Below are 60948 nucleotides of genomic sequence, written 5' to 3'. Positions count from 1 at the left end.
ATGATCACACAGTTTTTGTAAAATTAGCCATCAGAAATAACAGTGACGCACCAAATTAATTTCACAATTGTTTTTTATTGTTTCGATTTGGGTCATCAAGAATGGCAGCAGGTAAAGTAGAGTTTTGTACACATTAGCATTATCTCCATTTATAGCAACAAATCAAGGAAACGTCAGAATGATATTTGTTCAAGTGCTTCGCTAGGGTCGTGTTGTGATGTTTGTTTTTTATTCTGTGTGAGCTCATAACAGGTCTGTAAGCTGGAGTATATAACATCAGAGAGGCCTGAAGAAGTGCAGTCCATCACCTACACGTGTCAAAACAACAAGAAACAGAGAAGTCACTGAAAACATGCACATGCGTGTATTACGATACTCAGTGCTGTCTTTGTAGGCCCCATTAATAGTATAGACATGACTATAGGGCACATGAAAGTCAAGTGCACTTACATGTTAAAGAGCACAGGAAAGTACATCACCTGCAGGAGAGAGCAGATCTTTACTCAAAAAACATATTCAAATGCTTGCCAAGTTATGGCTATGTGGTTGCTAAGGTACTTTGAATGCATTTAATGTGAGTGTTTTGTCAGAGATGTAATACTTTAGCTGTGCTGATGATAGAGATAAACTATCGCGTATATTCAGGTAAGGATTTGTGTAACAGTAACATTGACGCTTGCCTCCGCTTTCCGGCTAACACAGAGTTGAGGTATTTCTTCGCAGCCATCTGTTTACGGTATCGACTGTAGTTGTCTGTAAAGACGGCGTCTGAGTGACGTTTGACTGGCTCCACACCCAGTTCATCGCTGCGGCACAGACAGGAAATGACATCACACACCGTTTAATGAGATTATGGTATGTCATTATTAAAAGCTTAATTGAATCAGCAGTCATATAACAGACATTATCTCATGATGTTCAGCACATTGACTGTTAAACATGCACAGTTATTTCAACCCTAATGTGGAAAAGGTTCTGCCAAAAATGAAAATTCTGTCATCATTTACTCGCTCTCAAATTGATCCAAACTCGTATAAATATTAAGTTCTGCTGAACACAAAGGAAGATATTTGGAAGAATGTGATCAATTTTGGTGTAGTAGATTCTTACCATAGTAGAATGTTTTAATTGTAGTTAAAGGTGGCCCAGAACGGTTTGCTTTCATAAATTCTTCAAAATATCAAAAACAATGTTTTTTTGGTTCTATGTTGTTGAAGAACTGAAAATTGTTAACATTCTTCCAAATATCTTTCTTGGTCTTTTCTACATTTATTGAGGTTTGGAACAACTTAAGGGCGAGTAAATGATGACAGAATTTAAATTTTTGGGTGAACTATCCCTTAAAATGTCATGACAATGATTATGAAAATTAACCATGCATTTATTTAAGTGAAATGTAGTCATGATTAACAATTTTTTTTATCTATGGTTACCATAGTGAGAGCATGGCAAATAATCATAAGAGAATAATGTAATAGAATCGTTTTTTTATTGAGTAAAGTGAACATGTTCCCCCAAAATGTCCAGATAATAGAGATTGAATAAGATGTTACCTGACTCTCTTTGCCAGGAGAGACTCCAGGTATTCTTTAGCAGACAGTTGACCGAGCAGTTTGCTGTATCCGCTTGTGAACAACCCGTCAGCATGTCTGGATGGTCTGAAAACAGGTTTGAACCTCAATGTCAAATTTACACGTCTTTCAAACATTTCCTTCATCATATTAAGCTTGCAAATAATCAAGTGAATAGCTTGAATTCTGTTTAGTAATCATATTTTTATGCTAGGATAAATATTTTAGAAATGTCGTAGTGATGTGTCTGCTTACCTCTCAACTGTGTTTGCGAGTTCATACAAGAGTTTGTACGCCTCTAAATCCTGTAGTGACGGATCTCTGGTCCACTCATCATCCCCGTCTTCATCTAAACTGCCTGATCTAAAAAGAATGAAAGAGGCAAAATATTATTCTAAACAATTAGAAACACAGGTGGATCTTTAAAGAGCTCATTTGTACCAGTGATTTTCAAACATTTAAAAAATCTATTTTTAATACATTTCTATTTATTATTTAAATGTTAAGTAAATAATAAAAATAATAAACTACAGAACAGGAATGGTCAATTCTTTGAATTACAAAGAAGGGTTAATGGGTGAATGTGTTTTTTAATGGAAATAAATAAAAACGATTGTAAATATTACAAGTGAGTTAATTATCTGTTTAAAAGCATGTTTATCATAAATGATGATAATGATGTCTTACCTGATGTCAGGATATGCAGAGATCGCAGGCAATGCAAGAGTCCTGCTGCAGAAAACACTGCAGATCGCAACCAGAAGAAGAGTTTGACAGCTGCTCAGAGAGATCATGACTTTCTGAAAAAAGACCAAACAAATCTGAAGTAAGACTACTTCATCAGTTCTCTTACGTGGTCCTGTGATTGACAGAGATTCAAGATTTGATATTCATATGAGTGTGTAGTCACATTTTCAAAATCCTTCTTTTAATCTTTAGTTTAGTACATAAATGTCATTTCCATATAAATATTGAAAACTTTTGTAGCTGAGGTAGCTGAATGGGCACGGCCCCTATAAAAAACATTAATACTAATATAGTCCATAATAATAGCACTCACTGTAGAGATGTTCTGAAGCCCGTTCCAAGATCCAGACACCTGTGTAAATGAAGAATACTGATGTTTGCTCAGCTGGAGCGTCTCGGTCTCTGCAGCGTTTCAGTCCTTCTTCTGATACCCCTCGCTTTTATACACCTGATTATTCACTGAACTGAAATCTCTGGGCGTCTGACCTGCGTCACCATCATCCCAGCAGGACACTCATTGTCGGTCATCTGCTGGTCAACCTCAAATCCACTTTCCATGTGAGAATGATGCAGAATTCTTTGATTTAACTCGCATGATTATTATATTTGAATAAAAAGATATCATTGCAGCAGCGTTGAGAAGGCAAAGTGTGATGTTTCATGTGTTTCACACCTTTTGACTTTTTAAATAAAGCAGCAGCAGCTGTAGTATTAGTTTGTGTCATCAGACGGTTTGTTTTGCAATGTTTGTGCATTACAATTTGAGCAAATGTCATTGAGCTATGGCTTTAACTAACGTTTACTTTCACTCAAGTTAATTATTTTGTCTGGAAGTGTTTTTGATGTCCTTTTGAGTCATGTTCGCCATACTTTCTAGAGCTGAAAGTGCAGATGTTGATGTTTAAAACGTGGAATCCGGTAAATGTTGGCATTGGTGAGCCGAGGTCTTGGGTGGTAATTCAGGATGTTCATTAGATTGAGACTGAAGTATGACGTGATGTCAGTGGTATCATGGTCATTAGAGGAGCATCAGTCAATCATATTACAGAATTCTGCAGGTCTGCTAATCTAATATCACTGCAGAATATTTCTGCACGCACTCTGTCCTCATGTCAGCGAACAGTATACAACAGTTCACAAATATAAAGACTGAAACAGAAATATACACCACCATAACACTTTGGTAAGATTGATATGAAACATCAAATGCATCAAAGAAATAGGATGATGAATAAAAAAAAATGTCTGTCATGGTTTGGTTTAGGGTACATTCTTAAAAATAAAGATGCTACAAAAGGTTTATCACAGCGATGCTATAGAAGTGCCATTTCTGGTTCAAAGGTTCTTATAAGAGCATTTTTACTTTTTATTGTCAAAGAACCTTTATGCTTTAACATTCACAAAAGGTTCTTTGTATCGGTTCTTTATGGAACGTCTCAGCCTTAATTGGTTGTTCTAGGGAATCATGAAGCACTTTTTTTAAGAGTGTAAGGTGAGTGTTAGGATAGAATATACATGCACACTATAAAAGTTATTTCTATGGAAAGTCCCCATAATGTAAACACTGCAAAATATTATTGTCTTACTTAGTATTTTTGTCTCAATTTCCAGTACAAATGTCTAAGAATTCTTGAATCAAGATGCATTTTCTTGATACGCAAAATTACCGGTCTTGTTTTTAAATGAATAAATATGAAAATTCATTGAATTTGTGCTTAAAACAAGCAAAAAATTCTGTTAGAAAACTAATCTTGAATTTAGTGGCTAAGAAAAAGGTAAACCTTAATTCAAGATAATTTTTCTATCCATTAACAGATTCTTTTGCTTGTTTTAAGCACAAATTCACTGAATTTTCATATTTATTTATTTAAAAAACAAGACCCATAATTTTGCGTATCAAGAAAATGCATCTTTTTGACATTTGTACTGGAAAGACAAAAATACTAAGTAAGAATTAATCTTTTGCAGTGTATACTGTGAAAACTTAAATTTGTCTCGTTTTCTCTTAAATCAAGACCAACACTGAAAAAACTGTAATTTTATAGAACTTCACAGTTGTTTACAGATGTTTCACTTTTTTTTATATTGTCAAGTCACAGAAAAACTTGTATTTTTACAGTATATTTCTGGCGTCCCAGCTGCCGGAACTTTTTTGTGTTTTTTCTTAGATCTTCTGTATTGTTTTATGAAAGACAATATAAGAATTAAATAAGTTTATGTAACAGGCTGAAAAAAAGAAAATCATATTTTTTTGATTGTTTTCGTTTTTTTCGCTTGTTTTACAAAAAACGTACTTAATTCTTATATTTTCTTTAACAAAATAAGACAAAATATTTTTTATTGTAATATTTGATATTATAATTGATCATTTATTTTCTTACTAGAAAATCAGACAAAAATGCTTTGTAAGAAATTTATTTTTTGCAGTGTGAAAATAAATGTGTGTATTGATGGCGTTTCCCAATTTAAATTATAAGTCTATCAGATGTTTTTTTGCCTTTCATTGTCTAAAAAAGTCTAATCAGTTTGATGATTTGTGTTATTGGGGATGTAGAGTATGTAGAAGGTGTTGAGCGGGTTGTTCTGTGATTGTGGTCTGTAAGAATGTAATGTGTCCCCGAGGGCTTCATTTCCTGCGGGTGATGCTGAGGGACAGTCAGACCAGATCTCTGCATTACAGCCATAGAAAAACCAGAGATGGAAATGAGTCACTAATTCAAGAAGCTTATTTTCATGAGCCAAGTCTGTTTATGCTTGTTTTTGTAAAAACAACATCGTGCCCTTTAGGATGGAGTCAGAAACTGAAGATGTTCTCGATGAGAACATCACTCTTAGCAATAAAAAGATTTCTCTGAATATTAATAGCTCTTTCATGATTTGGCATGTTTTGATTCATCTGGGTGATGAATGGTCCAGTAAACGCTCGACTCCCTCCATATGACAGTCAGACAGCGAGTGACATCCAATCTGCTGTGAAAAGGGCAGTTCAGTTGACATATGAATGTGTGTCGCTGCTTATTTGTCCAGATGTTCCTCTACAGTAAGAGCGTATTTCTTTGTATGCCGGGAATCGCTGCTTCACAAATGGTAACCGTTTGATGAATGACACACAGACGAGGCCTGACAAGACAATTCACAGCAGATTTGCTTCTAAATTCCTCAATAATCTCAAAGTTCTCTCTGTAATAGAGGTTGTGTTTCTTCTCACAGTGTGACGTCAGTATGATGGAGTGTGACGTTCATTATGAATCAGGCCAGAATGTGAATCAGAGGAAGGTGTTTGTCATACACTGAGTAAAGATGTCCGTCTTCTAGAGATCTGCTCTGTTTGAACTCACGTGAGCTCCATCTTTGTCTGAAAACTAGACGGGTCATTTTGATCATCAAGAAAATAAATGTTGATTGAAGAATTCTTAGACATTTCTACTGGAAAACAAGACAAAAATACTAAGTAAGAAAGTTTATTTTTTGCAGTGAATGAATTGAGAAAACTTTACTTAAATGTTTTTTTTAACAAAATTGAGGAATAATTATGGAATAAATATTGAGTGAACTTAATTTTCTCATGTTCAACCCACTAAAACTTGTGTAAAGGATCTTGACTTAGTTATTTTGTGGTGGGACTATTTGAATTCTTTTTGAAAATATCCCTAATTGCTGAAACAGACTACAAGACTTTTAAAATCTGAACGGATTTTTTTTAACTAGAGATCACTTGCAGACTTTTAGAAAGTTTTAGATAAAAACACACAAACTGATCAAATCTGCAGACTGGCGCAGACCTTCTGCAACAAGTCCAGACAGAAAACCTGAGCAAAGGCCTTGTAGTGAATTTTAGCCGTAAATGAGCAGTGAATTTAGAGTTCAGCTAGTTTTGGTGAAAAAAATGCTATTTTATGTGCAACTCCATTGCTCAAATCAGACTTTCTTCTTGATTTATTTCAGTTTAGCATGTGACATGCTTAAATAACTTTACTAAATTTATTCATGAAACATTCTATTAAAAAAGCTTTGAACATATTTGTGTAATATTGTAAATATCAGGTGTCATGTCAGTGCTATTTTCTTTCAAAGTAACCAATGTAGATTCATAGGGATAGATCCGTGGAAAACCGAAATGACCCCATGTTTTATTTACACTCAAGTCATCCAGGTGTAACCCCTAGAGCCGCGTGGAGCAGTTTTTTCATCGATGGATGCACTTTTTAGATCATCAAAATTCCATCCTCTATTCACTCCCATTATGAAGCTTGATAGAGCCAGGATAAATGCTATTATAACCCTACCGTATTCATCTGAAAGAAGAAAATCATATACACCTAGGATGCCTTGAGGGTGAGTAACACATGGGTGAATTCTAGTTTTCCACTGAACTATCCCTATCCTATTTGCTTAATTTTCGACGATCACATAAATCGCACTCTCACGACTGTGAAACATTTTATTGTAATGTGCTGTTTTGATACAAATAATTTTTTTTTATTAGTATTTAGTATGTCTTTCCATTGAATTCCTTTAATACGTCATAAAAATAATCATTTCCATTCTTCTCCTGTCTTAACTGGACGCATGATTTACCTTTCTAGGTTTTTTCCTTGAAAATGCAGACCTGACCCTAAATATGCAGTTTGCTGTTATCCAATAGCCTCATGCTCCATAATGAATGCAACATGGACTTTCTTCTGAATGCAGATATTGATGGATCACAGATATTTTCTGATCAAGTCACGGACAGCAATGCTATATTATAGTATAATCATAAATGTGGACAGCTAAAATGGCGTTTTTTTATTTTAAAAGGAGCTACATTATGCATAACTGGAGTTTGATATTGATTCCAATTTACTTCTTATACTATTAAAATAAGCAATTGTACAAATAAATAAACACATAGCAGAAAAAGTGTAATACAGTTTATGGCATTATGAGAATGCAGAAGACATGTGTTTGGCATGGCTTATATATCTGCGGTGTGTCTCAGCTCTGAAATCTAATGATGTCTAATTACAGCAGTGTTGTAGCTGAGAGCAGGAGATGAGCACTACATCAACAGCATCCTGGAAGTGTTACACATCCAACGTCAAAACAAGACCATCATTTAGGAAATGCAGAAAAAAACCAATATCCTAAAGATATTATTCAAACTTTGATCCAATAACTAGAACGCAGTGAGAAAAACACAGACCTCAATAGAAATACCTAAAACTCTACAATCTAAATACAAATATTAATCACAGATTAAAGATCAATTTCATTGCAGGTGATACAGACAATATCCTGACAGGTGTAAGAGATGTTTTGTATTGTTATTGGGAGATTCTGGTTTGAAAAATCGATCATTGATTTATTTGTGAATTATTATTTTTAAACTTGGGCGACAACTAGTGGTAGACATTTGCTATTCATTTTTTTCAGAAGAGAATGAAGTGGAATTCTTTACACATTAAAACAACTTTTTTAATAATGTGAACACATTCAAATTGTGAGGTATGATGACAAATTGAGTGAAAAACATTTTTTATTACAAGGAATAGAAAGCACCAGTAAACCCAACATCAAAGCAATGGAACATGTTCGTGATCTGCTGCTAGTGTTAGTGACAGTACATTACAGAAAATCATCGGTGATCATCTTCACATTTATTTGCAGTAGAGGTCATACTTCATCTGAGCCCCTAGTTTGGTTCCAGCCATTTTACTGTGGTAGAGCTCGTCCATCTGTTTACTCTGATCCTCGGAAAACAGATTTTTCCAGTCGCCCACCTCACCTAGAACGGACAGCGGGACAATTACAAACAAGATCGAAGGCAACCAGAATCATTTTACTGTCAACTGTATTTAAAAAATGGTCTCAAATGTCTGTGAAATGTCTGTCCTTCAACAGACCGCTACATAAGAGACGTGTGTTCTTCACCTTTTCTGAAGAAGACCGAGCCCAAGTTGCCGTGGGATTTGTTTGAGGTTTCCAGCATGGCCCTGAAGGTGCTCTGCTCAGCGATGCTGTTGACCTGTTCCTCTGTCAGCGGGAAGCCGAAGAACTCCGAGATCTTCTTCACTTCCTCCGGTAAGTTCTGTGTGAGCGGACCAATGCAATGATATCATCATTGATATCATCAATCATCAAGAAAGACATTCAACGTCTACTACCAGAGGCTGCGCAGAACATGTGATACAGTAAAACAACTTCTCTGTGTGGCTTTTTTTGTGTCTCACGCACCTGTTTGAGCTCCTCATACGTCACAATCTTTACTTTTGGATCGTCAAATCGTTTTTCCCAGGCAAGAGCGTGATCAAAATAAGACCCCCAGGGAACTAAAGAAGACAAACATGTGAGTCTGCGGCCCCTCGACAGCATTCTCACATTCACGTTTAAATAACCGTTCATTTTCACAAACCTTCACCAGACATGAAGTCTGAGTAGAATTTGTCCCACGGCTCAGCGCTGGGCAGCACCGGGTTCTTGTTCATGAAATGGAAGTATGAGACGAGAGTGTCTTTTGGGTTTCTGAAGACCACCAGAATCTAGAAACAACATACAGCGGTTATGTCTCAGAGCAGAAAAGAACTATATGATGCATAATGAGTTTCAACTACATGGATTTGATTCATCTTGAATTATTCTTTATTTTAAGCCTCAATGTGTGAAGTTACAGACTCTTTAATACCTTCTAAAGTTCTGTTTTATCATCAAATATAATTTTTCAGGTTTTTTTCCGTTAGGGCTCTGCTAATATGTCTTTGCTGTAATTGATCATTTTTACCTCACCAAAACGGGCTTATATTGACATGCAAATGTCACCATATTTATATCTATAATAGGGTCATTATCACGAAACCGGTGAAACATAATGGCAGTGAAGATATGAATTATAAAACATACAATTTGTAAACACAAAAAATATCACAATAAAGATAATTGTGTTCTCTACCTTGGTCAAAACATAGTTTTGACATAGGAATTTATTATTTATGAATTGTATTACTTGCATTACATGTTGTCATTTAAACAGAGTAAAATTAAAATATTGAGAAAATTAAACAAAATAATGCTTTACAGAATACTCATGTGGAAAAACTACAGTGGAGGACAGAAGTGTCCATGACTGATATCCTCATCTTCCGTAACATTTTTAAAATACAAAGATATCTACATTAAGTTTGATTTTATGTGAAGAAACACATCTACTAGTACCTTTTAAATGGCTAGCAAGTTAACAAATTACTATATATATTTCTAGTGAAAAACTTCATATTCTCTTGTCACGGTGTGAACACAACTTTTTCCCTTCTCATTACTGAAACCAATAGTTTTCCACATTTAAATACATTTTGCACGTTTAATATTCTATTAAAATATAATTCATTATTGTCATATTTTGTATGATTCCTAAAAACTTGCTTAGGAATCATGGCTTCTCTTGTTTTTAGCAAAACATGCTACGAGATTGACAGTTTTAAATGGTTACGGTAATGATAATTTTTATGGCCTCTTTGTAAAATAAATAAATACAATTTTCTTAACTGCCAGTAAAAGTTTAAAAATGAATGCCTTTAAACATATCATACCTTGTTTTAAAGGAATATATATGAAATTTGTTAATACAAGAGTTTTTAAGAAATTCTTGTTTGACCAAGAGTTCATGAGAATCACCGAATTATATCCAAATATACATACCAGTGAATCTACTTATAGCCCTTAAAGGGACAGTCCATCCAAACATACAAATTCTGTCATCATTTACTCAACCCTGAGTTCCAAACCGGCATACATTTCTTTGTTCTGATGAAGATATTTGGAAGAATGCTTGTAACCAAACAGTTCTTGGCCCCCATTGACTACCATAATAGGAAAAATTACTTTAGCATTTTCTTTGGTTCTGTTGAACACAAAAGAAGATATTTTGAAGAATGTAGGACAGCAAACCCCATTGTCGATTTTCCTACTATGGCAGTCAATGGGGTTCAAGTTTGGTTGGAAGCATTCGTCCAAATATCTTTCTCTGAGTTTAAACCTAAACCTAAAGACATTTATAGGTTTGGAACAAAACTGTTCCTTTAAATGAAACGTTTCCCATTTCACCTCTAGGGCTCAAATAAATCTTCAATGTGTTTCACAAGTTCACCTCGCATATAATAACTACGGAGGGGATGGATGTTATGCGTATTTGGGGTGCTGTCCCGGGGAGAGAGCCCCGGGTCTGGTGTGTGCCTGGACTCGGGTCATTCCCCCCGTTATACTGCGGTAAAAATAGGCTGACGGTGAGGAGTTGGGGTGGAGGAGGGATGCTGGGAAAATGTAGAGAGAATGAGGGTAAGGCGTCTGGTCTATTTGTGGGTTTTCTCCCAAGCTAAAAGATGATTGATGAGATTAGTCATAGCAAGCCAGCCAGGTTAGTTATCTGCACGTGCTCCTCCCAAACTTTGTTAATAAAACATCATTTGTCATTGCTATACTCTATACTTTGACCCAGTTAATGGCTACCTTTTGTATTATATTTGCTATCTGGTATCATGTGACCTTTGTAATGTACTAGGAAGTGCCCTCATTATTACTGACCTTTGGTTTTTTGCTGAAGAAAGAGGCAGGCATGTTGTCAGGGTGCAGGTGAGTTCCCAGAAGTCTCCGCGGAGGCATTTCTGACAGTTTCTGCAAGACAAAAGAACACTCATGCTACAGTCTCTGGTGTTTTCCAGTCGTTTGTGTCTGTGAAAGCTGGGTTGTAATGGTGATGACCTGCTGAACGTCTGGAGGTAGAAACTCGACCAGTGGAGGCCTATCGGGCGGCGCCTCGTTTTTGCCAGTGGACGCGTTTATGATTTTGCGCAAGACTGACACCACCCAGTTGAACCCTGGTGCAGAAAAGAAACATAATGTGACATCAAGACAAAAAAGGCAGGAAAGACAATCCTAGGCCAGATGGAAGCAACCAAACCTTCTCTAACTTTCCTTAATGGCTCAGGTGGAATTTTCAAAGTTAGTCATGCAAACTGGTTTTGGCTGTTCATTTTTGTTTCAATCGTTCAATGATTTATGTCAGAATAGATATCACACATGTATTTACTTTCACATGGATTTTGCAGCCGCCTTTATCCAAAGGTGACTTATATTACATGAATTATTTACATATCTCTTTGTGCGCTCCCTGGGACATTTGCGGTGTTATGTGAGGAAGAGGACCAGTGTTAAACAAATAACGGACAGTGTAACTCATGAACGAGGCCCAGTGTGTGGATGTTTGTGTTTCCCCTATTGCATAACTACACAAGCAGTGTTGACGTGAGTGGATTGTGTAAAAACTGTGTAGTGTTGTGGAGGTTATGTGAAGTTGTAGTAAAAGATCTGGATTAGTTTCAAAGGCAGTTTTCCGCATTCAGAAATGTGTTAGTGGTGTCACGAAGAACAGTTTATGACTGTATGTGGTTTGAAGCAGAAAGGAGAAAGGAATATCGTCATGCTGCTGAAATGTAATCTGAGTCCTTGAGTACTAGTTTGGGGGTGTGCTATACAGCATTTTTTCACGTGCACAAGTGAACTGATTTAAAACGAAAAGAAAACGTTTGTACTTTACTCACCACATTTGGGGTAGGCTACCAGAACAACGTCATCTTCTCTGGCTTCCAGATCTTTTAACTTATCCATGGTCTCTGGTGGGCTCAGGATTGTGGAGTACAGAATACCGTCTCGCTTGTAAAGTTTGTCTTCATCCTTCGTCTTTGCTGCTAGTTCCATCCTGGTCTTCATTGAGATGCTTGAGTTGGAGGTTCTGTTTGACTCATGTTGGCAGCAGATGTGGTCCTGGTGTTCAATGTAAAGTTGCACAGAGGGACACACAGGGAGAGTATTTATGCAGCGTTGCAGGAAGTGAAAGGAAAACCCCGCCCCCTATACGAAGAGCTTGCGTGAGAAAATCACATTTCCGCTTTGCGAGGGGCCCGGGGTCCGATGGGTTTGGCTTCGGAGTCATTAATCTCCCTCTGACCTGTGTGTTTGATAAAGAGAGGCACATGCAGGCACACATGCACACACGCACACACAGCATGACTATGCAGATGTGTTTCTTGAAAAGCTGGTTTGGGTGGGGGTGAAAGGTTGTGTTTAATTTGTAGGCAGTTCATGTAGCAGAGCTGTTGAATGGCCATGAAAGTCACTGAATAGAAAGCAATGCTTTAAACTTTATTAATCACTTCAAACTACTATTATAGATTATATCACAACTTTAACTTTGCCAACAGTGGACCTGTTTGTTTTTTCCCCTCAAACTATGTGAAATATTTGGTTATAAACTTTCTGTCTCAGGTGAATGTTGATATTTAAACTAAAGTTGCTCATTGGGTGCTTCCCTGTAGCTCTGTGGTTATGGCGCTATATAATTGCCAAATTAATGGGTTTGATCCCACATACTAGGAGACAAATGTATAGTATATATGTAATACATTTTGATAAAAGCATCTGCCAAATGGGTAAATGCGTGACGTAAATGTGTGATTCAGGTCACACTTTACCCACTAATAAAAACAATATCTTGCATAAAAAGTCTATTTTAAGAGCACTATGTTCACACCAGATTTTCTTTGCTTTGTTGCGCTCTCATTCTTTTTTGACTCAGTGATGATTGTACTGTGTTATTAACACATATTAGTGAATGGTTAAATTGTAAAAAATGTAGATATTTATTTCAATCATGTATTGGTTATAAAATAGAATAGTTTTCATAATCTGTTCTATCACACATTTAAAATGATTGAGAAAGAGTATCTAAAATTTCAAACATCTTTGCAAAACCATTAATTCATTTAACAACAGACTTCATTTTCCTCATGTTCGGCAATCGACACGCCCCGTATGACATCACAACTCCCCACCTCGTAGCGGCTCTCACTAAATCCTTGGTGTTACGAGTCTTTCATTACGCAACCGTGTTTTTTTTTTTTGGCAATTTTTACAATCATGTTTGGTTTAGATGGTTACAGTAATGTTGGGTTTAGTGTGTTTGTTAGGCTAAGGTTTCGTAAGACTTGAAACACCAAGGATTTAGTAAACACCAACAAGCCACGCCCACGAATCTGACTCGAAAGTGCATCACCTAACGTTCCCGCTCGTATATAAGACTTCACTTGCTGTTTTAACGGTCTAGAGTTAGTTACTTCGGTACGTACAGGCACAGTACGCGATTTCTTACCGCTCATGTGATGAAATCCGATCGACAAAGGTGTCAAGCGCCGCCGTCAATCCCACAATGCACCTCGAGAGTCTCCAAGAAGCTGGTGAAAGGCGCGCGAGTATCTCACTGACTGAACACATTTCTGATCTCGCGTTCACGCGCCCTTTTAAAAGTAAGTTCAGACACATTCATGTAAACACAAACACAGATTGTGTTTAAAAAATAAAGAGTCGAAACAGACATGCTTATTAATAAGTCTTTTTTTTCAAACTATGTGTATGATTTGTCACAATTGTCTAAGCGTTTTCATCTCTCAGTTGTTGTGGTTTGTCATTACTGTAATGGTGTTGTGTAACTAGTTACTGCGTCACCGTGATTTTAGCTTTTTTTTGTTAATTCGAGTCAGTCGGGCTTGTCAGGTGCAGTTATCATTAAAATTTGATCAATAGATTACTTGGATTGATGATTTCGTTTGGAGACACTATTTATAAAAAGTTGTAAAAAATGTGTTGAACTTTGTCTGCTGCTGTTTTGGTAAACTACCTTTATTGTCTTGACAGTGAAGTCAACTGAAAATCTTTATTTTGTCCAACAATTGTGTTTAATCTTGTGTGTGTATGCATGTTGTGTCCACTAGATGTCAGTGTAGCGCAAGACACTCGGATTTGAGGTTTAGTTGTCTGTTGAGATATCGGTATCAACAATCTTAAAGAGACACACAACGCATTAAGTCTTTCTCATGACGCAAAGCCATGCAAAAACAAAAGAGCTTATATAGTTATAAATCTTTTCTTCCCTACTCTCTACTAAAAAAAAATAAAGGTATGAATGAATGGTTCCGTATACTGTGTTAGGCTATATGAGACTAGTCTTCTTTTTGATTGCACTTATGCTTTTGTTGTACTTATGCTGTCCTAATTACTTCCATTATCTACCCCACTTGTAAGTCGCTTTGGATAAGAGCGTCTGCTAAATGACTAAATGTAAATGTAAATAAATAAAAGTAAAACATTGTATAGCCAAAATCACTCCACTATTGGAAAATCACATTTTGTTTGAAATGTGCATAGTCTTTTCTAGTTTTGATAAAATATTAAAATCCTCTTTCCCTCAAAATTCAGTCCCTGCCTCCCAAGTCCCACTGCTCCATTTCCAGCCCTGCCAGGGGAAGCGTTCTGTATTGCCTTATGTTACTTAGCAGATCGTCCTTATACAACTTTTACATCGCAAGCATTTAATAGCTTGACATCTAAGCATGCGTTGAGTTTAATCTCTTCTTTGGGAATTATCAGGGTATTTTCCATCTGCTGGAGAAGCAGTCATCGTCTGCAGCCCAGTGGACCATCATTCCAGTTAAGCAGATTTAAAACAAAAACCAACTGTCCATCTGCTACAAGGCCAGACCAGTGTGGCCTGGTACTTTTACCATAGTATATACCCAGATTATGGAGAGAAAATACCTTAATGAAGTTTACTGGAGTATTTCAGTTAACTCTGGAGATCTCGTAGGGTTAGTTGATGGTGGCAAACTCCAGTTTAATCTGGTTTAGGTTTGCTTGGTGTTTCGGCTTTGTAAAGTATGCAATGTTTACGTGATGAATTTCCCACATGCCCAGTTTCACTGATAAGCCTCAAGGCTAGTCTTAAAATAAAATGTATGTTTGAGCTGTTTTATCTAAATAAAACTTGCCCTGAAATATAATAAAGTAGTGGGATTGTTTCGTCTCAAGATGCACACCAGTAATGTTTATTTCTTAGTCTTTTTTATAAAAGCGAATTAAGGCTAAAGTGGTTTAAGATAAACCTTAAAACCTGGCCTTAGATTTTGAAACTGTGTTTATGTCTTAAATCCTAGTGACTCTTTCTTCAAACAAAGATATTTTGAGAAATGTCTTGGAGGTTTGTGTTCATACAGTGGAAGTCAATGGGTTAAATTTTGTCTGATTATCAACACTCTTACAAATATTCTGTGAAGATGTCAACCTGTCTATGAAGAAAATCCAGTTTTTACCAAAGGATTTTACTATACTAACAGATAACATTCGGTGGTTCAAAAACCCATGTGAAGTTTCCAAGTTTTAAAGCATTTTTATTCGTTTAGTGCTATTTTCAAGATGGTCACATGATCCATGACACTCCATATTCATTATAAATGGACATTTTAATAAACTTGCCTACATGTGTGTGTTTTTTTATTGTTTACAGTGCTCTGATGCATGACATGTTTTAAAACAGTACACAGAATGCCGCTCAGATTAAATGCTACAGAATGAGGCCGGATGGGATTATTGCATACTATTGAATAGACGTTCTGTGGAATTTTGGATTATATCACATTATTTCAGTACAAAGGTTTATTTTGTGATCTAATATAATCAGTGATTTTTAAGTGAAGGGTTTTGACCTGTTGCATCTTTAGTTTTCCGGTCCACACGAGAAATGTCATGGAAATATTATTGCATTTTCAGGACATTTTTGTAAAATTTTCGATGATATTTAGTTGAATTGTGCGGTGGGCATTTTACAGCAGATGTAAATGTAGGTCATTAATGTCTTAAGCGTTTGTGTTGATAGACACAGAGGAATTAAGCACACGCTTTTGTTTACACACACACACAAACACACGACAACAAGGTGACAGTGTGTGTGTAAACAGAAGTGCGTGTTTAATTCCTCTGTGTCTATCAACACAAACGCTTAAGACATTAATGCTAAAGGTGAAATTAAAAGGTCATTCAATCGCATTTCCCCCGGGGTAAATGTCAGCGGGTTATTTCTCCGAGCGCTTTTCTCTCTATATCTGTATTTGTATTTAGTATATGACCTGCACTCTTAAAAGGTTGTTTCTTGGTTGTTTTGACTCATGAGTGGGCCAATTATAGACATTTAATTGAAACCCACGGCCATTTTACTTTTTTGAGCTAACAGTCTCCTCTCCCGTGGATGAACGTGCACGGGATTTTGGGTTGTGAAATGCAGTGAAAGATGCATCTATGTCACCTTCAAAAAATGAATGTCTCATGTAGTGAATCTTTGTAATAGTCTTTTATCGTTTTTGTCTTTGCTTTAATTCAGCGTTAAGCGAGTGTTTTAGAGTCGTGAGGCTGCAGGAGCGTGTGACGTAAGCCGCTGGCGGTACACAGTGTTCCAGAAGAGTGGCCTATAAACTCCAGCGAGAGAGAAGAGAGAGAGAGTACATCATGTGTGTACACAGCATGGCCTTGTCGTGTCATGTGCTTCACAGATCACCATCTCTGCCGCTCGATGTGTCCAAAACGCAGCGGGTATCTTAAAAGGGCCCTCCCTGTGAACCCTTTACAAATCCCACAACACCCACCAATTACCGAGGTTTGGGTGAGTTGGAGTCCTCCTGTGATCTCTGATCCAGACATGTTACGTAACGTCTGCTCGTCTTGAGAGTCGAGGGATCTGGACGTGCGTTTTGGAGTTGAGTGATAGGATGGGACAGGGCAGCTTTTAGTCTCTCACAAAGTGATTAAAAACACAGCAAGTGTCCGTGTAACGTGTGATCTTACCCATAATTCAACATCTCACCGTGAAAGTGAAGTTCACCGAACTCTCCCACCAGAAACACAGCCGATACTAATCACATTTCACGTCTCCTGGATATCTCCTGTCCAGCAGATTTAGCTTGATTGTCTTCGTAAGTAATAGATCATCTCAGGTGATCTCACACCTGTCTCTTCTGGAGTTTTGGAAGAGATCTCAGAATCTGCTCATATTTGCAGAGATAAACAAATCTTTCTTAATTCCTTTCTTAATCGTAATTGTGTAAATATTTTGTTTTATTTTTCAGTTCAACAGACAATTTAGGAATGTATGGAATGTTAAAATATTGAAAATGATTTAACAAAATGACAAATGTTGGGAAAATTGTTCATATGCTGGAAATAAATGTTATTTAAATTTAGTACAAAGCAGTCATAATTAAGAATTGAGCCCAGTATTGTGTAGAGTATCAATTATATTAGAAAGTCTGCATATTGTGAGATTTTGCTGAGAGATGGAAGACTCTCTCTCTCTCTCTCTCATCTCTTCTCATACTGTTTGTTTACTTAGGACCCTCTTGATAAACACGCTCTATTTAGAAACAAACACAGTCGCTCTTTCTGCTCCGTCTGATTTACTCTGATGTCTTTGTATGAGTGTATGTGTGTGAGCATGAATAAAACATGCCGTGTGTGTGTGTGTGTTGGTGCCTAGAGACAGTGTTCTGTGCTCCTCAGTCGACTGTCGTCTGTAGAGTTTGTACAGCTGTGTTCAGCCATGTGAAAGCAGGTCAAACGCCTGCGCTACACACACACACACACCTCCATCCTCTTGTGTATGTGATTGTGTGTGTTTATGTGACCTCATCCATATTAATGTGCAGTGAAATAACATAACACACTTGAATCTGAGTGAAATGTGTATTTGCATGAGAAATGGTGAGTTATACTGATGCATTAGTGTGTAATTGCATTAGTTTATTAATAAAACACGAACATAGCCGCCTCTCTGTCATTCCACGTTTGTTATTTGCTATTGTAATGGTGTTTGCTGAGGCATGCGTCACTTTTACTATCGCTCATACTTAAATTTGAACAAAGCCTTTATTAAGATTAGGTGCAGTACTTATGAAAGCAACTAGAGATCTGCGTCTCTTTTGCTCACACACTCTTGCATACTGTGACAGTACGTACTGAAATTGAATAAGTATCTACCTTTCGGCCGTTTAAACAGTACGTTCTATATTGTATGAGGGGGTGTAGTATGAATACATTTCGGACATACTGCGTCCGACATGTTTTATTGGCATGTGACCCGTATGCTCTTTGATCTATGATGCATTAAACAACCTAAACGTGAGCATTGATAAAAACATAATTTGGTCACGAGAAATTCATTTATTGGCTCTTACATTAAAAACGGACGTCAGTTTATTTGATTTACTTTTGAAATTTGACCGTTGCTCAAACCCCGTGGCATCACAGGATAGAAAAGTGTCCATCCAATCCACACACAAGAATCTGGGCAGAAGTTGTAGACCATCGGGGTATTTCTCGCCTACCGTTTTTTGCATTCTGAGGTTTAAGATATACTATGACTTGATATGACACATTTTCGCCTACTATATAGTATGAAAGTAGGCAATTTCAGACGCAGCAGTGGAAACAAGACCGCTGAAGAACACAGATTGAGAAACAGTCATTCACTTCCCCATATAGTGCACTATTAAGCATTTGCTATTATAGGGAATAGTGTATGAGTGAACGAGTTAACGAAGTCAGACGCAGCTACTCTCTCTATTTTAATTTATTTGTGCTTTATTTGCATGACAAAAGCTGTATATTTGTATTGCCAGGATTATTATACCAAAGTATTTGCAGCAAGGCTATTTACAATGTAAAGTAGAGCAAATACTTTTTGTTTACAAAATGAATGCAAAATAAAAAGTTAAAAATAACAATACAGGCTAAAAAATATGAACACATTTAATTAAAAGTAATTCAGTATTATACAGTTTACAAATATAATGTTAAATATTCTCTCTCCCTCTTTTTCTCTCTCTCTCTCTCTCTCTCTCTCTCTCTCTCTCTCGGTCTCGCTCTTCAGCTTGAATGATCTTTTGAAATGTTGCCTTGAAAGTGAATTTGACTGCGTGAATAAAAAGCATAAACACTTAGCTTTAGCTGATAAAACATGAACCGTGCGGTGTGAGTGTATAAATTCACATGTGTGATGTATATTTCATGGTGATTATGTTTTTTGGGGGTCATTTGCTCTGAGTTCTCCATTGTGCATGTCACTGTACTGCTCATCTACACCATAACGAACATACAACATGCAGATTTATCCCCCATCATGGCAGTATTTGTGTTTAAACCCTCCCATTTCAGTCATACAAGTAAGACACCGGTTTGCTATATATGTTTGTAAAGTGCTTCATTCACTTTTTTACACGTTTATACTACAGTGAATCAAATAAGCCGCAAACCATCAATCCGATAGAAGAGGTGTGGATTATGGCTTGAGTTGGTTAAACATGTCAGCGGCTCGTTTGAAAACAGTGACATCATCTCGCCACACAAATCCGGGTTTAGCAGCCGGTAGAAACACAGACGGATTAACAGAAGCAGGACTTCATGTCACCGCCGGTTGGACGGACACTTTTATTAACACAAACTGGTTCTGTTTTAACCCTAAACATTTCTCATTATTATTAGTGTATACGGTTCATAAGGTTGTCATATTAATGAAGAGGCATTTACTTTGAATAATACTGAAGTATTTAAGTAAGAGAAAGTTAATTCAACTATTATTTACATCTGTTACACAGGCTCATTGATTTGGCGTTAATAAAATGTCAAAAATAATGCAATTCATACTTGTAATTGTAATTTATAATTGTATACATTTTTACAATATTACATTCATCTCTATCTCTCTCTCTCTTTCTGTCTCTCTGTCTTGAATGAATTATGCAGTCGGAAGAGATTGTGTGATTGTGTCCTTACTAAATCAGATCAGTTGCTACTCACATTTAGCTGGAGTGAAAAAATCAACCATCAAGAACTCCCACCGCTTTTAAGACAATGATATTATGTAAATATTCTGAAATATGCAATGACGGATCACTTTTAAAGTCCCTGTTAACCGGAAGTTGCGATCATTTTAACTTCCGTATTCTGACACATTTCTAAATGTGAGAGTAACTTCAAAGGAGAAAATGAATGGCCATGGCTGGCGTTTCACCACGAATTGATTGGATGAATGAAAACAGCCGTTGCATTTTGAAACAAAACTGGAAGCAGACTGACAGTTGAAGGGGAGGAGTTAACGGATGCTCCGCCCAAGCCGTCTAGTTTACATCATTTGAGATGGATAGTCATTACTGGGCGGAAGTGCATTTTCAGATTTAAATTGAAGATTATGAGGGTACATGAATTTAAAATGAAAATGACCCAAATTGATAAGCTATTTACAATAAATGCTGCAATATTTCATGACAGAAATGATGATTTTTAATTTCACTGGGACTTTAAAAGGATCCATCACCCAAAAAATGTAATTCATGAATTACTAATCCTCAAATTTTTCAAAACCTGTATACATTTCTTTGTTATGATAAACACAAAAAAAGACATTTGGAAAAATACTAGAAACTGACATTTCTATGACACCATTGACTGCCATAGTGGGAAAATTACTGTATGAGAATGAGATATTTGAAAGAATTTAGGAAAGAGAACAGTTCTGGGGCACCTTTGACTACCATTGTATTTTTTCTTTGATAGTCAATCATATCCCGGAAATGTCAGTTGCTAAAATTCTTGCAGATATCTTTCTTTATGTTCAACAAAACAAAGAAATTTAATCAGGTTTGAAACAACAAATCTCCTTTTTTTGTGACAAATTATCAAAAGATGTTTTACAGATTCATCACAAAGTTCTCAAATATTATTTGACTATGTTTTAAGATGCACACAAATCAGATGAGCATGACAGTAAATCTTGTGAATATTTGTTTCTAGAGTTGTTCAATATAAATTGATACATTTTGCATTGTTGCAATCCAGTAAAAGGATATTAATATAGACAGAAGAATTAAGTTTCAATGTATCTTCAGATCCAAATGCCTGCATGTAGACCCCTCAAATCGAAACACTTTACCTCTCTCTCTCTCTCTCTCTCTCTCTCTCTCTCTCTCTCACAGTGAAATTGAGGTGACACAGAGTTTATGTTTGCATATGCTGAACTCTATGTGAACCCGAACGACTTCATGACAGACTGACCTGGATGTGTGTATGTGATCGTGTGTGTGTATGTGGACACGCAGCGGGGGGTTAAAGCATGACATGTGAGCTATGTGTGAGTTTTACACACACACACATATATATACACACACAGACATTTGGTTGAATGATTTTAGTCCGGGCCTGTCTGTGCGCATCAGACTTGCTGAAGTGTGTGTGCGTGTGTATTTGTGCGTGTTGACACAATAGGTGCATTAATTTTTGTAATCAATATTTTCAATATTTGTTTAAGTGTAGTATGTCCGGTATGAATGCTAATTGAACTTGAAGCAAGGGCATGTTGTTTCAAGTCTTGGTTACTTTGGAATATTTGGGAATCTAAATGTAAATGAGTGGAGAGTAAACACATCGTGACCCGTCCACCTCTAAGTGTGAGAGTCTCAGTGAAGGTTGTGTCACACCAGGACAGTCGGGCTGGACAGACAGAACTTTATTAGAGTTTCAACCAGCGCCTCATGGGATTGAAGAGGTTTAAATGAGCGTGCGAGCAGAGCGGCCACTTTAAACGTGGATTAATAGCGATACATTAGACAAAACCTATAACAGCTGAACTTTCAGCTTCTGTTCGGAGTTAATCTTTTGATGTGGCCTGAATCAAGCCAAAGAGGGACATTTAATCTAGAAAACAATACAAATGGCATGTTTAAACTCTCACTGGAACACTGTGATATGTGTGCATGTGTTGAGCTTTGTGTGTCTCTATGTGTGTCTCTCTGTGTGTGTGTGTTCATAAGAGAATGTTATTTATTTAAATGTAATATTATTTATTTAGATGCATTCATACTTCATTTATTTGTTTAATTTATATTTTAGTTATGATTTCAATTTATTTACAATAAGTACATGTTGTTTCCAAAATAAGTGAGTAATCGTGTTAAATAAACTTGATCTCAATATTGGACAAAATAATTGTGATTATAGACGGTTTCAGCGGCAACAACATAGACAAACAATACGTGGCCAACTTCCTGTAGACCTCTGCAAAGAATCTGTAACTGCGAGTAGTTTTTATTTCATATAATTGATCTATAACATAATATAAATTTAATAAATTGTAAAACCAAACACCGACCAGTAGTTAACCACGGGCAATGTCTGATAAAACAGTCTATGATTGAATTTTTGTCATCATCTACCAGCCCTGTTCGATAAAGTCCTCTGGGCTAATGTCTTCTGGGTGGTTTTTATGGTCCCCTGGGTGGTTGCTAGGGTGTCTTGATCGGGTGTTTTGGTTGAAAGTTCTGATCTCTAGACACTCGAGTCCTTCTTTCATTGTCAGTCTTGCAGGTGGGAATTAAACATCAGATTGCTTTGAGGAGCAGTTCACATGTCCTTTGAGGTCATTATGCTCTCTGTAGTACAAACAGTGTGGGACAATGCACAGTATTTGGTGTCGTTTAAAATGCTGGATATCGACAAACCTCACACTTAACTAAATATGAGCAATAATATTTGTAATGCGTTCCTTAACAAACAGCATTTAATCAGAATCTCATATCATGCACCATGTACAGTATGTTTATGAATCCTTCTGAAGGCTTGTTATGATTTGTGTGAATATGCTTCTTGTCTTTAGGCACACACACATACACACACACACATACACACACACACACACACACACACACACGTTTCCATTAGCACCCTACATGACCTGTCATACATTATTTATGTCCATCATGTTGTGACAAGATTCATTTGTGTGTTTTTGCCTCCCGCTGCTTCTGTGAAACATCCAAACTAAGACAGGACCGAGTGTGAAACGGGGGGATTGTGACAGACAAAATAGTCAGGTTTAGTTTTGGTAATGTTAGCACAAACACCACCACTGAAGGTTAGGGTGAGTGATTTTAAACAAACTCCTAACCATATGTGTTAAACCTTGACAAGTAACTTCTATACTGTTTAACTTATGAACATGAATAAATCATGCAGCTAGTTGTGAAGAGATGTGCTGACAGACAGACCAGTTGATAAATCTAGAGATTGGAATATCATAGATTTGACTTTTTTTTACTTGAATGAGTAAACATGCATGTATATATTTTAATAATTCTCTGCATGATTGCTTAAAGCATAATTGCAATACTTTGTATATCGGAGATTAATAATAATGATTCTGCCAAGATTTACTCACCCTAAAGTTGTTCCAAACCTGTATAAATGTATTTGTTCTGATGAACACAGAGAGAGATATCTAGAAAAATGTTAGTAATTGACATTTCTGGGTCATCATTGACCATCCTGGTAGGAAAAAAAAAAGATTTTTGTTGTTCTGTTGAACACAGAATGAGATGTTTCGAAGAATTTAGGAAAGCAAACAGTTCTGGGGTGCCTTTAACTACCATTGAAATTTTTTCTACTGTCGTAATCAAAGAAGCCTCAGAAATTTCAGTTGCTAACATCTAAAAATCTTGTTTTGCACAAACAAATTAAACATTTAGCCTCCCCAAAAATCACAATTTTCTTTTAAAATCTTATGAATAAATATAAGTAAAACCAAATTTATTGTAATTTCACGAACTGCCACTAGAGGTCATGAAAGCTACAGTTTACACTTCAGTAAACAAATCGATTATAGATTATTTAAGCAAAAACAATAATTTATGTTAATTTTCTTTGTATGAAACTGTGAATATTTTTTTAACAAAAAATAAAAATAGCAAACACACACCAAACCCTGAGAGATACGCAGACCCCAGGCACACTGGATGTTGATTATGCTCTAGATTAACAGCTGATGTCTGTCCATGCACGCACAAACACACACACACACACACAATGAAAAAGAGAGAGATCGTGCGTTTTAGGGTTGTGAGAGTTTGCTGTAATATTGTGATTTTGTCTCACTCTCAGGCCTGTCTTACCCCCTCTCTATGGCTCTCTCTCTCTCTCTCTCTGTCTCTCTCTCTCTCTCTCTCTCTCTCTCTCTCTGGCTGCAGGGCTAAAGCTGTTGTTGCCACACATGGCGTTGTGTTGCTGATTAAATATCTGTTATCTGCTTCTCAGGTCAAGCGCACAAACACGCTCGGATTAACACAAACACACTTACACGCCAACACACAAACAAACACACATATTCCTAAAACACACTCGCAGACCAACCAACAAACTTTCTGTTTCATGATTCATTATGCATGAGAGACAGGAATTTCATCTTTTTTGGGGGGGTTTCTGTATATATTTTTACGCTCGTAACATAAACAGTGTCCGTCATTAGGCTGTTGTCACGTCACTTAATTGGCTTTGGACCTGTAGGCAGTTTACAGGAGAAGCCGAATTATAAATAGAGGAATTTTCGTGTGTCATTGGGGTTAAAACGAAATGCCTTTTTCTGTTTGAAAGGACGCAGTTAGTTGGTTGAACAATTGCTGAACATGTAAATATTCATTTATTCTTTCACCTTGGCATCCTCAGAACTTCTCATCTGGATATAGAGCTGCAGTTTTGTAGGTTTTTGTGTGTAGATCGGCTCTGATGTGTCCTTGCCTACAGCGTTCTGACACCGAGCATTAGTGTCTTTGTGTTTGTGTGTTGATATACAACAGTCCTTTGTTTTTGGTGTTTGGTCCATTGTCCTTAACGTGATTTTTATATTCTCTTGTGGTCAGGTGGATTAGTTTTATGAATGGATCACTCTGATCCTTTCACTGGTACTTTTATGAAAATGAGACATTTTGTTCGATCCGTGTTCGGGTTTAGTCTAATGTGTTTAAGATAGTTTGGTTTGTCTGGCAGGATTATGTTGTAGATGATTGTCTCACCTAAGAGGCTTCTTGGACAGAATAGATAATGCCTTGACACCTGGAGCTAGAAGGAAGTTAAAACGATAGATTATTATTGGTCAAATACGAAGTATAAGGAATATTTTATCTGAACATAAAAAGTCAACGTTAGGCTATTCACCTTCAAGTGGTTGTAAACCCATATGCAACTCTATCTTCAGTGGAAGACAAAAGAAAATATTTTTAGAAATGTCTCAGTGGTTTTGTGTTCGTGCAATGGGAGTCAATGGGGTTCAGTCTTGTTTGACTATAAACATGTTTATTTCCCTGTTTGTTTATAAATAAACAGGAGATATAAATAAACTGTATATATATGGAAGTTGACTCAGAATACCAGCTCATAAATGTTCACCGAAATCTTTTAAAGGCTTTTTTGAGCCGCGCCAGCTCCATCATTCCTCCACTGAAGGCACGCTCTCTTGTTTTGGCATTGTATTGCCAACAAAGCTCAAGGATGATAAATTGTTAAAGCTGAAGATGTTCTCTGGCCGCAGGAAGACTCAGTCAGAGGAGGAGCTGTCAAACATGGTCGAGGGCAGGCGGCCGTGAGAAGCGAGCGCTGTCTGGTTCTGCTGCTATCTGAAGGCTATGTCACACGTGCTGGTCAAATGAGGGCACACACACACTCATCCGCTGTAAATGGACGATGAGGAGTATCACAGGAGGGAAATGACCTCTGCTGCTGTATGACATTAAAACAGTGATTCTCAAACTCCATTACATGAACCACATGAGGCGTGTGAGAGCTGGTATACATGACTTAAAAGTACAGAGATTCCAATAACCGTTTGTTTGCAGGGTTTTTCCTGACTCAAAGTGAGGCGTTCATGGTGCCATCTTGATCTTGTACACGTAGGCCTACCGAACCTGTAAGTGGCTAAACTAAAGTAATACATATTACTTTTACATATTAAAAATTCTAATAAAATTATGATGATTAAGTTATATAAATTGTTACTTTTATTGTTACGATCCAACTCTAGAGCTAAAGACATTACAGTGGTGTACGTCTTGTACCTCCGGTCCTCTGCAAAGAATCAATAACTTGGGTCATTTGAATTTATTTATATGCAATAAAATACGAATATGGATTAAAACTAATATCAATTAAATCTAAAATATTTTATTATATTACACACAAATACAGACCAGAAGTTAACTTCGGGTCAGCGCTTGAAACCGTTTATTGAGAAACAATCACTCAATCCAATAAATCCATAAAGCGAGTGGATTGGATATATCAGTCATTCTTTAGATCAGACTGTATGTTTTTATTGTTTATGTTCTGACGGCCTCATATCACCTCGCTTTAATCTGCATCACATCAGTCTGTTAATGCTAAACCTGCCAGTGCATCTGATTCCAAACGCAAAAATTTTAGGATAAGAAAATGGATTTAGGATCTCTAGAAATATCCATAAAAAAAACTTGATCTTATTTTTATACACAGACGGTAGACCTGTATGTGATGCGTATGTTTTTAATATGAAGCATTACAGAAATAGTCTATTTTTGATATGTCCTATGAGACAATAATAACTGCAGGAGTAAGCCATGTGTTTGGTTTCAAATTTGAGGATTTAAAACACGTTCTGCGTAACTAAGACTCGAAAGTAAGTCCTCAGTCTTGTTTAATGATTTGTGATATATGCATTCATAATAAGAGGCCACTACAGTTTTTTCTTTAATCAGCATGATTGTGAAAGACTGAAGAATGCAAAGATTCATGCAATCACTGAAAAAATCTGATTTATTCCATCAAATATAATTTTTTGGACTGATCATTAAATACAAGTAAAACATCAATATTGTGTCGTTCAAAAATGAATATGAACTTGTTTTCTTTGCGGTATTCAAGATCTGCAAACATTGCATCTTTTTGAGAGAAATGTTCACAGAAAACAACAAAAACTCATATTTACTTAAACACAGAATAGTAAATTCAGAAAAACTGCAAATAATTTTGGAGCGCTTTGTTATTTTCCACTGTTTTATATATTATAAGTAGTGGATAAACCATGGCTAGCCGTGCAGTACAACGTGGAGGCCATGAATCCACCCGAAGCGAAGTGCAATAAAATCCTTTAATGCACGGTTAGCCGTGGATTATCCTGCTTATAGCTATGGTACTGTTAATTATATTTACAGTGCAATTTTAGATTTTTCTTTTTAAATGTTGATCAAAATGACTGGAACTACCTGTGCATTAAACGGTTTTATACCATGATCTGTTTGAATACTGGATTCCAATAGGCTGGAAGGTGTGCATTACAAAGCTTTTAACGCACGAGTAACTCCAATCGGTTAGATTACATTTAAAATTAACTGACAAAATAACCATCATATTCACCTGTTTGATCTAAAATGATACTGTTAACATCAATTAAAGATTTAACTTGGCAAATAACTATGGTATAAACAGGATAATCTATGACTTGTCGTGCATTAAAGGATTTTAATGTACTTTGCGTCAGGTGGTTCTTTGCCTCCATGCCGTGCAATAAATCTTCAAACCAATCAGAATCGAGTATTCCAACATACCAAGGTATTATTAGATTATATTAGATTGCGTGCGCAAAAAACACACATTGTGAATCGCCCCTAATGGTCTTCCAGCAGTCAGGTCCAGGTGAATGTGTATTTCATGACCTGCACACCTTCTTTTGTCTCGATCCACAGTGCTGTTGTTTTTTAATGAATCTGATTGTTTTCAGGCTCATTGTTATGTAAAGATCTTTGAAATACAAAACTTGATCTACTCTGAACATTTAATTGGTATATTATTCTACATTGACATTGTCTCAGTAAGTGTTGTTGAAGACGAACGCGGTTGACTAGAGGACTTATATAAACTAACTGGCTGTTTTTCGCTCCGGGGTGACGACTCAACGCCGCTGTCTCTTTCCTCATTCGCTGGGGAGTCCAGTGAGGCAGATGGTGTGAGCCCATGTGACCCGTTCTCCTCCTCTGCCCTCCGTTCGGCCCACGGCCGTGTTTTTCAAGGGTGACTGGGTCTGGTTTTGGTTGACCCTTGCGTGCTGTTTTTTTCTGTGGGGTTTTAAAGCCTGTCTGGAACGGCACTCTGCAGACCACCTGGTTCTGCACGAGATTTAGCGCTAATGATGTCTAATCTTTGGTGTGATTGTGTGAATAAAGCGTGTTTGGAGACCGGCACGGATTGCCGAGAGACTCACATTGGCTTTGATTGTGGGGTCAGAAGGACACCCTCAGTAGTCAATTTCGGTGTGGAAAAACTTTGAGATTAGAATCAGGCTCTTAGCATGACAGCGGCGTTCTAGATCTGAAAATACCCCTTTTACAAATGATTAATTGCGATTAATCGCATCCAGAATAAAATGTGTCTACATAATATATGTCTGTGTATCGTGCATATTCATTTTGTATTTAGGAAGACATACACGCCTGACATCGGGGATGCAGTAACAGCATTTTTTGGTCACATAACAATTAAATTCATTGTATTTGACATCTCGGCACAGATGCTTCACTTAAACAGAGGCACGTCCACCATCATCTGCTCGATAGATTGTGTTAAGCCTGCTGAGTTCACACCGGACACAAGTTATGAAACCGCAGCACTCGGTGTGGCGGTAACATTCGGTCCTGCGGCATGTTTACTCTCCGAGTGATTTTATTAAAACAGTATAGGTCAAAGCAACTGGGCCCTTTCTGTTAGCCCCTCAGCTCAGCCACAAATACAGTCAGTCCCCACGGGCCCGGAGACCGACTGACTCACAGAACACGATGTTCTGCACTCAGAGAGAGATTGAGAGAGAGAGAGAGAGTGAAAGAGAAAGAGAGTGAGAGAGAGAGAGACCTGGGGCCACAGAGGGTTGTATAGCAGCAGAAATCCGTCTATTTGTTTTCTACAATTTAAAATGTGCGTTGATGCTTGAATGACATCTGAAACATACACGCTGTTAGAGATGCTAAGACAGAGAATGACAGAGAGAAACAATATATAAATATGAAAAACATATTTTATATTTGATCAAATAAAACGATACAAAATAGCCTAATAATAAAAATGCTGCATTTTATATTAGACTTAATTCATAATTTTTATAATTTCATGAAAAATTTCATTTGTATTTATATTTTTTTCGAAATATTTATTTTAATATTTTTCTACCTTGTTTTAATTTTGTTTGTAGTTATTGTGTTACATTGTATATTTCTTGTTATATGTGTAATGTGTTGGCAATGTTCTTTAACACACATCAATGCCAAAAAAGTACTTTTCATTTTACCAAAAAAGTCAGATTAAATTGAATGAGTTACAGAATAATTAATCATTACCATTGTGGTGTTATTTTTTTAAGCACTTCAATCAGTCATTATTGTTTAAATGTCCATTTCCCAGTACCCCCAATTATTACGTTTTTTTTCTTTTTTACACAATAATTTTGTATAGACAAATTATCAATATTTTAACACCAATTTCGTTTAATGGACATTACTTTAATTTTATTTTATTTATAGCTATTTACAATGTTGTCAAAGCAGATTTACATGAAAAAGAAAACACAAACGAGGAAAATCAAGTGTGAAGAGTACAAACAGACAAGAGCACTCTACATGAATGTTTTAAGCATTTTATAACGCTATGAAAAGTTAATTTATAAAAACACAATCAAATATTTAAGTCTGAACACACAGTGTGAATAATGTTGTGCTGTTCTTTAGAATACCATCGGATGGCATTTATTGTTAGACCTGATAGAAAGAATCAATAGCTAGTTAATCTCCATCAAGCGGTTGATCTCAGTGGGGACCACACACTGAAATAAATGAATTAGAGGTGAAAAACTCTTTTAAGGCCACGCAGAAGCTCTGCCAAGTCCCATCTCGGTCTCTATTTGACATGTGACCTCTTACTCAGAGAGCGAGTGGTTTTTCTGGCCGCGGGTTTTGTTTTGATCTCTTTCAGCTTGTGTGTACTGACAGGATCTCAGAGGATTATGAGCTGTGTGTACTGTAGCCCTGCATTACACTTCCTAACCTTTCTATCGCTTGATATCAAACAAATACAGGCCTGCTGTTTCCTAGAAAGAACTTCGGATCTGCTGGTCATCTTTGGTGCATTGCGTGTGTTTGTGTGAAGTATTGGAAACAAACGTTACCCTCCGTCGCTCTTTTGACTTGTAATCTTCTTGCGTGTTGGTCGAGGCTTTGAGTGTCCTGTCACAACGGATTTAGTTGATGGTAAACTGTGTTTGCACACAGACGGCCCAGCACCCTCACGGCCAAAAGCAGCAGATAAATCCTAATTGTTCCCACCCCTATTCTGCTCTGTCACGTGTGTCAGCGGTTCTCAGTAACTCTTTAATGTCTAAGATTCTGGGTACATATACAGAGATGTGTAACCTGACGCCGTTCAGTTCTGTGATGTTTGGATCATAATAGTTTTTATTTATCTGCCGTGATTCTTCTCTGTAATGACAAGTTTTCATCCTAATTGGTCAAACAATTTCATATATGTGACCCTGGACAACAAAACCAGTCTTATGGGTTACAATGTATTTTTGGCTTTTAATAAAATGTTCCCGTGCGTGCTACTTCAGACTGGTTGTGTGATCCAAGGTCACATATAAACAATTTAGTTTTCAAAGGTCAACTTAAAAAAATACCCTAAAAAATGTTTTTATTTAAAGGTTTTCACCACTGATAGATCAGATGTCAATATTTTGTGATTTAAAAACCCATGTGAAGTCTCTCTTAAAGCATATTTAAAGTATGATCAGGTAAGCGCCACTTTCAGAATTGCCACATCCAATGGTCCATGTTCCTAACAAACAGACAATACTTAACGTTCTATGAAAACCTTCCCTTCACGTTTTGTTGAGTAATATTGCTTCTGGTTTATATTATTTTTTATATCATTATGTTTATTATATACTGTACATGTTTATGACATTTTACGTTGTTTTTAATGTCAATGAATAATGTTTTCATGTTTTGGGAACTGAATTGTAGGAGGGACAAACACACAAGAGAAAAAACCTCTATTTTGCGAGATTGAAATCATATTCACATATTCATGTGCAGAATTGAAATGAAAAGAAAGTTTAAGTGAAGGCAAAATTGCTTTAAATAGAACAGTGTTAATGGTGTAACGTTAACCTAAATGGCAATTATTATAGATGTCAACAAATGTCTTTGTCTTTTTTAAGTTTTGTTAGTTTATAATTAAAATACATGGGAAGAAGTACTAAAGGGCCCAACAATCCTTAAAGCATTTTGACACCAAAGCATGGATTCAGAGGAAGACACTGAAAGAGCCCTTAGTAAATATTGCAAAATTTAACCTTTCAATGACTACAATATATACTTAAAGCAACAGAAAAAATAGCCACAATTTAAAAATTACTTCAAGTTTTTCTTGACCATTTATATTTATGTGTTTAGGTCAAATAATAATAATATTTCTTGCAAATTTCAGATAAAAAGATAGTTTCTAGAAAAACTGGAGAAACATGTGAATTTAACAGAACAGCTCTGTATTTTTCAGACCTTTTTATTCTGTATAGAAAACAAGTTCAGATTCACTTAAGCAATACATCAATCTATTTTCTACATATTTAGGAAACATTCAACAGTTATTTATGTGACTTTTTGTCACACCTGAGGTTTTATTTTGTTGAAATTCAACAGACACTGACTGGAACAACCACAATACATCGAGAAACTGATTAAATGAAAATTCTCTAAAATTATTCCATGGCTGTATATATTTTTTAAAACTTGATGAATTTTTATAAGATCAAAATGAAAACAATAGTGTTTTAACGTGTTTTGGCTTCTCTTCTGTAATGCAGCTGTGAGTAGACGGTCGTCCTTTTGATGAAGCAGATGCTTGAAGGGTTAAATACGTTGGTAATGTACACATCCAATCCTGCATTCCTGCCTGTTTTGTTGTTACTGTGGATTTCCTCTGATACTCCCAGTAATAATAAACTCTGCCAGGACACACAAGGGCTTTTAGTTTCAGGTCTGTCAAAGAAAAGAAAAGAAAAGCAAGTGTGTCTGTCCAACACATCCTCACTCCCGACTCGTCACATATTTACACTAAAGCATTTACCGTTTCATGACATCAGACGCTCAGAGAAGCCGATGTCTTGTTTTAAAAGTGTTCTTATGAAGATAAGACTTGTAGTAAGAAGTCGAGCGTGAAATCCCGGGGAGAGGAGCGGGTGAACGGTTTAAACTTGATATCCTGCAAATTCAATCCTAATCCCTGTCACGGCGTGTAATGACCCTCAGACGCTCATAGAAAAGCCCAGTTGTCATCGGGCTTTTTTCTTTTGCAGCGTACCGTGACCATTCTTCCTCGCTGTTTGTTTTCAGAGTTTAAGGTTGAGTTACACATTCTTTATAAAGTTTTCAGCTGAACCTAAAAGCTTCTGGGGCGCTAAAAGCCCTCAGGGTGTCGGAGGAAAGGAATATTTAAAGGAATATTTCAACCTTAAATAAAAAATCTTTCATTATTCATTGACACTCATGTCATTCTTAACCTGCATAACTTCAGTTTATCCATTAATCACAAAAGTAGACATTATAAAGAACTTTTACAATGTCAACGATGGTTACACCTTCATAATGACAAAATAAACGGCAGCATTAAGGCTGTGTTCACATTTGACTTTTGACAAGTCACATATTTCAAAACTACAAAACAAATTTCATTCTATAAATTCAATCAAAAGTTCTTGGAAGGGAAAATGTAACTTACATGTATACAAAACTAAACCTTCCTCGCATTCCTCTTTTTTTGTTATAGAAAAAGTTGAACTGTTTTCATTTTGAAAAGTCGCTCAAAAGAGCTGCAGAAAAAGGACTTAGGTTTTTTTAAAACATTGTTTACTCCATAGGATTATAATGGAAAACAGCTTCAAAAAGAAGTAAAATGTGAACATAGCCTTAGTCTTCACTTCTTAGCGTGTTTTCTTAAAATGTAGTGTCACATTGAATCACTTCAAAGTCAATAAAAAATATAATCAACATATAGTTTTAGTCGGTTTAGAGTCTATAATCTATAGATTATACTTTTTAAGCATCTCCATGTTCCTGGGGTTTTCCGAAGCCGTCACTATCCTCGCTGTGAAATGTTTTTGAACACTGCTCCTGTCACAGACTGTCTCCACAGGTCAGACCGCTGCCTGCCACCGGTCCGTCTGCAGGGAAAACTTGAGTTTTTGTTTGCTTGTGTTGACAGCTGCATAAAGTGTGTTTGTGCTGGAGGAGCTCAGGAGGCTCTTAACAACACCACTTGACCTACATTAACACACAGTTTGTAAACTACAGAAATGTCAGCTGTTTTGAAGAGATGGTGGAGTTTGGTGTCTAATGATGCACGCAGGGTGATGATGTCTTGATGTTTTATTTGATCAGTTTATATTTGTGACAGGCCTACTGACAACCACAACTCACAGAGATAAAACCAGATCTATACTAGTCTACCTGGAACTAGTTATGCTCACATGATTTTGCAGTTTTTCCAGGTTGGACGTATCAATAGCAGTGTGTTTTATAGTGAAATATATTTGAGTGAATCTCATTTACATTGAGCAAACATTTCTGACCCAATAGTCTTTGAAACTCTAATCTGTCTGGAACAAGAGCGCAGCTCCACCGTCGCAGCAGAAATCACTGAACTGTGTTTTTAAGGACATCTGGCGGCCTGTGTTTTGGTAAACGAGCGAGCACAATTTTCCAGCGCATCGTTCGGAGTGTTTGTGGATGTTTCTTGCTTGGATGGAGCCTGCGAGTAAAATTACCCGGCAGGCATGGCAGAGCAAACACGACGGAGAGGGTTGACGGCCGGGGAGGGCGAGAGCTTGACTCTACCGTGGGTGGCCGTCTTGCTTCTGTAAACATTACATAACCAAAATAAGTGAAGTAGGCAGGCTACTAAACAATTGTACACTGTGTGCCGACATTGTCAAGCGACAGAATACAACGGATTAGTTAGCAGTCATTTGACCCATTCCGAAGCAAACGAAAGGGGGGAAAAACTTGTCTCGCAGGCAGATGAGTTCCCCCTCTAGTCGGTTGTCTGACTCGGCCTAAAAAAGGACGGCATGCGCATTGATGCTGAAGAGGTCGGACATGTTTATCCAGAAAGAGCCGTGGGTCAGTCTGGCATGAGGAAGTCGAGTTATCTGCACGGCGAGGAGATCTCTGCACAACTGCGCCCGTGAAATAGCTTTGATTTCAGCACCTGTCACTCCACTTCTCTTCTTCATGTGAAAGCCCAGGGTTTGAAAAGAAATGTCAGAAAGACTCTGAACTGAGCTGATGGGATTATTGTGAACGGAGTGCTCATGAATTCACCTGTTTTTTTTCTTAATGCACAATCATTGCGGTCACAATAAATCCACAAAGAAAAAACTTCCTTGTTTCAAATCTCATGTTTGATAGGGCCTCGGCATTCACATGGTTTTACTTCTTTATTTTAAAGTATATAAATGGCTTCTGTAGAGTTGTCTCTGAGTATAAATCTAGAATGAGAGAAAGTATTTCTGCATTGAAATAGCGACACTTTGTGTTTACATTTTATTATTAAACGATTAGTTTGCCCAAAAATGAAACTTCTCTCACTTTCTTTGATTGGTTGAACACAGAGAAAGATATTTTGAAGAATGCATGTAACCGAACAGTTCTGGGACCCCGTTGACAACCATAATAGGAACATTCTTCAAACTATCTTCTTTTGTGTTAAACACAACAATTTTTTCCTACTGTGGTAGTCTATAAGAACTGTTTGGTTACAAGCATTCTCCCAATAACTTCTTTTGTGTTCATCCAAACAAAGACATTACACAGATACAGAACATGTGAACTGTTCCTTTAAAATCAGCTTGTGTGGGAATCTCTTCATGATGTTCTGTTCTCAGGTTTTCGCTTATGAGCTGTTCGTCCGTAAACGTTTGAATAAGAGAGACGTCATATGTGAGATGTGATTTGATTTTGGCTGGTAATCCTCTCTGCTAGACTGCCCGATGTACCATCAACATCTCTGTAATCTCAGCACAGCTGATCCCTCCGGTCAGGGTACACTGATAGCACACACACACACACAGTCTAAAGCTCGGATCCGACCAGCCACTGACACGCTCAGAGACTCTTGACCCGTCCAACAGTTTTGCCCCATGTAGGGGTAAATGATTTGTGTACATAACACACTTGAAAAGAATCTGTCATTTGTCAGAATGAGTGTGTGTGTACAGGTTTATCTATCGGATCGATAAACGTCTGATCCACATTCTGCGTTAATTGATTATAAAACAAGCTAAATAATGCTTATTTGTAAATCTAGGGTGTGGGGAGAAAATAAACAGTTTGTGCTGTATTAAAGTCATTACAGAAAGTCCTGATGTTCTGATAAATATACGGTCTTGAGCATGTTGTTTTTCTGTATATTCCCTGAAGAAAAGTTCCATATGTAGGAATTATTTATTCTTTTATGCATTTTTTACTTTGTCAACCTTATCACGTTTATTTCCTTTTCAGTTAGGTTTTCCTGTGATCAAGTTTTTTTTTTCTTTAAATGATCTGTTGTATTTCTTTACTAGTTAATAAATTAGCTTTGTTTATTTCATTATTATTAATTGTTTGCCTATTTGTTGTAAATTTTTGGCACAAAGCAGGTTTTATCTTTTTGTAGTTTGGATCCCTCCCATCCAAATAAAATCTAGAATTAGTCAAAATAATGTTTATTTAAAATATATAAATGTAAAAAACACCTACAGAAACGTTATGTACAAAAATGGTTGTGTTGTGCATGGTTAGCTCAGATATAAACAAACTCGATCATTGGTTAAAATAAACCTTGGATTTTCTATTGTTGTTTAAATATTATATAACATTTTTATATTTTCATCCATAAGTATTTCTCTTTCTTCTGTTCAAGGTTACATCAGTGGTGTTCATCGTCTCTGGAGGACTGCTAAATGTTAACCGGGCACAAGTAAGTGTTCTTCACGTCTCCAAACAGTCCTGATTCTTCTGCTTAATTCAATCGCACCCCACGTCAATCTCCTAAAACCAAACATTAACACCCAACTGTTAGTCAACAGCCAAGTACAGACTAACAGAGACCCGTCTCTAGCGATTGCCGTTTCTCGTCTGAATGATACGGGGTTAAACGTAATAATCTCCTTCTGTGGTGCGCACCCACGGCTGTTGTCCCAACATTACCACATAATCCATCCAGCGCTGCTCCGCCTGTACATTCCTCACATGTTCAAAGCTTCCCAACTACATCCCTGGAATTCAGATTATAGATGCTTTTAAATGAGTGTGAATGTAAATCTTGTTTGGATTGCGAGTTGACACATTGGCTGGTGGTTTGATGAAGCCACAGAACCTCAGACGGTCTCACGCTGAGAGCGGTTGAGATTAACGCCGGTGAATGGATGTAGGTCAGGATGTTCTCAGCTGAATTAACCCCTTCACTCCCTGTCCACCCAGGGTCACTTCATGTCAAATATTAGCTCGCTCGACAGTGAACAGTACAGTTTACACTATATTTTGCAGTATTTCAGAAGTAAACTATCTTAATATAACCAGCCTATTGATCTTTATGTATTAATTGCTTGACTGGATGTTTATGAACTAACAATTCCCTGTCGTTCAATCGATCCTCTCACGCAAAGCAGCATTCACGTTTGAGTTATTGCATCAGTGCTTATGCCACCTAATGGCACTCAATCTGGCTTTTGTGTGCCCACACCCATTTGAGCCCCGGAGCTGAACCCAAACACAAGCAAACAAACACGGGCTACACGCCAGAAACCAGCACGGCTGTTTGGACAGCGGCTTTACAGGATGGAAACACATCAAGCTGTATCTTAACCTTTAAGCATGAGACCGATGCTGAGGGGCCGTGCGATGGCAGGGGTCTGGATAACAGCCGTGTGTCTCATTAGAATTGATAAATGACACCTAATAAATAATGAAATGAACATATTTTAGATTAAGCTCTAAGGTTCCTAATATTCTTTCATGAGCTGTAAGGTTCTATAAAGATGTGTGGAGTGAATCTCGGTTCATTCTTGATTCTTAATGTTGTGTTCTCTACGGTATTTTTGACTTTATATAATCAATAAAAATCAGCGTGTCACCACCCGAGCAAACGGGTCACTGCGTCCTCTGAACGCTCACTAATGCTGTACAGTCTGGAGGGCAGATGACATTAGAAAGGTTGTGATCTTTTCATCACTCGACTATGTGGGAACCCTTCTTTTTACTCCATTTTTACATTTCACCTCATAATGATTGTGCTTGGGTGTTGTGCAAGGTTGCAATGATGTTCTAGGGTGTGTTGCTAGGGCAGATCGTTTCTAAACCGTGGCTTCCTTACGTCCCTTTTTTATTGTCAACTTTAAGCCTACAGAATGATTTGATATGACTGAAAGCAGAATTGTCGTGAAGGCCGTTTGTAGTTCACGCATTGACCTCTAGAGGGAGAATATCTGTGAAGAGCCCTACACCAATAGCAGTGTTGGGTGTAACTAGTCAATAAGTAATTATTTACTGTAATTTAATTACTTTCTCCTTGAATAAGTAAAGTAAGGGATTACTCTAATTTTTTCTGTAATTTAATTACAGTTACCTCTGAATTCTGATGGAATTTATCGAAATACTTTGTGTAATATATGCGTGTGCAAATGTAGAATTGACATCAAAATTCTAAGTCTAACTCTGAAATCCGTGCTTTAATGTATTATTCTCACATTTGTAATACTTTGGTCAGTTAATATTACTACTTTGTGTAGTTTTATATTGTTTATTTGAATGAATTAAATGAGCTTACTTTTTCAGAGGAACTTTCCCAACAATGACCAATTTCACAATAGTGTGACAACAAGAAACTGATCATTGAGTTTATCATTTATCATATGATGCTGTAGGTGGATTTGTGATTAAGAGTAGCATTAAAGCATGTTTATGATTGACATATTATTAAATTTATTTTTTGTGTATATTTGATCCACTGAGGCCAGCATAAAGTCTGTGTTTCCCCTGCTAACCTGAAACTCTGTGAGTAGTGATATGTGATTTTAAAAGCGCTATATAAATAAAGTTGAGTGAAGCTTTTCATACCTTTGCTCTCTCTCTCTCTCTCTCTCTCTCTCTCTCTCTCTCTCAGCAAAGCAGAGGCTTTTTCAGACATCTGAAACAAAGTAACCTGTGTTATATAACTTTAATAAATTTACATATTCACTGTGACCCCAACGTGACATTTTTGGTCCCACATGGAGGTAAAACTCAATGATTTATTAAACTGAATATTTAATGTCAATAGAGCAGAATCATTTCTCCTGAATATTTTAAACTCTTCAGTTGTAAGTGTCTGTTTGCCGTAGGTCTTTATTCTCTATTTTTCTCAGCGTGCATAAAGTGCAGTATTTATCATTTTTATACTGTAACTGTACTGATTGTTTACATAAAAGAAGTCTAAATAGAATTTCTAAAAATAATTATATTATTAAAATACATTTTTAAATTCATGGACAGGCAAAATAGTCTACATTCTTTGCTTAATAAGTAAAGAAGGTGTTGAATCTTCACAAAGGTAGACCAAACATTATATTATATATGCTGTTTATTTGATATGACCTGTGATTTTTGCAACCCTTTAAGAGATGTTAATGGTATGCCTGCAAAAATCGATATTCTAATAAATTCTTAAAAGAAAAGTTCACCTAAAATTCTTACATTTATTCACCATAATGTCTCTTTTTTTTCCTCATAAATACAAACACTTGAGTTTCATGTTCAAGTTTAAAACAATACGTCTTTCATTCTATGTTAATGATGTTTTTAATAATACTTTTCAAGTAAGTCATACAGGTTTTGAAGGACATGAGATGTAAATAAATGATGACAGAATGTCTATTACTTTAAATCTGCACATCTTTTTAACATCCTTATATATTACACATGCATGTTTTGTCCATCACACGACATTCTGATGATACTGCTCCAGAGTTTTGTTGTTCATGTTATTGTGGGATTTTTTTGAGGGGGTAAAACATGCTCTGTTGTGTTCAGACTGCGCCTGTCAAAGTGAATAGATGTCACCATGACTGACGGGGGGGGGGGGGGTGAGAGATTATGAGAGAGACCCCCATAAATCCAAACCCATCCCTGTATTTAATTTAGTAAAGAATCACCTAGCTATAATGAACTTTGCTTTTGCAATCAAATATTCTTAAAGGGTTCATCCGGTGTGAACATGTCATGTTTTTGGCCTATGAAAACCGACATGAATAATGAGACTAATTCAGTTTTCTTGGTATCTGCTGTACAGTGTATTGGGATGTAATGTCATCGCAGCAGGTTTTACACTCATTACAGAGGTCAGAGCCTTTTGTTCTCGACTTGTAGTTCAGGATAAACTTTTACGCTTTTCATCAGTGTGATTTGTCGTCACACATGTGCCGTGAACTCACTGCTAGCACAGCGCAGACGTTAGACTCGAAGAAAACTGCCAAGCTGCCACAAGCGTTTCTCCAGCATCACACCATTATTAGTGTTTGTTTAACCTATTTACCTCCATTATAGACGCTCACCCATCCACCCAATCGCTCTGCATCTATAAGGAGCAGACCGCCCTAATCGTTACCCTGATTACTTCACAAGTCATCAAGCGCGCCAGGACACTAAAGACATGTGAAGCCTACTGAGAGACCAGAGAGATGTATATTGTGTTTCTGTTTGAACAGCATGTCTGTGTTTTCAGTGATGTGCTTTTGTATAGGTTTAGAGCAAATATAGCAGTACAAAACTAAATTTTCAGTGTTGTTGAACTTTACACATTTAAGCAGAAATACTTAGGATTCTGAACTATTTATTTGTCGTTTGAATTATTGTATTGTTAACATTAAAGCACAAAGACCAGTAAAGAAAAGGAAAACAGACCAAGTACTGCGAGTTAAGCAAGTTTATATTCATCTTGTCATAATATAATTTGTTATGAAAAAATCAGGAGATTAATAGCATTGTGATGGCTGAACTCAAGCACTGATCACTGTCATTATATCTAAGCATTCTTAAAATTGAATTAGTGTTAAATAAAGCAGTTTAGCTACAGATTTGAAAGCTTAAATGATCGGCTGTTTTTTATGTTTTAAATAGATTTATTTATTTTACATTAGGTGTCTCAACAGATCTTGATTCAAATTGAAGATGCGTCAATCTATAAAAAGATTGTGTTTATATTCAAATTAAGCTGATGAAAATCTGAATTTGTCATTATAATTAATTGACCAGTCTGCTGCCTGTTAACTTGACAAGAACAAAACAGATTAAAGAGCAGAATTAAAAGAAGTGTAATATAATCTTTAATGACGCAAAAACCAAGAGTTTAAATACATGCTAGTGAAAATGAAGATGAAATAAAGATTCTTGTCTCCTACCTTCTGGTGTGTGTGTGTTGGTGGGCATCGGGTTAAATCTCGGGGTGTATTCAAGTGTTCTGTATAGGATTGTGGATTTTAAGTGTAAGGAACACGTTCCGTCACACCTCTCTCTCCTCTGGGACGACCTAAAAACAGAGCATAGTGTATCTTCAGTCTAATACACATTAATATTTGTGTCAAGGATTATATAATTAGCTGCTGCTAATGTGTTTTTATGTGTGTGTAGAAAAACATGGGTGTTGTTTAAATTTATATAACATTTTTGGACACATAAAACACATTTTTGTCACACGTTTGATCATTTTGGTCTTGTAATGTCTTATTATGTAAATTCAACCATTTGATGGATAGTGTGTTAAATGTTTGATTGTCTATTTCTGTTGTTTTTCTAATTTGGTTTGCAAAGTATTAATTTTGGTCAAGAGAGCTATTTTAATTGCACTTTGTAGTTTAATTGATGCAACATATTTAAAAAGTGTTAATGGATCAAATAGAAAGAAAATAATTAAATGACAATATTTAAGATCAGTGTATAGGGCAGTGACATCATCTGTCTGTGCTGTAGGTCAAATTAAGTGAAGAAAAAACAGTGAAAAAGTTGGTTCAGAGGTCAAGAGATTTTCTGAAGGAACATTAAGGACCCTTGACTCTTTTATTGGGCACACTGCGGTTAACCGAGCGTAGAATGTGTTGAAGTTAAATCAACAGAAACGTAATGCATGTTCACTGGAGACCGATGTTTAAATGTCTCTCCATGTCTTGAGTCTCTCTGATGTCCTGAATGAACGCCACACAAAATGGCGTCTGCAGTAATGATGGGAAACAGGGTCGTAAATGGCGTCCGTATATACGTTGATCTGGGTTGTTTGTGTATGTCACAGCGTAATACTGGAAGCCTATGAAATACTGTGAGTTTACAGACGTATATTTTTTATACATTCTCCACTACATTTTATTTATTTTTGAAATATATTTTAAATAGATGTATTATTTACTAACTGACTTTTTGGTATTATTGAAACATGAAAGCATTTTTATATTTTCATAAGAGAAGACGTGTAGCTAGAATCAGTATGACATCATGTTTCAGATTTTATCAGACCGCAGGACAATTTTAAGGCCTTAAACATAAGCCTTCACATAAAACGTCCCATGTTTCTGTCAACAGTGATTTAAGTTTATTATAATATTTATCAGATATTTTGTTTGTTTTTCTGATATTGCCAAAGCAAAAATGCACAGATCTGAAATCATATCAGTGAACTAAACATGATTCAGAAGTTTGTGATGAGCTGCAGTCTGTTCACAGATCCATCTGATGTGGATGTGTTATAGCAGACAAGTTTAGACAGTTCTTGTCTGATTTCTGAATATCATCTCTGCATTTGATCTCTGGCCTTCAATGGCTTCTGGGAATTTTTCAGATCTGACCTTCTAAGCATCATTCACCTGTGTAGCCCTCATCAAACATCATGACTTGTTTATTGCCCGGCAACAAGAATGGGATCCACCAACCTTTGCAATTCTTCTAGCAAGTATATTTCACATGCATCTTATTCATTGTATGCTGTTCTGTTCTGGACTTCTATTTATAGTCTGTGTCAAGAAAACAAGATTTTATTAAGACGGTGCTATTAAATAAAATCCTTTGATCTGATCTCTTACAATTATACCGCGGTAAACATCTGAATGTTTTTGTGTCTAAGGCTGTCTGAAGCATCAGCAGGTGTTTAAAAGTCTTCTCTGCAGTTCAGAGGAAAGCAGTTTTGTTGTCAAGTGACCTGAAAAATAAGCATTCAAGCTTTATTGTTGTGCTCTCATTAGTTCCTGTGGAGTGGAAATGAGTCTTGCATTTCCAAAGACCCCCAGAAAGACATCTCCTCTTTAGCAAAGACATTAAGGCATGCTTAACAAAAGAAGGAAGCAGGGTCACACCACTGACCACATCACAACTCTTGTTGCAGATGAGAAGAAATATATGTTGCTGTGGTAGAATATGTTATAAACCAGAGACACTTTGTGCAACGGCTCAGTCAGAATTCTTTCTTTCTTCAGTCTAATAATCTGGTCAAATGTTGTAGAAGTTAAGATGAGTCTTGTGTTAATAGTTACTACATTCCTAAATTGTGCAATATAACATTACAAACCTGTTGTGACGTGTTCTTGCCTAAGCCTAAATGAGCACATAACTGAGCACAAACGTGAGACTTTTACACAAAAGGTTGACGCTAATTTTGATAGTGTATTGGTGTATTTATGGATTTATATTTTTTGTCAACAAGGTTATAGTATGGGGTTGCCAGGTATAACATAATTATTATTATTTTTGTATATTTTAAGCGAATTGGTTTTTATTTGTATTATGGGTTTAAAGTCAAATGACCTGTTGTATTGGAAACAAACTCAGATTTCGTTGAAAGAATCTTTGTGTGTTGCTTTAAATGCAACATGTATTCTTTGTATGCTTTATTTGGCAAAATAATAAATGAATCATGAACAGAGAACCTATAAAATATTTAACCATGCTTTTTTTGTTTTTAACCATACAGCTTTCTTTATAACTTGAATGTAAATTCCCGTATTCCTATTATTCATATATTTTTAAAGCTCGTCGTTTAAAGGTTTTTGCACCGCCTCAAAAACTGGGTTAATATTGTTCACTTCTGCATTTCTATTAGAAAAAAATCTAAAAAAGAACAAGAATGACATGCAGTGTACTGTATCGGATGCCAAAATAAATTAAACCTCGTTAAACTTCATAATTTATTTCGATAATTTAATTGGTCGAAGAAAGACCGAATATTTATTTTTACATATAAATGCTATTTTTTGATCCATAAATCTAAATTTGAATACTAATAATCCACGTATTTTTTTTTTAGGAAGCAGGCCCCTTACTTTTTCAACTTTGGTTAGTCAGTCCCCTCCCTCTGTCCTAACCCATAATAAGATATTGGGTCCTGGTTCTTTCAAGGTGTCTTTTGTTCTTACGTCTGCTGGGTTCTTTGGGTTTTTGCTTCCATCAGGGAAACGTGCACGTGAAGTTTAAAGAGCATCTGGACAGTAAGTGTATAGCCTACATTATTATTTCGATAGGTCACAGTGCTGTGCATTGATTTAACTGAATGTTGGTGTGCTCGGTTAGATGTTGGTTATCTCAGTTACATCCAGTTTAGTCTTACTGCCCCAATTTATCTCATTATGTTTACATATGAATATGAATGATTTCAAATTATTCATCATATCCGTAGGGCTATAAACATATATATACATTTTAGGGGAGCGCGCAGGACTATTTCGTCCATAAATCCAGTGCTTTCGATAAAAAAGGTCGAGATTTTGAACCGTTTGTTTATTCTTTGCATAATATGTTGCACGGCGAAATTATTCTATCAGAAGGCTTTACGTGAAAGATTTTTTCAGCTTGTGTAAATATTTAATTCGTCTAGAAAGACATCATAGCTGTAAACTGAACGCGTCACACACACACCCCAAAAATAGATTGTGTGAATGTGTTTACAAAGAACGCTTTTTGTTTTTCATACAGAAATATGTCAGTACTTTATTTCTTTGTTCTGAACAAAAGTTCAGGCAGGATATACAAGAAAAAACAACAAACAACAATTTACTATGGCAACTAATAATCCCAAACATAAACACACGTTGTTTGGGAATGGGGGGTGCTTTTAAGTTAAATTTGTTGTATTAACTTTTACGAGCAATGAAAACCAAACCAATATTCAGTCTTGAAATTAAAAGCATAACAATGATGCAAACTGTCTTTGGTGAGGAAATCTTTCCACAGGTAAAATGCTTTAATAAAATACTGTCATCTGTGTAAAATATATACTGACCCGAAGTGTCCAAAATCCTGTTATCACAGAACATCATTTTAGGTGACATATTTACACAAAAAACTAACACAAGATTGATTTAAGACTAGTGCTTTATAATGTTTTGCTATAGTGGTTCTTTAAATGACATTTCTGAAAGCAAATGCCCAAACTCATAGAACATTGCATATCGGTTTATATTTTACCGTATTTCTACAACTTATATCATTACAAATAATATTTAGTCATTGTCAGAACGCACACCTGAGTCAGTCCGGACGCTCTCCCTGTCAAACCCTGATTTCATATATTAAGGCGCATTCAAAATTTGGGGAAATATATATTAAATTAAACAGAGGAATTAGTTAGGCTATATACTAAACGAAAATATGTGCAATCTATCTAATAACAACAGTATCCCACAGCTTTAAGGGATAAAACATAGTCAACTTTTTTAATAAATACAAAACCGTCAATACCAAATAAATTGTGAACTATAAATAATACTTTTACAAAAGAAAACCAAACACGCACAGTTATTGCCTTTGGCATATAATCATACTAACGTTAAAAATAATTTCAGATCTTAAATAGACAAAAAAAATCCAGACAGACAAATAGTCCTCACAAAAGGGAGAGGTTGCGTAGCGAGGTCTATAATGTTGGTTTGTGTATTTCCTTTAGAGATTACGCGCAACGCTCAGCTGAGGAAAGAATTTGGCGCAACCCGTTTATGTTGAGACAAAAGTCCACTCGAAAGCGGCGATGTGAAAGACGGTAAACTAGTTCTGAGTGAATCTGACAGCAAATGGGAAGGAGAGCTGGAGATCCCGTATCCCGTTGAGCTTGGCAACGACTGTGGCTGCTGCGCTCCCGGTACGAAATATCCATTGTGCCCTGATAATAATCCAGCAGCGGCGGATGGCGGGGACACGCCGTATCCGTTTGACAGGTTGATACTGCCGGTAGAAGATCCCAGAATAGGGCGAGGCATATCCCCGTTACCGAGCGGCTCAACGCCGTGAAGTAAAGATCCGTACGCGTGTCCTTGGTTAAGGAACCCGTGCGTGGATCCGTTATAGTGCGTATGATGCAAGGGTAAGAACGGAGATAGCTGCCAGTATAACGGGTTACTCGGGCGTTCTCCCAGGCCGAGTCCGAGGGGCGCAAAACGCAGTCCCCTCTTCATCACCAACTTGCCTCTCGAGGTCGCCGAGCGCCGCCGCAGTTTGCCCGTCGTCCCCCCGATGAAAACATCATCACTTGAGGGATCCAGCATCCAGTAGTTTCCTTTCCCCGGGTCATCGTAGTGTCGTGGCACTTTGACGAAACACTTATTGAGGCTCAGATTGTGCCGAATGGAGTTCTGCCAGCCCTGCTTGTGTTCTCGGTAATACGGGAAATTTTTCATGATGAACTCGTAGATGCCGTTTAACGTGAGTCTCTTCTCCGGACATTGTCTGATGGCCATCATGATGAGCGCATTGTAGCTGAACGGCGGCTTGTCAAATTTCCCGTTTTTTCCCTTTTTAGAGGGCTGCTCCGGGTTGTCCGCATCTCTCTGATCCTTTTCCAGAAGTACCGAATCTATATCAGCTGTTTCCGGTGGCTTGTCTAAATCCTGTACCGGAGCCGGGCTGCTGCGCCTCTCCGCGTCCGCGCTATCAAACTTGGATGGGAGCAGCAGACTCTTGATGCTGAACGATGTCGACTTCTGCACCATGGTCGGCTCGCTGTGATCTCCCATGCCGGGCAATAACAAACAAAAATGACCCGTTTTCTTACTTTAAAACAGATGAGGTCAGACGCGCAACGATGGAGACGTTGCATGCATGGTAGGGCGGAGAACGCGACGCGCAGAGGTGGATTTGAGAAATCAGGGATTAAGTGGGACTCAGTTTTACCAACTACCTCATCGCAGGGAGGGGAGGAGGAGCTTTTCATTTGCTGGAAACTGTACAGTCTCCAACGAGCGCACTGTTTTGCGTGTGTTAAATGCCTTAAAGCGCCATTCGCTCTTTAATAACGTACAGTACCTACTGGAGCGTCTCATATGCGTCACAGATCGCGTACACTATAGGTAAGGGCGAGGAGATGTACACAAACAATCTGAGAAACACCGAAACAATCATATGGATATTAAAATATGTGTGGTTCAGACCCGAGACCAGCTATGGGCGATCATAGGAATTGTTGTCAATATTTGGGTCGTTTTTGCAAAAGGCCACAACGCGTAAAACTACACTGTTAAAACTAACAAAGTGATGTTTTTATATTTTTGCTTCTGTCTCAGGATTATTTATTCAGAAACTGTGCACTGCCTGAGTTAAGGGCGCCTCTAGTGTCAGCAGGGGTCTTTCATAACTGATCTCTGCTCAAAACTCTGTTGTAATTTGATAATGTGTTATTTATCATTATTTAGTGTGACATAACTATTTTTTATATCCTATCAGTAATAAATTAGAGCTGTGAACGACACTCATATTCTTATTGTATAGCCCACTATGAGGTCAGTTTTGATACGCAAAATGTTGACATAAGTTAAATAATGTCTTTTTCTGATATTTACAAAACAGTTTCAGAGTTCTGCAACGCAAATGCATTCAGTTGTGACATTTGATGTATTTATTTTAGTTCAAATTAAAAAAACTCTCGAGGATTTGTAAATTTGATAAATATTAGGCCAATTATAGACACCTTGTTCTTAATGTTTTCAATTGCTTTGACTAGTATTTTTTGCAATTCATTTTGATTCTGCTGTCATAAAGTGCTGTTTTTACATTTGCTTTTTGCAGTAAACAGGTTTCTTCACGTACGCTCTTACAGCCATTTTTATGTTGAGATTAAATATGACAGTAAACTCTCAGACTGTAAAGGGTTAGACCGTTTTGTTTTATAATTCAATATAATTGAATTATGGTTATTATTTTGTTTATAATGGTGCTTAATTGTTTTGAAATAAATGAGCGATGATTTGTATGGAGCGCGTATGCGCCTGTTTCATAAAAACATCTGATTTCATAACGGATAGGTTAAAACAGTGATAAACATAAATTAAAACTAAAGTTCAATAAAATATACAACAGATATCTTTTTGTACTTGAGAAACACAATTAACAAACACATAGTTCGCAACTGTTATAGAAAATTTACCACAAATATACATTTGATTTAGTTTTTATATTAAATCGTGTGCTCGGTCAAATACGATATCAATAATATTAATAATAATAATGGTTTTAACGAATCTATATTTATTTATAGTTATAGAGACATTTCAAAACAGATTCATTTAGTCAGTATTAGAGACAAATTATCATTAAGCTTGTATTGACGAAATGAGATCAGCTTTCTAAATGATCTAACTTTTTTGCTTTGTTTTAAGTCAGAGGGAAAGTATGAACCGTCGTCAATAACTTCAGTTTAACACATTTTACCGATTGTGCATAAAATCTAAAATAACTTTATGTTTATTGATTTTATTTTATAACTTGTGCAGTATTTCATGTGGTGGGTGGTTGCTTGATTCAGTAATGCGCGATACAAATAAACTGATGAAGAATGTTGTTATTGATCTAAAGAATAAGGCGTGATTAACTTTAATTTGTCACAGAAACATTTTGCATTTTTGTAACATGCTCTTTTGAAGCAATGATATCAATTATATGCTTTTTAATAACCATCTACAAGTTATATGTCTTTATTTTGCGAAATTTGCAATTTGTAACGATTGCAAATGTACAATCAAGTGCTGTTTGCCAAATCATTTAATGTGAAACCAGCCACCCATCAAACACACACAAGCACATGAGAAGCACACACACTGGGTTCAATAAAAGTTCAAACAATATTACAGTGAGGCTATAGAAGATCTTCAGGGTATAAACCCCCTCCGTAGACCTGTCCTGGATTTTAGATGCTCTTTTTCTTTGCTACCAGCATGCACAGGAGCATTTTAAAATCAATACTATCATTTATTGTTATCTTTTATATGTGTTTCCCTTTTCTGATATCTTGCTCATTTGTCATCTTGTTTGTTTTCTCTTCAGGGAGTGTTCACAGTTGAGAACCTATTAAAGTAACTTCTGCTGTAACCGTGTTTCACTGTGTGCTGGCTGGAGTCTCCATCACTTCTAACATCTCTTTGATTTCATATGTAAATGTTTCTGTGAGTGAGTCATAGCCTGACAATTAAAGAACAGTGTTATATAGACACTTCAATGGGTTTGGCCTCATTGCATGTTTTTGCAGGATCAGCTTAGGGGTCAAGACTTTGCTTTTAATAAATGTGTCTGCCAAAATGCTTCAATGTGAATGAAGTGTGCTCACTTCAAAGGTAAGCATAGTTTATTTCAAATAATTAAGCTAAAATAAATGGAAGTTGGGGAATGTCTTCATTTAGCCGTGTGTGTGATTATGCGTGCATGTGTGTGTTTATATACCAGAACTGTTATCACTCTGATCTGGGGGATTAAAGGTCTCTCTGTTGGGCATTACTGGCTCAGAACAAATCAACAAATGGTGTGTGTGTGTGTGCTCCTCAATCGCTTACCTGTAAATCTGCAGCTGTGATATCTGAAAATTCAACGAGAAAGACATAATGTTGTTGAATACCTATATTGCTGTTTAATGCAGAAACAGAGAAAATGTGCTTCGGCGAAGAACCTTTTTATCAAGATCCAATCTTTGCTGTATATGATTCTTAAAGGGATAATTCACCCCATTAAGAAAATTCCGCCATGAATTACTCACCCTCAGGTTGATCCACACCTGCACATTTTTTTGACACAAAGAATTATATTTGGAAAAATTTTAGCAGCTGAGATTTGGGGCACTATGATTACTAGAGCAGAAATAATTATTGTATCATTTGTTTTGTTCTGTTTAACACAAAATAAAATATCTTGAATATTTTTTAATTTAGGAAAACAAACAGTTCTGGGGCACCTGTGACTATTTGAATGGTCAAATGTTCTTAAGTGGCCAACATTCTTCCAAATATCTTTCCTTGTAACACAACGACAGATTTTTCATTTTGGGGTGAACTATCCCTTTACGTTACTACAGGCTCAAGAATTTAAAAGTTATGGATTTGTTATTAATATGTATACTCTAAACAGAAATACACTATGGGATGAGAAAACATGCTGTAAAGCTGCAGGGAATTTCCTTTGAGCTCTTTGGTTTTCATAGTTTTTGGCAAATACAAAGTTTCTCTTTTGTTTACCCCAAATAATTCCTTCTCAGCATTTTCCTCCTTGATTATGAGATATATATGTATATAAATATATATAAATACTTCTTTTGTAATGGTTGCAACAAAAGCACTGATCTTTGATTTTCGTGATTTTTACGGAATGAAAAGTGTAATCTCTTTCTAGCATGTTAAAACATGTTAGAAACATCATGTGGTGGGTGTAAAATCTCTGTCAGATCCAAATGTCATTGGTTTATTGAAAGGATTTGTCTGTCACATTTGATCTATTTACCTTGTATGCAAAGAAAAATACATCTTTAATAAAATGTAAATGTGAACCTTTAATCTCTGACTCTTTAGTCCAATCATAAATATACTAAATTACAGGACAACACCATGGCTGTTAAAACAAAGATGGAAATATTTAAATCTCATCAGGATGTGAGAGAAGAGATTGTGTGATGTGTGCGTCGGCACATTTCTGTGGCTCATTGTGGTTTTGCTGTAATCTTGTCCGTTTTTAATCATTCAAAAAAGATGTAATTATTAAGGGTTTGGCCTTTGTGACTCGTTAAAAATCTATTTGCAAGTACTCACACTTTTTTTCATCGATGTTTAATCGCAATTTCATGATACGACCTCACTCTTGTAAAATCTCGCGAGAATAAATGTGCGCGTAGTCGAGTTGTCCACAAGATGGCGCTCAATCTCCGGGGCATCTAATAAGTATCGTATCGTATCATATAAATCTAAGGATGAGTTTTATAATTTTCGACATGTGTACATTAAAGGTGTTGTTGATTTTGTATCTTTAATGGTCTATGAAATCTATTAACATTAGCATTTGCTTAAAAATAGAAACCAAGCCACACCCATCGCTACGGAAACACTAGTCATCGATTGGCCCTTTTTTAGGAGTGTTGAGAAAAGCAACATATGACACATGACCGCAGTGCTCCGCGATTAGTTCAGTGACTTTCTAGCAACAGATCCGACATTCAGGTTTATTTATGTCTGTCGGTGGTTTAAACTTCTGCTGGACTTCTCACTTGGTCCTCACTCTTGTAGTATTGTTTGCAATGTCTTCAGACGCCGGTGAAAAGTACGTTTCTGTAGATTTTGAGATATTCGGCAATGTTCAGGGTGGGTATTTAAAGAGGTTTTGAAGCGCTTTGCAGACATTTCACGCCTCACCTGCAGAAATAGCGGCCCGCTCATGATTCTTCTTTCTCATTTTAAACTTTATTTGCATCGATTTTAGTAAGGTAATGCATCAGTCGTTATTCAAAAATACAAATAGGCATGTGCAGTAATAATATGTTATAATACATGCAAAGTTGCATTTAATTGAACAATGCCAATTTCTTTCTTTCCTTTGTTTCAGGTGTTTGTTTCAGAATGGTAAGAAACATCTGCATAATGCACATTAAATATTGTGGTTTAGTTTTTTTTACTTTAGAGGACAGAAGAAAAACCATTATGGTATATGAACCTAGCAGTCTGGTATTCTTGGAGGCACCTTGGACTGGTGATGCATGAATATACCATCATGAGTATTTCCATCTGACATCATCACTGTGTGGTCACACAAATACTGCTTTTTATTTTACGTACTTACTTTTGACATAACACTACGTTAGAGCTGTAGAAAGGTTCCAATCTAAAAACGTGCAGTACCTTAAATCAAAGATGAAATCATCTTCAAATAAAAATTCTCTTACTTGCTTTTCCAGTGATGTTGATATTTAGTATTTTAAGTGATTTAAGTTTCTCTCTGTTTTCCCTGCAGTATACAGAGGCTGAAGGCAAGATGTTAGGAGTGAATGGCTGGGTGAAGAACACTAGAGAGGGCACTGTGGTTGGACAGGTTCAGGGACCCCCTGAAAAAGTCAAAGATATGTACGTCTGCATCTTTTTTTCATAGTTTGTTCGAGAGTGCTTGTTTGTTAATAAAACGTCTGAAGTAATGCACCACGAAATTGAATTTTGTGCAAATCTTTTGATTGCCAAACCTTCTAATCAATAACACTAACTTGCTCAGTGCTTTTTTTATCCAGCAGATGGCGCCAGTGCTTCAGTCTTATCCCATGGAACAGTCTAGAATGGGCTGGTTTGAGGGGGGGACTCACATTTCTCACCAAAAGCAAAGCCCACGTTCACCCGCGCTGCGATAAATCTACACACAGGAATAGAATGTGCACAAGCAATGCTGATTAACTGCTCAAAAGCTTTTTGTGTGTTAAACTCTTTTGTTGTGTTGCCTGGGGCTGAGCTGTTGTGCACTATAGCTCATGGCTGCGGTTTCGTGTGCGGAGAGAATGCAGTGTGTGTGGCCGTTTGAGGGCGTTCACAAGTCTGCTGGGCTGGTCAAACAGTGATGATGTCATGATGTCAATCAGGGTGGGGTGCTATACAGGGCCAATGCGTTCATGACATCACAGTCTCAAATATGAGCCAGACGCCCATTTGAGGGAGTGTGTCCAGCCTGCCTGTCGCCTCTCCAAAAGCTCTTACACATTACTAGAGTAAATGGATGAACTAAAATATAATCGTACGCACGTTTTGAACTCATTTTGTGTAGATTTACAATACATTTTTACACTAATGCATTTAAACCTAATGCTAAATAATGATAATTTTTTTTGGAGACAATAACTTGTGGCCCCTCCCAAAAATTTAAAATCCAATCTAATGAGGGCATTGGATGACAATGTAGCAAATTGAAATGATTGAAATGTCATATAGTATGAATCACTATGTAGCCAGTATTCTATACTCAACATTTAATTCTTGAGCTTTTTTACGCAAAATTAAAAAGCAAATGTTTTTGGCAAAGACGTTCACATACAAAGGTCATGTGATAATAATGAACTGTGGCATAGTGCAGTTTCTAATTGTTAATATGGAGAAATGCCTTCTGTTTCAATTACACTGTAAGAACAGTGTGGAATAATTCATTTGTAATTTCACATTGAATCTATTTAAATCTTGACTAGCTGCTATTGACTGTCATTTATTTAAAAAGTTGAAATTACTTACATTTTTTGAGTAGTTAAAATATTGAATGCATTGCATTTTGAAACAAGTGTTTGAAACCAGCACAGTTACTTCCTCCGTCTGTGACAACTAGCCCCGCCGTTCAGTTTGATCATGTGAAGTTTAACATGTGTGCACTGCAGAGCTGGTGGCAGATGCCCTTTAAGACATTTTTAGCTTATATTCTCCAGTGAGACTCGTGTCCTATTTACTTAAAACCTAGAAACTATCCTTGTGCATAAAGAAGTGTGCGTGTGTAGTCATGTAGTGTATATGATGGATACACAGAGCTGCACTATTGTGTGTTGTTGAACATCTCTGGTGAAGAACTCCTCTCCCACATTCCAGCTGGTGAGCACAAGATGAGAATGAGCACAAATGTATTTGCTCATTAAATATTGAAACAGACATCAAGCTCCGCCCTCCTCAGAGTCTTTCCTCATTCCTTCTTTCCCATCTTTCATACTGCTCCTTTCTCTTGAATCATCTGTTTGTTTTATAATCTTTTCTGTTTGCTTTCCGTCTGTCATTTGCTCTCTTTTCGATCTGCTTGTCAGTATATTTGTATGTGTTAGTGATGTTAGACATCCTCTGCGCCTCCTCACTGCTCCACCCATCCTTGACTTACGGATGGATGTCCTTGAGGATTCGACATGTTTCCAGAGAGCATCAGCACCTCCACTGATCTTCAACATCAGTTCCACTTTATGTTTACGTTTGTAACAATAAATGTAATAAAACTCGACCATTTACAAATACAGCTCCTGAAGGTCTGACAGACCTGTGAGTATTAAATTAACATCATGTTCCTGGTGCTGATCCGGGGCGGTCGAGCGTGTCTAGTGGTTTGTTATGGAAATTCCACAGTTTGCGAATGTTATCTGACTTCCTCACCAGCAGTTAAAGGGAGAAACTCCTTTCCTTTATAACACAATGAAAACTATAAGGACTTAAGTGTGTTTATATCAAACAGCAGCAGAGAGAGACAGAAAGTGTGTGTGTGGTTTAATGACAATAGCAGAAGGTGCTGACCTGTGTTCAAAAGCATTCTGGATCACTTCTGCTTTTCATTTTTACAATGATTTAAATTTATAAAATGGACATTGTTTGATTTCAATTGTGGACATAATGGAAAAGATGAGAGATGTTTCTCTTTCACAGATCAGACTTGATGGAGTTCTCAGTTGTGTTTGTTTTAGGTATCAATTTGACTCTTAAAATTGCTCATGAGAAATTAAAAGAGAAATAAATCAGAGTGTAATTGTTGGAAAGATGATGGAGGATTAAATAAATGAAGATTATAGAGGTCAAATGTTTGACTTGATCTTGAGATCTTCAATAACATTGACTTTTGATGGCAGACTTGACAAATCTGAGCTCAGTTTGACACATAGTTGGCGACTCTTCTCAAACTCTCATGATAGAGACATCTGTGAGATTTTTTTTATCAGGAGAAATATCTGAGACGCACATGAGCCTTAATCAAAAGTTTCCATTTGCCCTCCATTTAATCTCATTGGTGCCTCCGAGAAATGTTTGAGATATTAGATCTGTGATTTTTCCTTGTTGTAGGAGGTCAAGACCTCTAAAGTGGAACCGGTTCAGCGTGTCCTGTGTTCATTGAAAAAGTGTTTTCCTGTGGCAGTGTTGGATTTCCGTAAACCGCACCCATGAAATGAGTGAAATTACTGATGCAACGCTCATGTTATAAATCCAAAACAAACCTCTTGATTTCCAGCATTGAGCGTCTGACAACCCCAGATCACTGGAAGTCGTCTGTGATGTGTCATTCCAACAGTTTGACACACAATCTGAAGCGGTTGTTTTATCACAGGACTGTTGAGATTGTGTCTGTTGTCTTTGTCAAACTCCGCCTCTTCCTGGCAGCTCCATTATGGAGTAAATATTGGGCAGTCATGCAGATGGTCTGACTCCACTCTCTTATCCAATATGAGATCAGTGCTGCGGCCCACAGGGACGAATAATGCATTTAGAGTTCTCACAGGAATACTGCATGAGAGATGCTGTCTGTCCGAGTTCACTCAGAGAGAGAGAGAGAGAGACATGCCCTTGCTTTTGAGAGAGAGGAAGAAAATGGAGGACTGTTAATCATCCACCACTTAGATGAAGTTTTCCTAGATTTTGCCAGTATCGTACCCGGCGGATTGTTGTGCACGGCGCAGCTTAAGTGTTTTTGCTAGTTTCTGGCCGACGCAGTTCTCATTTTCCCGTCCTGCGCCGCATTGTTTAAATAGCAAATGCATTAACGCTCATTTGTGCGGAAAATGCACAACGTTTAGAATGATAAAAAGTTGAGTAAATAATGAAAAGGTGTAATTTTTGTGTGTACTATTATTTTAAGACCTAAAAGTGACCCAATAAATGTTTTTGTGTAGCAGTGAATGGTTTGCAAACAGTCCTGCTTTGACGTGTAATGTTTCGTCTCTGTTTCTCATCTACAGGAAGTACTGGCTTAGTAAAGTGGGCAGTCCGAGTTCTCGAATCCACCGTGCGCAGTTCTCCAACGAGCGGGACATCTCCAAACTGGAGATTCATGGCTTTGGCACTCGGTACTGAAACCCACCCAGTTCATTCAGACTGTTTGAGTCTGGACAGACAAACAACAAAGACGTTTAACAGATCACTTTAAATTAATCTAAACTGTAATTTTTCCTTTTTATTTATTAACATATTTTTCAATGGACTGAATGTTTACTAAATTATGTGTTGCCAATATCTTTCTTATTGAAGCCATCAAAATATAAAGAAATATAATAAAAAGATTGTGATTTATACATCCATTAATGTGTCTACACCAAAACAACTCTTTAATAAACTCAAGCCATGCACAAAAGCATTGAAACGACTGTTTTATTGCTAAACGCACACATTGAGACGCTGTTCTGATACACCAGTGATCTTTAGATATCATGTGATGCTGTAACATTATCCCCTTCAGAAGATGTTCATGTAACATATAATCGACCAATCCCAGGCCTCCGCTGCACTCATCAATCATGGCTCTGTTTCCATGGTGAACCCGCCCGCCTTCACAGAGGTTTCTTAAGGTGGCGTCTGTATCATCTCTCAGTTTTGTCCTGTGTCTGTCACAAATGTATTTTCATTTTATCGTCATCATCCTAAAAGAATTTGGTCACAACTTCATTTAAATTTTCTCTCAGACTGCCCCAGAGACACAAATACAGTCTCATCTGGGTCTCCTTTTTTCCCAGCATGCTTCACTCCAGTAAATCAGCATGTGCTCCGGTTTGTGAGGCAGGAATCCTCTTAACTGACAGTCGCGAAATTATGAAAGAGGCTTAGTGTATATGTGTGTGTAGTTGTTTATGTCCGTGTGTGTGTGAATAGATGTTCCAGGCTGACCCAGGATCATTGTTTTCTGATCAAATGCTGACCAGAGTGATTAAAGTTGATCTGGATTCAGAAATGGCAATATCAGCGCTGTAAAGAGTCCAGATCCGGGCCTCTGATGGAATGTTCCGGACTCTTTGTTTGGGATCTCTCTGTGAATTGTGTCATAGCTGCTGCTCTTGCACCAACAAGAACATTTGAAGAGCTCTTTTCCAAAACACTATAAATCCATTTTACTAGTTTTCATGAAAATGACTTTTTTTTTTACCTAGACCCATACATTTAGTTAATATTCAATTTATCCTGTAAAAATGGTCTGTTGGCTCAGTCTGAACATGTTAAACAATGATTGTCAAATGAAACAACAATATTGTTGATTATAAATTCAAATATATTTTTTTAAAACGCTACAAATCCATCTTTTTTTTTAAATGTTGGTTTTTCTATTTTTAAAAACAAACAAACAAGAGAACATGAAACATATGACATCAGGACTCATACTATAAATTAATATAAATCAAATAAATGCAAGTGCATGAAATAAATAACAGCCAAATCAAATAAATTGTAACAAACTAAATACTAAAATAAAAGAAATCTTTTCAATTTCATGTTTCAATATTTCCCACCACATACAACAAATAATTTAGAAATAACACATACAAATACAACTAACGAGTGAATTCTGATTGGTCGAGAGGACATATGGCATTTAGGCTAAAAACAGGGTCTGGGAAAGAAACTGCATCTTGCAGAACATTTTAAACAAGGAAATATAGCGATTTGGCATGAAACATTGATGGAGCAGTGAATAGGTTTAGTACACAGCAAAATGGCATGACAAACTCATTTGCCTAAATTTGGCGTTTAAGGCGTTTTGGGAAAGAGCTCTTCATTTGTTCATCAATATTAGACTGGAGTGAATATACAGACACCCCAGAATGTGTTTGGACACTGAAATCAGATTTTTTAAATCTTTAAATGTCAAGGTATTAGAAGGGTTTTAAAGGAGTCTTATATTTTAGAGAAAGATAACACAAGCACACGTCAAGCAAGACATTTCACCCAAAGTTGATATGCAAAATAGATATACTGTTTAAAGGGCTAGTGCAACGCTGTTTCATGCATTCTGACTTCTTTATGATGTTAAACGTGTTGGCTTCTCATGCTTTACATGGTCAAAAAATGAGTTGGGCATATCTGATAGTATTTCTGTGCTCGAACCATCCCCATAGGGTTCGTAAAGGTCTCAGAAAGTTTTTTTTTAACTCGAAATTCTCTAACCTAACAACTTTTCTTTGGCCCTTATTGGATAATTCTCCTTTAAAAGCACGCCCACGCTTCAACCAGAGAGAGAGAGAAAGAAAGCGCCCACGCATCAAACAACAAGCACTCACCCATCAATGCGCTTCGTTCGTTGTACTGAAGTTCAGCTGTTTGTTTGCTCAATGCATTTTGATGATGAATGTTATAGAAACGGTGGATATAATCCTGGATTTGGAAGTCGTTTGAAACTGATAGGTGCAGTCCCAGCACTAAAATATGGCGGACGTAAACCGCCTGTGTAAATCAAACTGAACCATATGTTTGTGTTCTGTTGGGAATCAGTGCGTATGTGCATAATGTAAACAACACAAACTTACAGTGAATCCACAGTTATGCAGGGATAATGTGATGATGTATTGTGTGCTCGTGCTTCCGCCCCCCTGCCCACCTCCAAGGCTCGCCTGTTTTCAAAAAAAGTACAACTCTGTCTTACTTTTATTTTATATTTGTTCAAACTAAATATATAAATGAGTATATAGGCACTCAAGATTTAAAATTAAAATATGAGTGTTTTGACACACTGTCGTTTTTAACCTCTTCATGTCACACCTGCTTTATCTGCGCCAACATCCGGCTATCCATTTCCTTACATAAAATAAGCATACTTAAAGTTCAAGTATTTTATTCTCCAGTAAGGGTACTTAATATAAATGTAGTAGTGTGCTAAGTTGGCCAACTTTTTAGGTTATTAGTATATTTGTATACTTATCACTTACTTCAGTTGTGATAAACTTTGTGTAAACAAGTAGTTTATATCTAAAAAAATTCATTTGTACTTCAACCAAAGGCCCTGCTACAATTGAAAGGTATACTGATAGTACATTTTTATTAAAGTTTTATTTTTAAGTACTCTCAGTGAACTACCAGTTTAGTATTAAGTATACTTGTACTTACTTTCTGAGTGAAGTTAACATCATACTTGTAATGCAAGCTTATACGACAACTACGTGAAAAAAGTATGTGACCCAATCAAAAGTAAACTACAAGTATACTTAGAATACCTCATTCTACTTTTAAGAATATCTCCATCAAAAGATTGAGTAAATATAAAGCAAAAACACCTTTCTGTCAGTAATGTATGTAGTCTCTAGGTTCAAGAACTTATGGAGGTGTTAAATTGATTGGATCATGATCAGTGTCTGTCGAGGTCTTTTAATATATTTAAAATATACCCACAAAACATTTAATCTCACTTCACCTTTTAATATGAGAGAATCCCCTGCAGTTAAAAAATGATGTCAACATTTTAATATTTCATTGCTGTAAATGAATGAACAAATGTGGATAACGATAAATGAATAAATATTTTAATGCCAATCCTTTGTGTTGTGTTTCTGTTTACAGTACATCTGACAGATGGACAGAACTATTTTTGTTTATATTTATTTTTATATATACTGTAAATCGCATAACAATTATGCAATTACTAGCTTAATAAACTACATTTCTGTATTTTTCTAACATGACATGCTTTGGTCTTTTATTTTGTAAGGTTTATAGTAGCAGAGATGGTGTCAGATGTCTTATTGTTACAGTTGCTAGGCAACCTCTAAAAACACCACCATCTCAAACAGCAGAGAAACACTTTTATTCCTCATTTCATGGAAAAGGAATTGCACCAGCGAGCAGAAATATGTCTCCCTCGAAAAAAGAAGGTTTTGGAGTCCTTCCAGTAAGTAATGTATGACTGTTATTCAGTTTCTTTAGCAAATGTTGTCTTTCTTTCCTGGAAATGACCCACTTTTTAACCTTTAAACATTAACTCTTATACATTCTGTTCTCCAGCTCAAACACCTTCCGGATATTTGATGAAACGTTACCGGAGCGTCTTGATCCAACCGATGTCTATCAGAACCATAAATATCTTGTGAGAGACCCACAAGAGAATGAGATGTTAAAGAGTCACAACATCCCACATCCTGTAAATGCCAAATTCATCAGAACAAACGTCAGATTCCTCAATGAACCCGTCGCTCACATGGAGACAAGACACACTATGGCAGAACAGGTGGAAATATTCTTAATATGATCATATTAATGAAGCATCTCCTCTGTCAGGACCTGGACGATCAGTTTTATTTCTTTTCTCCTCTTTATATAAATAAATCAAATACTTAGCTCTGTATACTGTGGTATAGACTTTGTGAGGCCAGTTTTATTACACTTATGCTTTTTTGTTGTCCTTATGTTGTTCATATTGCTTCCATTGTTTACTCTATTTTGGATAAAAGCATCTGCCTAATGATTTAATGTAATGTAAATGTACTGTTATGCATATTCTGAAACAAGAACACCGGCGCAGGTTGTCACAGGGTTTTCATAGTTGTTTTATAGGGCTTTAAACACTTTTTATTGAATTCTGAAAATACATAATGAAACAAAACAATGAAACAATTTACACTAAACTTTTTTTGTAAATTTGAATGTTGTGAAATCAATGAAGTTGAGCAAATCGAATATTTCTACTAGAATTCACCAAAATAACCGTATATTAAAAATCTAATTTGTTAATTAAATACTTATTTCTTTTAATTAAATAAACTTAAATAATTGATGTACATTTTAGAGAAATTAATTGTTGGAATTTTTTTATCAATTTATTATATGCCCTGCTGAAAAAATACACAATACAAATATAAATATATACACATATATAATACAAATATAATACAAATATATACAAATAAAAAGATTTTATTAAGTTAATATAGCTGTTTATTTTATTTTATGATAATAGAGCGCAATTCATATTTCTAAAAGGTGAACATAGCCAAACTTTAATATATGTATAAACACATTTAGATATAATTATGAATGAGCTGTTGGGGGGCATTAACCATGTTTCATGCATACATATATATCTTATATAATGTAATTTACCCATTTCTTATAATAACCCATTTTAATAACCTTTTTTCCTCTTTATTTTCAGTTTAACTGGTGGTCAGGCTTAACTAATCAAGATGTTCCCGGCAAAGCTCCTTACAGTAAAGCCACAACTCAGAGATGTGATTTCCAGCCTGTTAAAGACGTTCCGGTCATCAGATTACGAGAATCAAACAGACCCCCAGCTTTAGGAATTAGTGAGTTCTGTGTGTATTTGGTTTAATATCATTTCTTTTCTTTAGAAATGTGCTTATTTATTTATTGTTGTTGCAGTTCCAACGATAAGTTTCATTGATCAACCAGACAGTCCTCTTCATTCTGGAAGACACATGACCGACCCGACCACGGTACATTAAGACTTTGTCTCACATTTGTCCCATTGTGTCTCTTTTTAAACAACACTCTGCAAAAGGATTGTGGGATATGTCGACCTTTGTTTGATCTTTTGCTGGAAAGCTCCATGTGTCCGTGTCGACACACCTTATTTACTCTACAGGACCTCAGAGGAAACCCATCTGAACATTCACACACCACATGTGGCTCTTATGGGTTTGTACTCGAGTACTCGAGGCGTGTCTAACATGCATTGTGTGCTTGTCTGAGCACTTTTTGAAACTATACATTTTTAAGACATTATGAATCAACTCTGAGGTATTAAAGTAAAAAGCGGGTGCATGATTGTAACACTTCTGATGTTTCATGATAGACTGAAGAGTATTGGTAGGGAACAGACATCCAACATCCTCTCAAAAACGAACAGCACTGAAA

The 60948-nt window shown here is 36.6% G+C and overlaps 5 protein-coding genes and 1 long non-coding RNA gene across 8 annotated transcripts in view; 3 read left to right on the top strand and 3 right to left on the bottom strand.

The window, feature by feature from the left end:
- Positions 1 to 628: 628 nt before the first annotated feature.
- On the bottom strand, positions 629 to 2846 carry vipb (vasoactive intestinal peptide b). The gene is made up of 4 exons (XM_056735494.1): positions 2259 to 2846; positions 1827 to 1934; positions 1554 to 1658; positions 629 to 806 (listed from the first exon to the last, which is right to left on the bottom strand). Exons 1-4 carry the CDS (start codon positions 2363 to 2365, stop codon positions 629 to 631), a joined length of 498 nt encoding a protein of 165 aa, XP_056591472.1. The 5' UTR covers positions 2366 to 2846.
- A 4972-nt stretch (positions 2847 to 7818) lies between these two features.
- On the bottom strand, positions 7819 to 12323 carry sult6b1 (sulfotransferase family, cytosolic, 6b, member 1). The gene is made up of 7 exons (XM_056734285.1): positions 11891 to 12323; positions 11052 to 11167; positions 10875 to 10964; positions 8713 to 8839; positions 8535 to 8629; positions 8232 to 8388; positions 7819 to 8085 (listed from the first exon to the last, which is right to left on the bottom strand). The coding sequence occupies exons 1-7, from the start codon at positions 12057 to 12059 to the stop codon at positions 7958 to 7960; spliced, it is 882 nt and encodes a 293-aa protein (XP_056590263.1). The 5' UTR covers positions 12060 to 12323; the 3' UTR covers positions 7819 to 7957.
- A 925-nt stretch (positions 12324 to 13248) lies between these two features.
- LOC130409993 (uncharacterized) lies at positions 13249 to 48536 on the top strand. Its single transcript, XR_008904964.1, has 3 exons — positions 13249 to 13651; positions 36015 to 36071; positions 48413 to 48536. It is a non-coding gene; the product is annotated as an uncharacterized LOC130409993 (long non-coding RNA).
- Positions 44218 to 46214, bottom strand: foxg1b (forkhead box G1b). Its single transcript, XM_056734284.1, has one exon. The coding sequence runs from the start codon at positions 46108 to 46110 to the stop codon at positions 45064 to 45066; it is 1047 nt and encodes a 348-aa protein (XP_056590262.1). The 5' UTR covers positions 46111 to 46214; the 3' UTR covers positions 44218 to 45063.
- A 2001-nt stretch (positions 48537 to 50537) lies between the features above and the next one.
- acyp2 (acylphosphatase 2, muscle type) lies at positions 50538 to 55397 on the top strand. Of its 3 annotated transcripts, none has more exons than XM_056734286.1 (4): positions 50538 to 50703; positions 50945 to 50961; positions 51350 to 51459; positions 51618 to 52465. In XM_056734286.1, exons 1-4 carry the CDS (start codon positions 50571 to 50573, stop codon positions 51775 to 51777), a joined length of 420 nt encoding a protein of 139 aa, XP_056590264.1. In that variant the 5' UTR covers positions 50538 to 50570; the 3' UTR covers positions 51778 to 52465. The 3 variants fall into 3 exon arrangements, with proteins under 3 accessions (XP_056590264.1, XP_056590266.1, XP_056590265.1); XM_056734288.1 differs by lacking the exon at positions 51618 to 52465 and adding an exon at positions 55059 to 55397 and having other exon boundaries at positions 50547 to 50703; XM_056734287.1 differs by having other exon boundaries at positions 50547 to 50703; positions 51621 to 52465.
- A 3434-nt stretch (positions 55398 to 58831) lies between these two features.
- LOC130410452 (uncharacterized) overlaps positions 58832 to 60948 on the top strand; it is a 3500-nt gene continuing 1383 nt past the window's right edge. Inside the window, exons 1-4 of the mRNA XM_056735130.1 lie at positions 58832 to 58966; positions 59080 to 59302; positions 60227 to 60377; positions 60454 to 60527. Coding sequence (XP_056591108.1) covers positions 58896 to 58966; positions 59080 to 59302; positions 60227 to 60377; positions 60454 to 60527 — 519 coding nt within the window. The 5' untranslated portion in view covers positions 58832 to 58895. The remainder of the gene's footprint in view (positions 58967 to 59079; positions 59303 to 60226; positions 60378 to 60453; positions 60528 to 60948) is intronic.

The sequence above is a fragment of the Triplophysa dalaica genome, chromosome 21, assembly GCF_015846415.1.
Source record: "Triplophysa dalaica isolate WHDGS20190420 chromosome 21, ASM1584641v1, whole genome shotgun sequence".
Taxonomy (NCBI): domain Eukaryota; kingdom Metazoa; phylum Chordata; class Actinopteri; order Cypriniformes; family Nemacheilidae; genus Triplophysa; species Triplophysa dalaica.
This window is presented reverse-complemented; position numbering and strand designations above follow the sequence as displayed.

Bases quoted from the DNA above. Each gene is read 5' to 3' on its own strand.
- vipb (XM_056735494.1), bottom strand. From the start codon at position 2,365: ATGATCTCTCTGAGCAGCTGTCAAACTCTTCTTCTGGTTGCGATCTGC. The intron at 1,935-2,258 runs GTAAGACATCAT...CATTCTTTTTAG, and splicing joins TCTGCATATCCTGACATCAG to ATCAGGCAGTTTAGATGAAG. The intron at 807-1,553 runs GTAACATCTTAT...TCTGTGCCGCAG, and splicing joins CTCCTGGCAAAGAGAGTCAG to CGATGAACTGGGTGTGGAGC.
- sult6b1 (XM_056734285.1), bottom strand. From the start codon at position 12,059: ATGAAGACCAGGATGGAACTAGCAGCAAAGACGAAGGATGAAGACAAA. The intron at 8,630-8,712 runs GTTTGTGAAAAT...TGTCTTCTTTAG, and splicing joins AGACTTCATGTCTGGTGAAG to TTCCCTGGGGGTCTTATTTT. The intron at 8,086-8,231 runs GTGAAGAACACA...TGTCCGTTCTAG, and splicing joins CTCGGTCTTCTTCAGAAAAG to GTGAGGTGGGCGACTGGAAA.
- foxg1b (XM_056734284.1), bottom strand. From the start codon at position 46,110: ATGGGAGATCACAGCGAGCCGACCATGGTGCAGAAGTCGACATCGTTC.
- acyp2 (XM_056734286.1), top strand. From the start codon at position 50,571: ATGTCTGTCGGTGGTTTAAACTTCTGCTGGACTTCTCACTTGGTCCTC. The intron at 51,460-51,617 runs GTACGTCTGCAT...TTTTTTATCCAG, and splicing joins CCTGAAAAAGTCAAAGATAT to CAGATGGCGCCAGTGCTTCA.